Source organism: Falco biarmicus, chromosome 4 (assembly GCF_023638135.1).
Source record: "Falco biarmicus isolate bFalBia1 chromosome 4, bFalBia1.pri, whole genome shotgun sequence".
Lineage (NCBI taxonomy): Eukaryota > Metazoa > Chordata > Aves > Falconiformes > Falconidae > Falco > Falco biarmicus.
The window spans coordinates 70,169,412-70,232,513 of NC_079291.1; the positions used below are offsets into that span (position 1 = coordinate 70,169,412).

The 63,102-nt window shown below is 40.3% G+C and overlaps 1 protein-coding gene and 1 long non-coding RNA gene across 3 annotated transcripts; one reads left to right on the forward strand and one right to left on the reverse strand.

The window, feature by feature from the left end:
* The first annotated feature begins 2,099 nt into the window (after window positions 1-2,099).
* On the forward strand, window positions 2,100-25,212 carry EMP2 (epithelial membrane protein 2). Its single transcript, XM_056337029.1, has 5 exons — window positions 2,100-2,288; window positions 17,980-18,091; window positions 20,263-20,356; window positions 21,709-21,855; window positions 22,441-25,212. Exons 2-5 carry the CDS (start codon window positions 18,014-18,016, stop codon window positions 22,623-22,625), a joined length of 504 nt encoding a protein of 167 aa, XP_056193004.1. The 5' UTR covers window positions 2,100-2,288; window positions 17,980-18,013; the 3' UTR covers window positions 22,626-25,212.
* On the reverse strand, window positions 15,634-33,959 carry LOC130148449 (uncharacterized). Of its 2 annotated transcripts, none has more exons than XR_008821560.1 (5): window positions 33,606-33,959; window positions 33,058-33,102; window positions 30,949-31,010; window positions 28,251-28,323; window positions 15,634-16,689 (listed from the first exon to the last, which is right to left on the reverse strand). It is a non-coding gene; the product is annotated as an uncharacterized LOC130148449 (long non-coding RNA). The 2 variants fall into 2 exon arrangements; XR_008821561.1 differs by lacking the exon at window positions 15,634-16,689 and adding an exon at window positions 26,746-26,861.
* Window positions 33,960-63,102: the final 29,143 nt, after the last annotated feature.

Here is a 63,102-nt window from a genome sequence, read left to right on the forward strand (position 1 = left end):
GGAGTTGACAAGCACACCTGCCTCCTCCACTGATATTCCCAAGCTTCTCATTTCTGCTCCTTCAGCCTCAAAGCGATGGGCATCTCCCCTTAGAGCTACTTGGATTTCCTATTCTAGTCTCACCACAAGGCAATTACCATAAAATAGGTGATGCACAAAGGAAGCAGCTAGGAGAGGTCTTTGCCAGTCCCTCCTAGCCAGAAACTTGGAATGAGCATACAGAAACCTAAGGTTTTAGTGAACAGTGGGGACTGTTTATGGCACTGGATATTCTTGTGTATGATTTCAAAATGATTCATGAACACAAGATGTTTTTTGACGTTTGGTAGTTGTAACAGAGCTTAAGCTAATATCAGAGTGAAAATGACACTGTAAGAGGGACTATCATGCCACCAAAGGCCATTTTCTCCAGTTGAATTGCCTGTAGTGTTTGATGGAGTTGGTCGCGCTTAGACTGGTGAAGCAACTCTTTCACAGTGTTTCTACAATTTTGCTTTTTAGCAGCCTGTGAGATTCCTAAGAGCTGTACGTGGCCAGTAATGCTGTCCTTCAGAAGGTCATGCTACTAGTTTTTGAGTAGTAACCAACAGTGTTTTTGCTCAACATAATAGTTGCTGTTTGTCTGAAGACTTTAAGAATAGGGATGGTGCTGGAGCTCGGTAATCTCTGGGATTGGGAAACACTGCCCATGAACTTGCATGTGTGGTCTGAATCCAGAGTCACGGTCTAGTTGATTTTTAGGTAACATCCACAACAAATGTTAACAGCAACTTGTGTGTAAGTATAACAGAAGGTAAGACACAAAAGAAAACAAATGTAAAACATGCAGCTTGACAGTCGCAGCAGCATGGCCAGTTTTTCTCACCAGTTTTGCGTGGTGTAAGACCTAAACCTGGACAGCAGGCGAGATCTTTGGCCTTCTCAGTGAGCAAAGAGGCTCTACCAAAACGAAAACCTACCAGGCAGCCAAAAAGCTGAATTAGCCCCCATTCTGCTTGCGAGTTAGAGTAAACAGCATCGTCCAACGGTCACTATTTTACCTCCTTTGTCATGTATTTTGTGAAAACTAAGCTGAAAATGGCCACAGCTTACTACTGACCCTTGCTAGCGGTGGTGGTTTGCAATGCTCCTGAGGGGAGGAGGTTCGTGAAGTGGGTGCAGCTACCCTAGGGCTCACCTGGGCTGCCTGGAGATGACTTGAGGAGCACAGATTTCCTCATCTCTCCGCACACAAGATCTCCCCCCTGAGAAAAGGGCCCCTGGAGCCGAGTCTCGGCGGCCGCGCCAAGGCGGCTCTGCCCCCGCACGGCGCTCGCTGCCGCCCGAGCGCGCGCAGGCCCCCGCCGCGCTGGCGCTGAGGGGCGGGAGGCGGCCGGGCCGGGTTACGCAACGCCCTGACGGGGCCGGCGCCTCGAAATGGCGCCCATTCCTGCCGCTGCCCTACCACCCGGCCTCACCGGGCCGGACTGGGTCCGCGCGGCGCTCCGCCGCCGGCCCGGGGAGGGCGCACCCGGCCGCGTTGGGAAGCGGGGCTCCCTTCCTCACAGACGGCTCCCGCGGGGGCTCCGCCCTGCGCCTCGCCGCCATCCTCCCCGAGGAAAGCCCTCGCCCTGCCGTCGGCCGGGCGCCGTCCCTCCCGCCCCGTCGCTGCCCTCGCTGACGGGAGGCGGCCGGCCGGGCGGCCGGGCACCGCCGCGCCTCGTCGTGCGCGGCTCTTCGGGACGGCCGCGCTGAGGCGGGACGAGCCCCCGCGCCGCCTCACACGCTGCGCTGCCAGCACGGAGCGGTCCCTCTCTGAAAGGGCCGGCGCCCGGCCCGCTCCCGCCTCAGTCGCCGCCAAGACGGAGGGCGAGGGCGGCCTGGGGAGCGGGACGGGCGCTCGCCATGTGGTACCCCGTGCGGGCTGCGCCCCGGGGCCGCCGTCGGGGCAGCGTTCACGGGAGCGGCCCCGGCGGCGGGGGGCGGCGGCCGGGCGCCCCGGGGGAGGGCCGGCCCGGGCGGCGGCGCGGCTGGATGCCCGCCCGCCACGGAGTGGAAACGGGCGGGGAAAAGTTTCTGCCGTGCTCGCCCCGTCCCTCCCTCTCGCCCCGCACACACACACAGGCTCGCACGCACACCTCTGCCCGCGCAGGCGGCGGAGGGGCACTGTTGAAAATTATTTTCTTTCCACACCCAGTTCGCTTCTGACATCACTGCTGCAGGAGGGCGGGCGGGAGGCACCCGCCGCCGCCGCCGCCAGACGGTCGCAGCCCGCGCGGAGTGCTGCCCGCCGGCCCCGCGCCGCGCCCGTGAGTAGCCTGGGCCGGGCGGGGGGCGCGGGGCTGCGCGGGGCGGGGGCGCCGCCGGCGGCGCGGGTGCCTGAGCCAGGCGGGGGGGGAGAGGCCGCCAGAAGTGTGTGTGTGCGCGTGTGTGTGTCAGTAAAAGTCAAGGTATTTGTTTACTAGGAAACAAGTTTTATTTCGGCACGTCGGCGGCCGCTGCGCCGGGCAGCCTGTCGGGGGAGGCGGGCTCGCTCTGACGCCAGCCGGGTGGGCTGCTGCCCCAGCCCCGGCCCCGGCCCTGCTCCCCGCTCCCCGGTCCCGCTCCCCGGCCCCGCTCCCGGTTCGCGGCCCCGCTCCCCGGCGGCGCGACCCGCGCAGAGCGCCGGGCGCCGGGACAGGGCGGGAAAACCGGGCTCTCGCAAGTGACCGAAGGGCTGGGCCAAGCCGGCAGAAAGTTCGCTGTCTCCGCAGGACAGCTCTGTTTTCCCTTTTTTTTTTTTTTTTTTTTTTTTATGTACACTAAGTGGAGTTTGGTGTACTACAATAACGTTTGGTTGATTTTGGCAACTACCCCCTCCAGTGGAAGGAAAATACACTCATGTATAATTCAGTGCAGATTTTGCATTACGAAGTTTTTGCCAGCGTTAAACGTTTTTCCACTTGAGTCAAACTACAGTTTTAATAAGCCAGTCTGTCTTTCTCACTGCTGTTTTTTGGGGGTTTTCTCTATCTGTAATGACCAACTTATACATGGGAGGTTATGTGCCAGCTACCAGACAGGCAGCTTTCAGTACCATGGGTTGTCTGTAATACGGAGTGTTGAATTTTTGAGGTCAGCTCCTTGTTTGGACATCTCTAGGAAGAATAGTGCACTGCACTCCTCAGCAGGCATACCCGGGGCTTGCTCCTGCTCACAGAACACTGCCACCAAGAAGCCTGCAGTTTGGCCTCTCCTTTGATTTCTTGGCAGAAATGCCTTGTTCACATAGTGCAGAAAGGTCTTCCCCGCCCCTGTACTCCCCCCCCCCCCAACACATGGGAATAATATGTAAATGATCAGTAACTATTGCAGTTGAGCATCTTAGAAGTATCTACTGACTTGGTATGGGGCTGTGAAGAAAGCCACTGAATAGGTGTAAAATACACACTAGATTTTCTTGGAGTTTTCTTGAGAAACTTTGGAAGTAAACAGCTACGGTTAGCTAATTTCTATGAAAAAAAGAACTAGCACTTTCTCTTCAGTTACTTTCAGACTCCGTACGTACAGTGCTGGTATGTTAACTATGTAAAATAAGGCTTCTTGCCTGCCTGAGCAGATGTTTTTTTGTGTCAGATAAAATAGATCGTAATGACTATTCCATCCAGACCTACTCTCTGAGGTTGATTTAGGCTTTGCCATCCAGGCAGGGTAGGGTAGTTCAGGAAAAGAGCTGTGAGGCTGGACTGCCAGGGCTGAGATGGCAGGTGGCTGCAGACACAGACCAGCAGGAGCTCATGCAGATGGTGGTGGGGGAGTACTGGACATCAGTTTCAGTGAGGGGAGAAACGTGAATAGCAGTTTACTGGAGAGTTGGGCTACTTTTTAGTAAGAGTGTGTGACAAATTAAATGCCATGCTAAGGAATGCAGCTGCGATATAGGTACTTACCGCAGCTTATAAAGTCAAAGTGGGAGTGGAAACAAAGGTATATAGAAAACATTCACCAGAACCTGATGTGAGGTTTTTCAGTGTAAGATGTAAGGACTTGACCTTTGCTTCAAGGTTTTTGAAAGAACTTTTGCTATCCTCTGCATCCCTTTGTGAACTTGTAGAATAAAGTTGGAGAAGAGACTGTTGGGATACCTGGGGGAAGATAATTCTCCATGCTGAATAAAGATCTGTACAGATTTTATTGTCAGCTGCATGGCTGACATAGATGTTACCAGGTCAGCTGTCTGCCCAGCCAGGAAACCAGGAATTATTCTGCTCATAGCCATGAACAGTAACTTAACGTGAAATGCAGTAATTCCATGAAAACTCTTAGGGCATGATCAGCTTCTTATTAGTATGCTCATTTGGGAAGAAAAATGGTCTATTAATACAATTTAAAATAAAAACAACATACAATCAGTAGACAAGACACTGCTGGTGTTGTATTCTTTATTTGTGGTCTCTGGAAAGAATTCTGTCATAAGCACCCAAACAGTGTTGATTATGCTGTGGGTCTGCCAGTGAGGAAAGACAGCATATTCTGTTTGCTTACAGAGATTTAAAACCTTGTTAATAAAGGAAGTTGTTCAACTGACTGAGCAGGTCAAGGCTTAAGGCTGCTGCAGCGTCATTCTCTTAGACAAAGGTTCTGTCTCAATTCTTAGGTGCTATATTGTTTCTGGCCGACATTGCTGAGAAGATATTAACATCTCTACCTTCATCTTATGCCTGCTTTCAGTTAATGCACTCTTCACCCCTTGATTTACGCTTCACAGTTGCCTTGTATCTTACTTCCATTGTCATGGCTTTTCTTTTTTGTCTTGTCTCAAGGTTGTTTCCCATCTTGGGTTTGGTATTCCTACAATGATTAGAAGGATGTTGTAGTGATGAGTCCCATACGGATATTTAGAGAAGCAAGACCTTCCTTCACTTCCGCTAAATATATTTATTAGTTGTATTCTGTCTCCTTTCATAATGCTGTTTGCCTGTCCATTTAAAAATGAGATCGATGGATGCACAAAGAGACTCTGCCCTTTTCACCTCAGTGGTTTGTGTATAGTTTGGTTTTCCACTTAAACTTCATGTTCTATTTGTGTCTTGAGCATCGTATAAGACATGACACCACCACCTAAATCAGTACAAGAATGTGTTTAATTAAAGAGATAAGTAGGTCGCTGGGGACAAGATCTTCTGTACTGCTTTCTGGCAGAAGACATACAGGTCCTACTGCCATGTTCCTGTTGGAAGAAAACCCGGCAGAATGAGGCACTCTGTTATACAGGAACTAAAATCCATGAGATGCTTCAGCACAGCCAAATTTGAAAGTAGAAAGGAATGCACAGCTTTTATTGAAATCAGATTGGTCTCAGAGGGAAAGCAGGGGAAACAAGCACAGCACTGAGGAATTCCATTCATGGCACTGTTCAGCATTTATTAGGGTTTAGTTTTGGGTTTTTTTGGATGCTCAAAGCAAACCAGTGATCTTTGCGGTGGGGTCTCAGTTCTTCACTATTTTTGTTGAAAGCTTTACTGTTTTAGAAAGAAGATAATTTTGTAAAATGTAACTCAATATGTCAGGTGATGCTCATGACTTCACTAGGAAGATAAGCATCTCAATTTTTAGAAAATAGATCTTACTGGGTGGGATTGAAGAGAAAGCCTGATGGCCTGAATTCATCCATCAAAGGAATTATTATTTCTTCACTGAATGGGGAAAATGTAATTATGCCTTTTTATTTTTCCTATGAAGTTTCATGGGCAGGTTTAATGGTGATATGTGCATGCCAGGTGAAGCCTCATAATTTGGGTGTGACCTTAAAATACAACCCTCTGGCTGTGTAGAGGTGTTCACAGGAGTCTGTAGGTGGAGCAGAAAGTGGACTGACTCAAACACCCCTTAGAGATGGCTATAGGATATATGTTTATGGTTTACTTCACTGATGTTAAACACTACACTGTGTTTGGAATTGCACAGGCCACAAAGAGCCGAGGTGGGCAGTAGGAACACTCCCTCAGGTGTTTAATGCAGGTGTTAAGTGTCCTGAAATACATCAAAGTTATGGCCTTCTTCCAGGGAGAAAGTGACCTTCCAGAGCACCCAGGCATCTGTGCTGAGATGTGTGTGCTGATGGTGGTCTCTGCAGTCAGGCTGCAGACTCATCAGATCTCTAAGGCTGACAGTTCTCAATCCATAGAGGCAACGAACCAGCTGCTTAATTCAAACGCAGAAACAACCCAAAGTCTAGAGTCTTCAAGGAGAGTCTAATGCAGATTGAAGAGAACTGGCTGAGCCTGCCCATTTGTCACGTGCCAGCATGCTTGACAGGGCCTTTACCTGTCATTGTGGCTTGCACAGAGAGATGGGGCTCTGCAGTGACCCAAGCGCTATATGGGCGGCCAGCCTGCTTGAGGTGGAGCCGCAGGGTAGAGCAAAGTTGACGCAGGTAGTAGCAGGAGGTGACTGGGCTCTGTTTCCGTAGAGCAGCCAGAGCGTAGAAGAGCAGTGCAACTAGTGTGCTCAACTGTGCAATAAAACGAGTGTTAGAAATCCTTCTACCTGAACCAGTAGAGTTCACATGGCAACCTTTAATTATACTTTAATTGCACCAATTACAAATTAGAATGTAAATATTACATTCTGAAGGTAGGCGGAGTATTAAATCCAATCACATGCTACAGTATTGCTGTGAAACAAAATAGTAGTAGTCATGGAAGAGTTCACTCTTTATTTTATAGCCAACTGTTGTACTGTCAAAAGAGATGTATTTTCAAGCTCGTGATAGATGATGTGTAAACTCTGAAATAACTAAACCGAAAAATTTTCAATACAGAGCTAGTCAAAGCCAAATCAAAAGAAGCAGTTTGAAAATTTTACAGCAGTGAATGTAACACATTTAACTGCTAGCAATTTCCATAAAGCATCTGCCAAAGTTAAAACAATATCAGCTTTCATTTCTACTGAATTAAATGCATTGCTTTGAATCTGGAAAGACAGACTTTTTCTGCCTTTGTTTGTTGGTTAATTAGGTGGAACAACATAAATCACTCAAGCTGTTTAGTTGTATCTCGAATAATCTCTGGTTAAGCAGCAATCTGTAGTCAGTAGAGCTCAGGGTCTGAGATTTGCTCTCAGAACTGTTTTAATGCTGCAGGTCTACTTTTTTTTTTCTTTTTTTTTTTTCTCTCCTTCTTTTCATTGGATCAGACCGAGAACACATTTAATCTGTCAACCTGATGAAAGGGTCTGGTGTTATACTTGTCTGTCCCTCCCTGCCCTGCCAAGGTATTGAACGGGGACAACCTTGACACCGAGATGTGGCCACACAATGAGTGAGCAGGGGTGAGGCCAGGCCACACCTCAGTTCAGTTATTTGCTTCAGAAGCAGGTTCCCAGGAGGCTTCTCATAGCTTGAATAGCTGATCAGTACACCCCCATGCCATTGTCCCGGCTCCGTGAACTGCTGTCTGATAGCCCAAGCCAGAGGCAGGGCTGTGCCAGCAGGCTGCAGAGAGCTCTCTGGTTCCCCAGCACTGCTCAAGTGTTGGGAGGCCATGGTCCTTGGGTCACCCTCAGAGAAGAGGGACAGGCCTTGCTCACTCTTTGTAGCTTTACTGCCCATCTGAGAAATGAGTCCTCCCTTGAAGCTGGATGTGTGTCGCCAGTCCCATGGTTGCCGCTTGTAATACTGCACTGTACAGATTAACAGTCGGCATGGCTCCCAGCATTGCCTCAAGTCTCTGAAAGACAGGAGAGAATTCAGCAGAATGCCAAGGGCATGGGTGTTATGCAGAGGCATGTTACAAAACGTACAGAGACCTCAGAGAAACTGCTGGGATAGCTTTCGCAGGAGTGCAGAACTGGAGGAACCTCTCAAGTCACCAAGTCTGCCCTGCTAGCACAATTGCTGGGTCACATAATCCCTTTTTGTGGAGGTGGGTCTTTTTTTTCCTGTGGCGTGGTGATTTTAAGGTTGTTCCAGAACCTGACAGCTCTAAGAATTATAATCTCCATCCTAAATGTGCTCACACCCGATTTATAGCCATTTATTTTCATCTTTAGGTTAAACAGTTTCTTTTTCCTTCCATGTGTTTGCCTTGACCTGCAAGCAAGTATATCCCAAGTTTGTCGTTGAAAATGAAAAAGTCAGAACAAGAAGTTCTGGTCTTGTTTAGCTTAGGAAAACAAGCTTTTAATACTTTTAGACCAGCTTGATTGTTAAGGTTTTAATGTGTACCACAGCTTTGTTTATAGTGAAGTGGTACCTGGTGCACAGAGGATGCATTGAAGGCCTGAAATGATCTGTGCTTTTTTCAACTTCTAAGCATATGATTAAGCTCTACCCATACATACTTCAAGTTACAAACATTTTGTAACGTGAAAGCTGAGAGAATATGTTGCAAGAAACCAGAAAATACAGTATACAAGTAGTTCCTTCTTTCAAATTACTGCTGGGTGTTCTCAAACAATTATGTGCCCTTTGAGAGCTGATGCCTTGAACAGATTGCTGCATGGGGTATCTTTCATTAAAGACCAGTTTTTGACAGCATTTTTCCAAAGGCAAGTGACTCTCAGCATAAAACTGAAGGTGGACAAGCAGATGGTGGAGGGGACAAGCAAGGACTATGATGGAAATTAGAGGTGAACTGTAACCATTTCAGGTATTACTTAGTAATAAGGCAGCCTACCTTATACTTCTGTGGGTTGTGCTGGGATTTAGAAGCAGACATAAACAGGTTAAATCTGAGATGACGATTACCTAATGTAAAAGCGCAGTTACAAGAAAAAGTGCTTTTGAGATTAAGAAGAATATATAAAGGATACACTTCTGAGGAAGATGCTGGTTTGTGCTGCTAGCGAAATGTCTTTCTGTTGAGCACCCAAAACCCTCTGAAGAGCAGTTTTGAAAAGGTGAAGGCTTAAAGACTATTACTCAAATATGCCTGTAGTCAAGGGTCTGTTGGTGTATGTCGCTGGCTTCTGTACCTGCTAAATTGTCTTCTCAGCATATAGTGGGTGTTAACATTTCTCTTCCAGGTTTTGCTAGAGTATTTGAATATGTCTGTCTTGAATCTTTCAAGCTTGAGACTTTTTTAAGATTTTCAGGTAAGATGTCACAAGGCTCATTTCCCTGTAAGTGCCACTTCCCCAGCCTGTGACAGGGCATTTAGCTTGTGTTTTCCCAAAGGTCCTGCCTGCTTTCTTCTGCTCAGCCTGCCCACAAGGGCTCCGTGTCAGAGTGACTTCCCTCTGCAGGGCACACAGTAGGGCCATAGTGAAAGGAGTGGTAGGGCAAGTCTAAACCCAGTCAGAGCTTGTTTGCAAATAAATGACTGACAGAGTTACAAAAGTGGCAGCAATGCTGGCATCCTTAGGTCAAAACTTTATTAAAAGCATTCCTAAGAAATTACAAACATCAGCTTCTTTGGGTTTCAGTACTCAAAGCTAGCACTTTGCATTTTTGCTGCAGTTTTTTTTTTCTTGTTTCTGTTTGGAAACATATGTATGGGATAGCAGGGTTATAATTTCCCTGACTTTGGAGTTGTGGTTTAATAGCATAGATCTGGTGAGGAGGACAGTGAGAAGGAACGGAGGAAGTCTAGGGAAGATCTGCCAGCCTAACCTGTAAGCAGGGTCTGTTCTGCTTTTGATAAACAGGGTTTCTGAGGAGGAGCTAAGATTTAGTGTTTATGAAATAGATTCAGAAAAAGCTGAAAGGGTGCTTTAGGATCCCCTCACACAAAAGTGGTAGGTAGGCCAAGAACATGAGCTTATTCACTGTAAGTTTACTGTTGTTCGGGCAGGCCCACAGAGTAGCAATGGGATGGACAAACACCTAGCTGCCATAGTAACAAAAGGCTTTATTAAGCTATGGGTACATACTTATATTAATCTTGGTGCACACAACAAGCAGACCTCAGGGCTTTGGATGCAAGGCAAGGTTTTCTGGAAGAAGTTGGGTAAAAGCTAGGTCATACCATAGCTTGCCAGTTTGTCTCCAAGCCCCTGTATTTCACTGTCAACATACAACAAGCTGACCGCTTTAATTGTGCTGGAGGTTGCTGGGCCTTAACAGCCTGCTGCAAGGGCACCAACAGAGATCTGGCAGAATGAGCCTACTTTCATTTTCTGCCGTTGAGTTAAGAAAGCATAAACGTAATTTGAATAGAGCTCTAGAAAATACTGGGAATTACTTTTTTGCTGTATTGATCCCCCCCCCTCCCCCCCCATTCTTTACAGTAATTGTGTGCAGGGAACATTGTTTCATTTCCTTCTGATTTCCTTGGTTTGTGGTGAAGGACTTTGAAAAGCAGCTGTAAGTGTAAGTGACAAGCTCTTTTCCTTCCACGTAAAATAGGTAGCACAAAAAGCTATGAGCTTGTATGTGTTCTCAATTAACCAGTTGCTCGTAAGCCAAAGAGCTGATGGTGTCTGACAGGACACTTAAACACTTAGCCCTCTTGATTCCAAGTCCGGTGTCAAGCACGAGCCTGAAATCTTATTTCTTGACGAGTGTACATTGTTCTTCATGCTTAGCTTCATACCAGGAAAAAACTGGGTGGGCGCCCACCTGCTGCAACTCTTATTTTGCCCTTCCCTCCTGGGTTCCCACTCAATATTATAGAGGTCTAGTCAGAGTCAGCCAGCACTTCTTGGAGGTTTGCTAGCTGGCTAAAGAGATCACTGACTGAAAGAGGACATATCATTTCTGTATTCACTGTTAGCTCTGTAGTATCTGAGCATGGAACGAGGTCAGCATTTGAATCTATGCCTGACCGTGAAGAATATGTCAGGTGGGGTCCAGTTCTACAGTGTATTTGATCCCCTGAAAACAGAGTATGTGAGCACAAATACGGACTTCCACATCTGTTGGTAGACCTGTAGTTTTAATTACTGAATTACACTTATCAATAAGACTTTAATAAAAGAGAAAACCCATTATCTGTGTAGTTTGTACACCTGTGAGTACCTCACTTCATGCACCAGAGAACTTTCAGTAGGTTTTTCAGGAATTACTGGCAGCAAAACCTTTGTGTGTTGTTTATAAACCTACATGCAGTGTTAGCTTCAAGATTAGCTCTCCTGTCCTATGAAATGTTTAAAGGCTAGTTTAGGAAAGTAAGGCTCCCAAGTCATCATCTAAAATAGAACTAGATTGCTTTAGTTGTATTTTCTTTTCTTTTTCGATACGCATTGATGACACAGGAAAAAATAAGAAAGAAAGGTACAAGGATGTATTTATCTTTTCCAGACTTCTTGCATGATAGAAGGATTCTTCTGTACCTGACATGGACACATTTGGATCGTTTCCCAGCTGGGGAATGTGCAGAGCAACACACAGGGGTGCGCAGAAACACTGAGGACAGTGAGGATGGGCTGCTGTGCTGGGCATGTGCATGAGGCCAGCCCGGCAGCTCGGGCATGTGGCCAGGTTAACCCTGCAGCAACAAAAAATGACAGACAGATGATCCAATGGAAATTACTCAAATGATAGATTAACGTGCAGATACCACAGACACAAGTCAGCTTGGAGAACGCTGAAAGGACAAAGTGTAGAAAGAAAGTATGAGAGTTTGGATATTATCTGCCTCATTTTAAGGAATATCACTCAGTAAATTATATCTTGTAATGTTGGTGTTCCCAACTGTTAAATTAAATCAGGCAGAAGAAATAATGAAATTGGAGTAAGTTGTTTCAACTGGTATAATTATTCTCTTGGTGTTAAATTTCCTGATTTTCTTGTCCTTTATGTTGGTTGATATTTAGGTATTAGAGGATTGTTGAAACCCTCAAAGCTTTTGCTAGTTTGGGAGAAACTCTGCTGTCTGAACTTAATTCACTTTTGGTTCCAGTTCTGAGAATCACACAAGAGAAACAGAGGAGGTTAAAAAACAAAAAAAAAAAGGGGGAAAAAAAAAGTGAACAGTATCACTCAGGTTCTTATAAACCAGGGGATTTTATGCAAGTTAGAGACAATGGTACAGGCAAAACATGAGCCAACTGCTGAGTTCTCTGTCATGAGACACCACGGGATGTGGCACAAGAACACTGAGCAAAATGAAGTTATTATCATGTAAATCCAAACATCAGATGATGCATCACAAGATGACAGACTTCTCATGCCACCAGTATACAAGCTTTTTCTTCTAATTTTACATACACTGACTTAATTATAGCACCAAAGGGCAGAAGAATTGATAATTAAGAAGGCTTGCTTTGATTCGGTTTTACACCAGTGACTTCAAGAAAGTCCAGCTGAATCGAGTGCTTGTTGATGGCCCAAAGACCTGCTGTTCTAGTTGCAATGAAAAAATCTTGGTGCAGAAAGCTGCAGGTATGGTAACTTGTTTAGCAAGATCCTCTACCCCTTCCTTTGGGTGTGTCTTTACAGGACACTGAGTGTGGGTGTTGAGCAGCCTGCACATCTCCAGCCTTGGTCTGTACAGAGCAGGAGCTGTTCTGCAGTGTTTTGCCCGTGTTTCTAGGAGTATAAACCAGAATTTTCTGTGTTGAGATTTTCTTTGTACAGGTACTCAGATGAAGATGATAGAAAAAACTGACTTGATTTTAGGAAGTGAGGGCAGCAGACAATGTTGTAGGATAAACTTTAGCCTTCTCAATGCAAATAAGCACAGGGTAAACATGCTGTACTATGTACATCGTTTCTCTGGTTGCAAAAGTCAAGTATGCACAAACATGAAAAATAGCCTGGCAGCAGCGTTTAACTGCATGGAAAGAAATGGAAGCACGGGTTGCGGGAATGAGATCTGGACTGGAAAGAGTGATAACCCTTCTGCTAAGACCTGTCAAAGACAAAGTTTTCCTTTTTGCTTGCTCGGTGTACTAAACAGAAAAAAAATCAAATAGGCATGTTTGTACTGTTGGACATTAAAGATAAACTTTATCTTAAAGATAAACTGAGGCTTTTTTTTTTCTTTTTGCGTGGGGATGGGGGGATGTGTGTGCGGAATTTGACATTGGGAGGCAATACAGTTTTGTAATGTGTTTGCTTACTACAATACAGAGATTCTGGGAACCCTGCACTGGATACGTTTTTTGCTGTGCAGTTCTGTGATTGTCGTACTGTTTTATCTTGTAAAAATATACTTGCCTTTGCATGTCTAGATTATAGCAGAGGCCCGTCTTAGCCACCTCTTGTAAAGCACATCAGGCTCTCATAACAAAACTGCTTCCAATAGTCTGCATTACTGAAAAGTTTAAAGATAGGCGTGACTGCTGCATTTATCATCCCTGGGCAAAGTAAGGTAGCATTGGAGTATTACTGAGAAAGAGTTCTTCTGCACTAATTGAAAAAACCTTTGTTGTTAATATAACTTTCCTTCTGTTTTCAATGTGTTTTGTGTAACTATCCTGCAACTTAACAGCATTTGTGGGAAACCTTATTACCAGAGCAAATCTGGATGTGTTCAGCAGGATTCTCATAACCTACTCTTTCTGGATTCAGTGGCAGTCTGCGCTTCTAACTCGGCTGTACCTGTACATTTCTGCCTTATGACTTACTTTGTAAAGTGGTATTAAATGCTGAGGCTTTCAACTGAAGACTATAACTCCAAAATCTGTTTTTACTGTCACCTGTGATGAGCAAGGTCAGATTTTGTGTTCTCCTTTGTCAGAGCTTTGCTGGAGATCAGTACAGGGAGCTCCTGAAGTAGCTACAGATTGACAAGAGAGCAGAGCTGGAAGGGGCCTTTGGAGGTCTGTAGTCCAGACCCCTGCTCCAAGCAGGGAGCTAGCTCAGGATGCTCTGGACCTTGTTCCAGTCAAGTTATGAAGATATCCAAGAATGGAGATCCCACAGCCTCTTGGGCCCTGCTCCAGTACTTAATCATGCTCATTGAGTATAATTAATACATTTTTCACAATTGGAATATTCCTTGTTGCAACTTGTGACTGTTGCCTCTAGTCTTTTCATCTTGTACTTCTGAGAAGAGTGGCTCCATCATCTCTATTAAAAGACAACTATAGTGTGTCCAAAAAGCTTTTCTTGTGTGCGCAAAAAACTTATTAAAAGAATTCAAACCACTTCGGGAAATGATGAACAGTATCTGTTGCATCATCCCAGTCTTCCTCCATGCCTAAAGGCAGTGTACTTAAACATCAGAAACACCTTGACTTAAGAGCTTAGTACATACTACTGCAAATGATAGAAAGTAAAAAATTACTCTGCCCAGGAAGCTTTTTTTGATACATACAAATATTCTTGCCTATAATCAAGAAACTAAAACAGAAGAGTTGAGTAATGCTTCACTTAAAGAGCAAGACTCCTGTAAGAGCACGAAACCTTTTCATAGCAGCGCGTATTAGCACTGATAATAGGGCAGTGCTTCCAAAGCTGCAAAACAGCTATGGGAAAAAATACTACAGAATCCCCTATCACATCACACACTGATACCAAAGTTGTACTTGGAAGAGTCTGATCATTCCTGTGCATCTTCTTAATGTAGTTGTTTGCAGATTCTTGTTCTATGCAACAGTACAAAATACTAGATTCCCAAATTTATGAGAGGTAAAAGTCTATTTTCTGTTTTTATTAAAATCCCCTTTTAAGCAATATTTTCTTATGGCTGCAAAAATTGAATGTAAGAGGTGGTAAAATTGTAATCTAAGCCAAATTGCTGGCTGTTCTGGGGAGCAGAATTAGTTCAGCCTGGTTAAACAGTAGTGCTACCTTATTTGTTCTTGCAGGTACCCTCCATTTCAAAAGAGCGAGGCAAAAGCCACTGCCAGGTGGCAGTCTTGGTTTGACATGTTTCTGCAAGGGTTTCAGCTGTTGCTAAAAGAACCTGAAGAGAGCCCTGAGAAACAGTTAGTGGTGAATAAGAAACAAAGAAGACTGCAGCTAGTGTGCAGAATAGGATGTTACCAAAGTGTTTGGTTAGTCATGAATTATTAAAGTAAGAATTCTGAATGTTAATGCAGTGTTCTCAGAAATTCTCTGTGTGAAAACGTAACTGTGTCCTTCCCTTGCTTATAGAGAGAGGAAAGGTGCTGCCTGCTGCTAGGAGAGGTACCCAGGCAGGCTGTTCTCAGCGGATTGGGGAAGGAAGAGCTTCCAGCTGAGAGAGTGGAAGGATCTTGAGTCTCCAAAATAGACCCTTAGATTCCAGCATTGTCTGGAGTGGAGGAGGACTGATTGCTAATAGTCCCCCCTGAGAGATGAAGTCCAGAAGTTCTGCCTTGAGAGGGATGCAGATGCTGTAGGAGCTGCTGCTTCATTGCTGGCTGCATCTTAGAAGAAGGGAGCTGCGCTGTTCCTCCTGGGCACAGTTTAGCTGGGAGCCTCTCCTCCCCTTGTTACTCCTGGCACAGGCTGTGACGAACCAGAGACGCTCCTGCCTGGACTCCATGGAAAGAGAAAGTTGCTAGGACTGACTGAAGCCCACAAATCTTTCTGTGCGCTTCTGGGATTCCCGCTCAGGCATGACAGATTGAGTAACAAGCTCTTGTTGTCTTTATCTGGTATTATTACTTGGAACTGGTCTGTCTCCTTCCTTTCCCCCCAGCGTATTTAATTCCCCGGTCTGCGTATAGTTGTAGCACTGCGTGCACAGAAGTTGTAGCAGCTCATGAAGGGAGCCATTGCCAGCGAGTCAGGAGGAGTATCTAAAAATGGCTGTTACGAAGGTTCTTCAGAACAGAAACATCAGACTGTTCTTACTGTCCTTTTCTTTTTTTTTTTTTTTTTGTAAAGACAAAAAAACCCCAACTCTTTCATTCGATCTTGGCTTTATTTGGGTAAAACATAAGAAGTCTTCTCACCACCAATACATGTTTCTCCATCCTGTTTGAAATGCTTCTGTTTATGGCTGAAAGCAGTAAAACAAAAACATTCACGTGACTGAAGATTAAGTGGATTTTTCTGTGCTGGCAATGGCATGATTTTGCAAGACTGGTTTTAATTAGGCTACATTTTTCTGTCTCTTATTGTATGATGCTTCATGTAATAAGATGAAATTGCATTGTTATTTTTAAAATAATACTGAGTACAATTTGATTCTCCTTATATGGCAGATGACTGTTGCATTATTGTCTGCTTAGATACCATCGGTGCAACACATGAAACTCAGAAAAAAACCCAACCACAAGACAAGAGTGCTGTGTGAAGACTGGTACATTTCACAATGAAAATATTTTGATGTGGCATTATACAAAACCACAAAATATCTTCTTTTCCTTCTTCCTTCCTTTCATTCAAGAAGACTCGATACAGAGCCATGAATGACATTTCTAGAAGCAGAAGTAGATGCAGAGGATCTTGAGTCATACAGCAGAATCGTCTCTTTGGAGGAAATTACCACTTCTTTGTTGTGGCTGAGAAGGCAAAGTTTAACTGAGAAGATGGGAAGGAGTGAAAACTTGACTAGCTGCTGACCTTCTTTCAGGATTTGACTTAGCTTTCCCATACAGTCATCCCAATTAGATACAGATATAAGGTTATCCAATTAATTTTTATTTCTCAAAAACACTGTAATACTGTTTGGCTTCGTGTTTGTTGTAGCGCTGTACCGCAGTGAAACACTATACTGTGGTGTAGATGCAAAGGATCAGTCTGGAACTTCTGGTCTCTATTCAGTGTGTTTATATGCTTTCTGTTACCATTTTGTCCCAGTTGTGCAGAGCAGTTGTATTTTGGCTTGATGAGAGTGCCAGTGGAGCTGCTTTAAAATGCTGTTAAAGTAGTCCTTTTATCTGTTTCAGTTCTCCATGTGGCTTGTAGTTCTGGTAAATGGCACCAGGGGAGAGAGGGTTAGACATGAAAAAAATCACAGAAGTCTTAAAGAAAATCCTAACTGCTTTTTTCTCTGGATGTTTGCTCTGTTATGTGAATGGGATCATTTGGCATAAGAGATTGTGTTCAAAGCAGAAGTGGAGAAACATGCATTAATGTACTGATAAGTGATAACATGCAGATAGTGCTACAGAATGGTGGACGTGATATGCAAAGAAAATACCTGCAAGACTGCAGATTCCGTATAGAATATAGCATATTAATTGGCAAGCCCTTTTACACAACAAGAAGAAAAAGGTAATAGATATACCCAACAACTGTGCATTTCTGTGTATTAGTAACAGTAGTTTTCCCTAACCTATTTGTTATATGCCCACAGATTTCCTGGGGATTTCAGTTCAAATAAACTTTGTGTTTCCTTTGTAAATAAGATTTTTTTCTTTTTCATTTGAGATGTGAAATGGTAATAAATAGGTTAGGTAGGGTATGAAGATGATAGGTAGACTAGAGAGAGTATTAAGTGACATGAAGTAACTAACTGGATTCTTACATGACTAATGGGTTTATTCAGCCCTACCAGTCAGAGCAATATATTGGAGAAAATGGTAGCCCAAAGTCATTCATCAATGGATAAAACTTGTAACTCAATGAACAAAGGACAACCTATATGAAACCTAAGGTACAACATAGCTGTTACTGAATCTCAGAGGTAGTTCTTGGTGCACTTCATTTTGTTCTACAAGCTCCGTTTTGGAATCTGCATTTCTTCCTACTTTGAAAGCATGGTTGAAACAAGACTTTGCTATAGCCAGTGGAAATTCCAGCATCACATGCAAATGAGGCTGTAATTTGAAAACTACTTCTCTAAAAGTAAACAAGAAGGAGTTTTATATCCTTGCTGGAGAGGCACACAGAAAGAAACTTTCCTGTGTGTTTACTCACTGCAACCATCCTACTGGCAGGTTGCAAAATATGCCTCTTGGCTGCATTTCAAGCTGTGATTCATTTTAAAAGCAGTGATGCTAGTTACGTATCACATACAACAAACAGAAAGCTATTATGGTGATGTGAAGTCTGATTAGGTGAAATCTTTTATCTCTGGAGAAAGAATGCCTGCTGTGGACTCAAACTGCGTATAGTGTTCCTAACTCACAGCACCGCGCTCTGAAACGCACTCACGCTGACCTTGACTACTCACAGCCACAGTGAAATAGAGTAATGACAGGTTGATCTGTTGACAGCTTTTAAAGACAGTTCATATATGCTCTTATTTTTAACAGATTTATCTCAAACTAAAGCCTCCACAGATCAAGGATGTTGATTCTTCTGGCTTTCATTATTGTGTTTCACATAACCTCGGCAGCACTGCTGTTCATCTCAACTATTGACAATGTAAGTATAATTTCTTCTCTTTCTCTCTCAAACACACATTTTTTTTTCTTTGCTTCATAAAAATGGAAGTATTCTTCTCCTAGTTGTCTTCAACTTGCTCATTAAAAACACTGAACTTTGTTAGGCACCCTGGTCTCCTTATACCTTTTTGTATCACAAATGCCTTGCTTGAATAGGTATGCTGCTGGTACACATGGATTAAGACTATACAAGTACATGCCATGCATTTGTATGACATCATGTTATAAGCCCATGTTGTGCAGCTAATCTCCCCTGTGAGGTACTCGGCCAGGGAGTATGTAGAGGTATACTTGGTTCAGCTAGATATGAGGGAAAGGGTGGGGGGAATCTGTCGTCTCTTTGTGGTGAATGTATGAAGCCAAATAGCTCGTGACTGATGCATGGGGGTAATTTCAGTCAAGGTATGCTTTGCCTCAGGAATGGTTGTCCAAGATGCTCACTTAAATCATGAAAGAGACACCATGAATTTTTTAGTTTCCATTTGGGTGAAGCGGTTTCAGCACAAAGTTTTAAAATAATTTATGTTACACTCTTTTCAAATTTCCTTTTCGTTTTTGTGACCAGAAAGAATTTACCTCCCAGATTTACACCTAGCCCTTAAATGATTTTTCCTCTTTCCAAAAAGTCCACTGTCATGATTGGTACTCTTACCGGTGCACTGGGAGTCTTTCTGTCTCTTAAGAGTTTCAGTGTACGTGCAGGCTTTTAGGGTTAAAAGAATTTTCTGCTGAAAATACTTTACTGTACTCAGTGAAGCTGGTGTGAATCCCATAATCTTTTCCAAGACTGTGTTCCAACTGAAATGATATATTACCCATAACTTTTTGTTGCAAAATTGTACAAACGCAGATGTTATCTTTCAGTCAGCTGGTTGATTTGTTCTGTTGAAGGAGGTTATTAATTGAGCACTGAAGCAGGTTGTCTTACCCTTTCTTTTGAATAGTTAGAAAGCTAGGTCAGTGGACAAAGCAACTTATTCTTAGTTCAGTTCTGATACATACAAAAAAAAATTGTTATAGAAATAAAACCCCATGCATTCTGCTTTGTGTCATTAGTTACCTTTAAACAATTATGAACTTAAACTGTGTAAGCACTTTCTATTAGATTTTATCCTCTTCAGAGGCTTTTTATAGTCATGAAAATAAATAGTGCTCAGAGCTGAAAAATAGTATACTGAACTTGGACTGCAAAATGCAAATGAGTGGCGTGCAAAGAAAGTAATGCTTTTTCTTAGAACACTTACTAATACACCTACGTCTATTAAAATATTTTATAGTTTTTACTGCAGTATTGTTTTCAGAGCTGCGCGGTAAACTGTGAGGTTTCTGGAATGCTTATTTAAACAGCAGATACTATTAGGAATCATATTTAAAAGTCTTATTTTTCCAACTCTAGTCAAAACAAGGGCCTGGGTAGCTATCAGAATGGGAATAGGTTTCCTGAGGAAATGCCACTTGTGTGGAGTGCTTGGCATTTCCCAGGCTACTGTAAAAATCTGTTCAAACATTTAGTTCCATTTTGTGTTACATGTTAAAACATCAAAATAGAACTACCACAGAAGGATCTTAAGTTGTCGCTAGCCACTTCCAGTCAGATGCCACAGAGTACATACTGCATTTGCACATTGACAGCACAGCTACATTAAGTTGGGACTGATTCAATTCAGTGTCAGGAACCAGAAAATTTATAGAGGGTTTCTGTTTCATAGATGTATACCCTGCTATTTCCAGCAAATTTAAAAATGCTGTGCCTTTAAAGAGTTGTGCATCCTAAGCAGGGTCTGGATGAACAAAGCAGATCTCGTCTAGGTATCTTAAGGAGTGAGTAATCACTGACTATCCAAAATTTCTGCCCAAACAGTGGAAAATCCCTTGTGCTTTGGGGTGTTTAAGATTGCCATCTATTCCCTTTTCTACTTTACACAGGTCTAAAATGAAAGTGATAGGTGAATAATGAATGATACACCCTTCATTCCAAAATTCCATTAGATCTCACATTTAGTTTGAGAGTTAAGTATCAAAAATGAACAGAAATTTGTTCCAGCTGATGCGTCTGATCAGGATACACTGGTACAAAGGAGCTTTGTGGGTGTTTTTTGTTGTGGTTTGGGTTTTTTCTCCCTGTAAGAGCCCTTTACTTTTATTTCACAGGCCTGGTGGGTAGGAGATAATTTTTCTACAGATGTCTGGAGAATCTGTGACATGAATACTAGCACCTGTGTGGCTATTACTGACCAATTCCAGGGTGAGTGTCTCTCTGTGCCCATGTCTTGGTTCCTTTAGCAGGAGATCTGGTGAAATCGCTATGAAATTTGCAGGGGCAATAATACATTTGTTCAAAAATCTGCATGCTGCAACTGCTCAGGACTTCTGGCAACTTTAATACTGGCTTTTCATTTGGAAAAGCAAACTCTTCCAACAGTTTCTGTTAGAGAAAGACAGAGGAAACTGTCAAGTGCACTTGAAAACCCAGTGCAAGAGACTAAACACAAACTAATAATGAGTGATAAAGAATTCTTAAAAAACCAGATCTGGTAAAACCAGTGAAGTTATCCAAAAGTGTGGCTAAAGTGATAGGATTTGCCTCAGAATTTAACTTTAACTTTCAAAGAAGAACCTAAAAATACTGGCTGTGTAGAATAGGGGGGAAAGTGGAAGAAAGTCAGAATACAAGAGGACTTAATATAAAGCACAGCCCAAACTCCTGCTTTACAAAAAATAAAAAAAATCCAAAATGTTACATTTACTTTATTTCTACACTTTCTATCTTTGTGTATATTAAAGAGGTAGATGACTTGAAGAGCCACGTACCCACAAAGTGACTTTGCTTTCCAAGCATCAGGTTGTTTTAGGGCATTTCAGTGCTGCAGTGAGATGATCCATTACGCACAGGCATATCTAAGCTAACATGAGTTTAATGAATTTGCATTTGATGTCTGTATTACTATGCATTCCTTGAAATTAGGTACCCAAACGAGCTAGATTATAAGTAGCTCAGGTGTGTCTGCTGTTCACAGACCGACTATCTGCAGTGTAGCTACGCTAGAGGAGAGGTGCCCTAAGGAGCTTACCTGTGTGGCTTAGCTTGTCTGTGTCATTGCAGCAAAGTTACACAGAGCAACTAGATGTAGTTACAAATTTAATTGGAAACTTTAGCTCCTAGTTATAGGGAAGTATTTGACAGGGTGCAAAACCTGAATCAAAGGAATCTTCTGTGCCGAGTGTGGATATCCTGTCTGGTTACATCTTCCTGGACAGAGCTGTCTCAGGTCTGGTGAGAGGCTCGGGTCTGCTTTGTAAGCCGTTTGGGACACCTGGCAGTTTCACTGTGCTCTTAGTACGTTCATGGTAGCAGAGGATGTGGTGTGGGAGAAATAGTTTCTTCAGTATTTTTATTCAGTTTTATGAAAAGCTTGTAAAAATCCTTAATCGATGGGCGGTATTAACGCCAAGGAAGCACAGGAGAACCACCCTAGGCAATGCACGCACAGCTGTATCCGCTGAACTCCTGCTTTACATAACATAGCTCTGCCCCTCTGCAGGAGTAGGCAAAGAGAGAAACCATATTTTTAATCAAGGCTGTTTTTGTTTTTGCAGAATATCAATCAATTCAGGCTGTTCAGGCCACCATGATCCTATCTACTATTTTCTGTTGTGTGGCATTTCTGGTTTTCATTCTTCAACTCTTCCGTCTAAAGCAAGGAGAAAGATTTGTGCTAACCTCTATTATCCAGCTTCTGTCATGTGAGTGATTTTTCAACACTTGTGACTTTAATGTTGTTTACATTAAAGTATGAAAGGGAAGGGGAAAAACGTTTCCAAAAGAATGAGCTGCATGAGAAATTTGTAGGGCTCTTGAGGCCAGAGCTTATCCTTCGTATTTGTTTAAACAGTGAACTTCTCTATTCTGTACTATTTAGGCAGTTAAAACATGGATGACATCACTGCTCAGAGTAAAGTCATTTAAACTTTAAAGGGAAAGATTCTGAGATTCTGAACTTGAACAGATTAAATAACTGTAATCGTTACAGGCAGTAACAGTATTCCCTTAACTTTTTGTTAGTCTTTAAAACTATCCAGGTGTGCAGAATTATTTTGTGTTTGCTGCAAATGACATAAATAAACAGCAGCACTTCAGATTTAGTCCATTCCAAAGAAAGTGAAAATGTGTCCTGAAATGCTGCCGGGTTACTCTGAGGATGGAAAATGAGTGTCTGCAGAAAAAGGACATTGGTGGAAGCAGCTGACACAAGAGAGACAGTGAATAGTTGCAATGTACATTGATAATATTTTGAGATGCTAAACTTTACTATTTTCTTCCTCCTCCAGGTCTGTGTGTTATGATTGCAGCTTCCATTTACACAGATAGGCATGAAGAACTGCACAAGAACAATCAATATAGCACTGAAGTTTCTAAAGGCCAGTATGGCTATTCCTTCGTCTTAGCCTGGATTGCATTTGCCTTTACTCTGATCAGTGGTGTTATGTACCTAGTATTAAGGAAGCGTAAATAAATGTCAGCAGCTAGTTATTTCTTTCCCTACAGTACAAAACCAAATTCCAGTAACCATTTTGTACATAATCATTTACATGGTTTTGTAGTAAAGGTATTGTTTCTCTAAAAATGTACTGTGTTCTTGATATGAAACAGAATAAAAAAAAAATAAATCCGGCAGGTTTAATGGAATGCCTGGCACCTACAGGTCAGGGGTCTGAGCAGGACAGAGCCAAGATGTTTCTTTTACATATTTCATCATCATAAATGGTTTTCCCTTTACTAGACATTAACAGTTTGTTCCTGGCCTCTAGCAGATTACAAATAAAGCCCATGCAAATCAGTTTGTAAGCAGTATGCTAACTATATTCCTGGACCAGATGTATCCCTTTGGAACGGGTTTAAATATGGGGGAGTGAAAAATGAGGCCCAGATCACAGTGAAAAAGCAAACAATTGTAAAAGCCAAAGCTGCACTTGGTGTGCCTGTTTTGGCAGAGGGCTGATGTCCTGCTCTTCATAATGTGCAGTACATGTCATCAAGCTTTTATTAAAGCCACTTGCTTTGCAAGAGTAAACAACTCCTTTTTGTACTCCAGCAAGTGATTCTCTTGATTCCTTTCACATTTAATTTAAGCATACAGAGCCTTTGGCAGGAGAATTTACCAGCAAATCCACTGCACAACGTGGGACCAGAACAGTCTGAGCAGTAAGAAATATCCCACGCAAGTCCTATATCCCTTTACTTTTGCATTGTGCATAGACTTTCTGGAAGGAAGAAAAGGGGTGGTGGTGGAAAGCATTACTTTGCCTACATCTGCAAATTCCTAAGCAAATTAGTGATCAAGTAATGCCAAATTTTGTTTTTTACAGCCAAACTCAACATGCTTATTACACAGGGCTTTTATTATACCGTGATTTCATGGTTAATACATCATTTACAAAAGCATTCCCCGAGACTGCCCACTAGGAAATTGCCCTTTAAAAAATTCATTCTAAATTCCTTTGTGGATTTCACTTGAACTAAACACTCCTACTAAATAAATCAGAGTGCAGTCGCTGTGCTTACGAATTCCGGGATTTTTTTTTTGGGACAAAATGACTTGGTGATTTTTATTTTTCAATAATTTTGTGAGATAAGACTGTACTGTAATACCAGGCTTAACTGCTCAGCCACTACTGGCTTTGCCTGATGCTGGTGTCGGAGCTGGGAGGTCAGTGTGGAGAACGAATGAAATGGCTTTTTCTGGTTAGTCACAGCTTTGATGCTTAGATACAGATTTGACTTCTTAAACGCACTAACCATTTATTTATTTCTGTATATTCACTACAGCTGGCCCAATACACAGGCAATAAAAGAGTGAATAGTTTTAAACGAGGTCTTACACTTCATGTAGAACAAATTTGTTATTACAAAGTAGTTTAGCTTTACTAAAGTCGATACTGCGTTATACATCTGCTGATGGTCTGACCCATTCCTTCAGATAATTTATCCTTGATTTCTCACACAGTACAAGTTCAGGTGCACCGCTGTATAGGAAATGCCTCCAACATGAGTAATAGGTCATATAGTTCCCCCTCCATGCTTTGAACATCTTAAAATGCTTTGGCATGTACTACTTGTCTTTTGGGAGTGAAGAAAGCCCAACACAACTGTTAAGAAATTAGACGAGTAAGCAGGACAGCATGTTAGAAGTTGTAATCATAGTAAACCCCCAAATCAGTCTGAGCAAAATGCATTCTCACCAGTCCAGCATGATGCTAATATTTTGCCAGGTTTTTTCTCTTAGTGGGAATGCTCTGCATTTCAAGAATTATTACCCTACTTTTTAAAAAAGTGTTTCTACAGTTTGCTGAATACATTCCAGATTTAAAACCTGGATTTTGCTAGCAAGCAGAATTTGTCTTAAACAAGCAGATGCAGATTTAAGGTTGAAAGTAGATAAGAGTATTAGCTAGGCATTTTGCTAGTTCTATTCAAACATGAAGTAGTAAGGGAAATTCTTAAGCAAATAGAGATTAATAGTATCTTATATCTAGAAGACAGTCCTGTAAAATTCTAAGTTAAGCTGTTGTGCCACTGACTTAAAGAAATGCTTCTTCAGTTTTTTGCCTGGATAATGTTCGGGTCATTTATAGAGCAAATATTTAAAATAAAGATGTATATATACATGAACACACAGCTTAATTCCACAGTACAAGCTCTGTTCCTTTAATTAAAAGTGGAAAGCACGCACACCACCGTGTACAAACAGCGGCATGCACATGGTACCACATAGAACAGATGGGAATGTTCTGTCTACCAAGAAAACAAATGCCAAACCAGTGTGAACTAGAGTTTTAACAGGACAAACATATTTTAGGATATTCTTTCTACCTGATATGCCTTTAAAATATACCATTTTTTTATGCTCTCTATATTCTGAAACTGTACATGAAAATAAAGTTAAAAGCAATTCTTGTACTGTAATAGCAAGCTCAATACATTTAGCAATCTGACCTTGTCTTTAAGCTTGGGCTATACTTACACAATGTTGGATGAGAAATAGTTGAGTATTTGTATGAACAGGTAAAATTAAATTCTTCTTGCCTGTACTAGAACCACAAGCTGGTTATTTTTGTCCTTTGTTGAAGACTTCCCAGGGTAAGCAGAGTAAATATCAGTGTATTGAGCATCTAAGTGTATGGTGTCAGAAGAATAGCTACTGAGTAATGCAAGATCCACAGATGCTCTGAGAAGTAGTTTACTTGTAAGTTGGTGGATTTTTTCATCATTTGCAGAATGAGCTGTGTATTTAAGATTAGGCAGAGTGCCTTGACCATGTGAGAAAATAGGCCAGTTCTGTATCTGCTCTGGTCCAGCCTTCAGGTTTGCACTGAGATGATAACAACACAGATGGGTTTGTACAGATTGATCCGAAACAACACCCCCAACTCCTCAGGAACAGTTACCCAAGCCCCATAAAACTTCTGCCTTCTATTTATAGTGAACAAAAGGGAAAAGTCCAAACTATTAAAATATTCAGTAGCAGCTGTGAATCTACCTGACATTTTTTACCCAGCAAGTAAGCATCTGAAAGGAAGTACAGGAAACAATGATGGAAAAAAAATCTAGAATATTTATGTCAATTAGTTTTTCTTTTTCAAAAAACATGTATTTTTTTAAATGTATTCCATCCAGGACAAGAGAAAATGAAGTTCTGCACTACCTTGCTATGAGATATCTTGTGAAAAAAACCCCAAAGAACCAACATTGTAGGTGATAGAAACTGTGCTGTTTAGGCATTAACTATGTTTTTACCCGAGTTATACCAACTATTAATTTTAAAGAGCTCTTAATGGCTTCAAAATAAGGGAGGGACTACAGCAGTAGTGTCTTATCTTGAGTGTTGTGGAAGCTTGTGCCATTTAGCTAGACACAAAACAAAAGAATTCTTCCTGTGATTTCTAAAAAAGAGTAAGACGAGCCACTACCTTTCCAAACACTGAAGAGAGCTAAGATCCCTAAAACGGTTCATCAATGCCACTGAAATAAAGACCGTAATGAAGCTTAAAATTTTATTATATTTTTCATTTCTTTGTATGTGCAATAATCCTTTCTGGATTAATCAGATGAAAGAAAGTGAAATGTGGAAGTAAATTGGTTGTCAAAACAAGACTTCCATTTTCAAGGCTGTAGAAACAAGCTTACAGAATTTAATGGAGTGAAGTTCGTAACAGACTAACAAGTAGGAAACACAAGGAAATGAACACTGTCTGCTGTATAAACAATGCTCTGACAAGGAACTCGCTGCAAGTAACAACTATATTGTTATTGTACTTAATAGTGGAACAACAGTGACCACTTAAGGTAGTCTGGGTCTCCTAAAGAGTTTTAAAAACAGTTACAGATTCTATATCATAAAATGGTCTGTAACATCCACACACATCTTTTCATTGAATGACAAAGCAGAGCTTTGAGATGATAACCTGTGATAACCAGCAAGCCACTGAAAGTGGCAAAGCCTTTATTTTGCCTATTTTCTTCCAGTGGGATGCAGAAGCGTTATTGAGGTTTTCCCAGGACAGATGTAAGTGCTAACTGTGCCGGGAAGCACACTTGGGTCAACTTCTGTGAGGGTCTGGGACAGTGCAGCCCCTTAGGGATTTTGCACATAAGCCACTTCTCATTTCAGGACCCTGGGGAGGGTCTTTGGATTCTGCAGCAAGCTCTGGGCAGGGAGGGCTCCTTGGCAGTGAGGGAATTGCTTTAAAATCTAGGCACCAAGACAAAACCAGTGTTATTTAAACAGCGATTACAAGTAAGCCAGTTACACTACTTATTCATATGAACTTCGCTTTGTATAAATATATAAACTTCTGAATTGTTACTGTCTGTAGAGTTTCCAAACTAACAGAAGTGTCACAGGTGACCTGATGTTCATGTATTAATACTCAGCATGTTGCAGACAATTGGTTTCTACCTGTCCAGTAAAATTTTCCCCAAAGTAGAAGATGCAGGCTCGTAATAACAATTTAGAACAACATCTTGTGCGTTACCAAAAGGAGTTCTGAAGAGGTTACCATTACATCTAGAGTGATGTTTGTTTACTTTGGATCATTACTGCACTAACCTAACTGAATTTCTAGATGTGGGGTTTTTTTGTGTTCTGGGTTTTTTTCCTCCTTAATAAATTTAGCCAAAAAGCCACAAACCTGTGCATGTACTTGGTTACTTAGCTTTAAACAGGTGTACATTGCACAGATGAGTAAAACTGCAGGTGCCTTCATGAAATTCAACTGCTATAATAAATTTCAACAGATATGAAACAATCCTGATAATATCTGAACTATATCATGTGGTGCAGATTTTGATCTACTTTACTGCGGCTTCTTGGAGAAGAAAGCTGGTGTTCTTTTTCCCCTTCAAAAAACCTCCAAAAAGTTAAATTCTCTTTCTAAAAAAGTAATAAAAAAGTGTTACTGTCATAAATGCTGAAGGTCAGAAAACTTCATTTAAACCAAGTACGTACACATTGCTACAAAGGAAAAGGTAGGAAAATAACACGTGTGCACTGCTTCACAGACTCAACCTTCTTAATATATTATCAGCCAGAAGTAAAAAAGGTGACATATTCTCTTATTCTTGAGAGGATTTTCTTAATATTACTTTATATTTTTTATTTGTAGTAAAATATTTTCAGCAGGAAATTCTCATTCTTAAATTATCTGTATTGAAGAATTAAAACTGTTTTGGAACCTAAAAGCTCACAGAGCAAGGGTAGTTTAAATCCTGTTTTCACACATTTTTAGGCATGACAGATTTGGAGGGGGAGGCTGGGGAAGGAAGAGACAAAGCAGAGGAAAATGAATACAAAGGGGGAAGGAGGACTGGAACAGATTTTGGCGTTAGGGGGTTTTGTGTGTTCATTTCTAACGAAGGTATCTCCTACAGAAACTTTCACTGCTCCAGCACTGTTACAATAGAGCCTCCTCGTGGCAAAGCAGAAACCTACTCCTTCAAAACCCAACTTAAACACTGCTCCTTTCCCATTTGAAAAGGTCTTTAAAAAGGTCGAGCTACCCATCAAGTTGCAAACCACCCTGCAATATGCAAGTCCACACTTTAAAAATTACTGTCCTACAAAAGTTGAATAAATGAGTACCTCATTTGATGTTTCTTCTCTCAACTTTAGGAACTGTGCATTCCATAAGTATTTCTGCTCTGTTTCTGTTCTCCTGCAAACAAGATGCAAGCTTTAAATATTATTTTTCTATATCAAAAGACAGAGTTGTTAAAATCCTTACTTCATATATGATTGATTTTTCTCTGCATGCTGTGGTTTTTTCCCTGTTGTGAGATGTTAATTTCAGGCTAAGACTCTTTTTTACAAAACAATCCACCAAGTGAAAATTTCTTGAAACTGTAAGATTGCTTCAGTTTAGTCCAGCTAGATTATCATTAAGTGAAACCTGAACAGAATGAGGCCATCATCAATCCTTGTAACTACTGATTTTCATCTTTCAATCATATAGACAGTAGAAGGATAATAATTCATCCCACACAGAACAGCAGGAAATTTATTCCACTGACAAAACAGCTTTCAAATTTCTCTCCAAGCTATGTGCCTGTTACCAGAACTGTGAAACAAGCTGAATGGCATTATACCAATGGGGCAGCTTACAAAAAATGATAATCAATTTCAATACAGTAATTATCAAAGAGTTGCAGTGTACAGCTTGGCATCTAATGTAAATCTGCTTAGATGAGATATTGGGAAGAAATTCTTCCTGTGAGGGTGCTGAGGCGCCGGCACAGGCTGCCCAGAGCAGCTGTGGGTGCCCCATCCCCGGCATGTCCAAGGCCAGGCTGGACGGGGCTGGGAGCCACCTGGGCGGGTGGGAGGTGTCCCTGCCCGTGGCAGGGGGCTGGGACTGGGTGATCTTGAAGGTCCCTTCCAACCCAAACCAGTCTGTGATTTGATGATTTAGTAAAACATTTGTTCAAATTACATTTTTCAAGTAATTTGATTTTAAAATTATTCTGATAAGAAGTGTGACCAGTAGTGACTACAAAGAATCAGGAGTCAATTTTATTAGCACAAAACACAAACCCACCAAAAATTAGGCCTAGTTTCACCAGAAGTATATATTTGATACGTGTTCATATCAAGAATAAGAATCTACCTGAGTACCTGCAAACAGTGTAGGGGAAGATGCCAAATTTTCTCTTTTTCCCTTGCATTTAGGTACTTAAAATATAGGAGCCAAGGAGTTTGTAAACTATTTTTATAAGTCAGACTACTAGCATATAACAGAAGATCTTCAAACATGCTTGCAAAGAAGGGTAGTTATAGAGACTACAAGTATTTCTTCTTAATTCTAAAGCCATTCTTAATCTGTGTAACTATTAGGGGTGCAGACATCACAAACCACACATCTGCTATTCCTAAAATGGGTTAGGATCTCCCCACCCTGGTTTGTGCTTGTCCTTCTAAGTGTTTTCCAATTTAGATTGATCATCAAAACCACCCTGTAAATGAAGTGAAGAACACGTGAAATACCAAGGGAATTCTTACAATTATCATCTGATTTCATCATTACTTACCTGTTTCTTAAAATTGTCCCTGACAAAAATTGTCAATACATAAAATAGGTATTATGTGTCAACACAGAAAATCATCCAGAGTAAAGGTCTCAGTTTCCAAGGGGAAAAGCAGTATGACATTCCATCATCACTATTCACATCATTCTTTTCCTTATAAGTTTATCTTTAAAAAGGTAATAGAACAATAACAAAAGCAAGAGGTATGACAGTCCGCATACCTACATTATGTGTTCATATATTTACCCCAAATCTAAGCACCTACGTACCGTTAGCATTTTAGGAATATTTGGAACAGCTGTAACACAGTTTTCACAGAAGGTTAAAATATGTAAACAAGTTTTATCTAAAAGTCTTAATTTACACTGTTGCAATCACACTTTTTAACCCTTATCAGAGCAGCAGAATATTAAAGACCCCCACTCCCAAAACACATGGGACAATAGTCTTACACAAATGACAGACGCACCAAGAATGCTTAGTATTGCCTCTAAGAAGCAGCTATCTAGCACGTCAGCTCAGCCTGCCCAGAACTGGCTTAGAGGGGCTCTAAATATCAAAGACATCTCTGGAAGGCAGCACTGTTGGAAAGCATGCATTCTGAGATGCTATTCAAGATTTTGTGGGCTAGGGTTTCTCTGGAAGTTTTTTTCCCAGTAAATTAGTCCAATTGCAATGAAGAAAGAAGTGTAGAGAGGACAAACAGCCTGCTGTGTATTACTCTTGATTAAAGGGTGATACTTCCTTTAAGCAGCAACTGCTATCACAGTGAGGAAAGTGCTGCTCAGAATGCTCACTACATATTTACATGAGTCAAGCTTAACAGAAAAAATGTAGTGTTTCTACTATTTTAAACTATCTTAAGTTACAATAATTTGATTTTTAAAAACTTAAATTAATCCTTGTCTTTGTATGCTATCCCCTGAAAAGAATGTTGTAATAATAAAACAGAGGCTTGGGTGTAAAAAAGTTTTCATTAGTGCACCTCATACTAGACTTCTAATAGTTTTAATTTAAACATTATAAAAATAATGTCAGTCTACAGGCAGACATCTTAATAAAGTGAAAGCATGTTAATGTTTCAATTAAAAAATCACACACACAAAGATCTGGCACATGTGAAAGCGTTTCAGAATCACAATTGGATTTTAATGACATTTTTTAAATGAAAAGACACGAGTAGTGGGCAATATTCTAGATGTACTTTTTATATTCTGTAGTAAATTCACTAGCATGCATTCAACATTAAATTTCAATACCTGAACTATTTGCAGTTGCTGGATTTTCATTTTCCGTGGAGACCAGCATGACTTCGTAAGAACTGATAAAAAATAGGAAAAATTTGTTTGGAAATATACAAGAATGAATTCTTTTCTAAAAAGAGCATGGAAAATAGCTACACAAATATATCAACCATTAAAAGTTGCATTCATTTACCAAGACACAATTAAAACAACAAAATAATGGCACAGTAAAAAAATGTTACTAAACCACTTAATAAATGATGGCACAGAAAAAAAAATTAAATGCATTTAACTTACTAACTTGTGCATTGCTACAATTTATTAACAGCAGAATCTGCTATGCATCAGGAATGTTCATATTCTAGACATCTTTTATAGAAATAAACCATATTTGCTTTCATCTTAGTAAAACAAGTTATTCTGTTTGCTTTATGAAAACAGGGCACACATTAATTGTACTACATTTCTGTGCTCTCTAAACCACCAATTACTCACATTACCCAAAACCTGGCAATTTCATCATCTCAGACTGCATAGCAAATGGCATTAGTGCGGTACGTTGTGAGATCTACTGGGGTACGTTCTGTTGTCTCAGACCTGGGGTCACTTAAAACTCAAAAATATCAGTAGATGCCGTTAGGCATGCTGAAATGTATACCTGCTGAGAGGTTCATTTTACAGTGTAGATGGTAAATTACTTCCTGCAGACTTTGTATATGTCTAAAATAATCCAGTTGATCTGAGGGTGTAAAACATCTGTCTAAGATTAGTGGGTCTAGAAACATATGAAGTGCAATTTACTCTGAGAAAAAGATAAAATCGACTAAGGGGGTATTTGTTTGCCATTAGCACTACTTGTATCGTGGGACACTTGTCTGGGCTTGCCTGGTGCCAGCCATCAGGACATCGTGTAAGTGGAGGAAATGCTAAGTACCCAGAAGCAGTAGATCTACTGCATCGGGTTTTGATCAAAAGAACAGCCATTTAACACAGTCGATTCCCTGCAGATTTCTCCGTAAGAAACAAGGGAATCCTAGGCACACTTTGTGATTGTTGCAACCACACAAATGCCAGCTTTTACCTTCTTTCCTCTGGATACCCTGGTTTTAACTGCTGGTAACAATATAACCAAACTACTCCAGCTGTGTCAAGTTAATGTTTTGGATCTTATTCCTATGCAATTATAAACCAACAAATCTTCTTTACTGATTTCATTTTTGCCATAAGCAAAGATTAATTTGGATATTCAGAAGCCAAAAACCACATTAATATTTTTTTCTGTAAAATAAAGTTTAAAAATGCAACTTGAAGTGAATGTACTGAAAAATAATGCTGACTACTACCTTCCAAAGCAAGGTAAGAAACCTCATGCATGCTTTGAGCAATGTAAATTTGACTTCACAATGAAACCCAAAGGCTGAAGACATAAACCTGGTGTCAGCCGTGCAAGTATCAGCCATGCAGGATCCTATGCTAAAAGAAATTTTACCCATACAGACATATAGACCATCCTGTCATATTTTTCCAGTCCCATATCACACAGTTGCACATTCATAAATCATTGCTTTTTGCAAACAGCAGACAAATAATTGGCAGATTATATGCAGTAATACATACAGAATCACAGAGTGGTCAGGGATGGAAGGGACTGTAAACACTCAGAAAATCTTGAAAATACCATGAGAAGGGAGCATTAAATTAAAAATGGCAGGTGGACTGTAATCAGAAATAAGATTTCATATTATTCCAGTAACACAGCATACAGTGGATTAATTGCCAGATTAAATAAAGCAACAAAACAAGATCAGGTAGCAGATAAGTGGCTTCTTCACAAGCTTGAAGGCCAGATTCCAACTAAACAAGGATTCCTGCAGCTTGCACAGTATTTTTTTCAGTACTGACCTTGACTGTGCACTTTAAATTCTTTTTTTGCATTTCTGATTTGGGACAAAAAATATTTGATAAATGGTAGTAAAATTCAGACACAGAAAAATCAGAGTAGAACTGATTCCTGCTTGCTTACAAAATTTCCTCAGGAAAGAAGTTCTGTGGTAACCTGTCTTTCATTTTTTTACAGTATTAATGATGTCTTTGTTTTACATCATCTTGCAGCTGTTTACTTACGAGATCACAGCAGTAACCAAGGGTCTGATCAGATCTCTCCTGGCACTAGAGAATAAGTGGAAAATATAAGGAAAAGAAGGCAGTACATGAAGTATCTGTTTAAGGAAATAAAAATGAGCCTATGCACAAGAAATAACATTTTTGTTATAAACCCAGTTATTTTGGTTTTGTCTATAAAGAGGCCAAAGTAAGTTATTATCTTCTTACTAGCTGGTGCAGAAAAATCCCATTGGATAACAGAGAGGAAGAAGAAAAGGTGGACACCTGATCTCCAACCTTTCCACTGCATTTCCTGTCATTCAGTAAGAAATCAGTGCCCAAACAGCCCACGAAGCACTTAGGGCTGATCACCTGGCTTCGACCGCAATGGGTAAGCTGGAGATACTGCAACCGCAGTGGACACCTAATGATAACATTGTTTAAATCCAACTATTAAAATTTAACAGCCAATAAAAAAGTTGAGAGGAAAAGTAAATTTTCTCATAAATGCTTTAAAGCAATATAAGGACATTAACTAGATTCTACTATTCAACTCTATAGATACATACCCTGTATAGTCTAAGACATGTGCTAAAGTGAAACCAGAGTAAGGTGATAGCAGAAGTGTATTTGAGGAGCTTGGTATATTTATGATATCAGGACAGAAAGCAGAGGGTCCAAACTGGTTTACTACTGTATTTTGATGGTCTGCACTTGGAAGCACTGTCTGACAAAGGAGGAAACAAATATTACATTGTCATAAAACCTACAGTAAAAGCCTAGTCATATTTGCAAAAAGTGCTAAAGTAATCAAGGTGTACTTAAACACAACAGAAGAAAAATCACGTTAAATACACAGTAACACCAAAGCATTTTTTTTTCCTTGAAGCTCAACTTGTTTTTAAAAACCCCAAACACTTACTTAAATTTTGAGGCTTATAAGCATCTTACTTGACCTTATCCTTTTTTTGCTTTGTTTTTGGGAAAAGTTTTTGAGAAAAGATGAAGATACGAAACTAATGCTGTAAAACATATGATAGCCTTTAACAAAAAGACAAGATTTTATGTTTGTTACATGCAATTCTTTTATATTTTTAGATGTGAAAAAGACTTAGACTCCAAAGACTTCTTTTAAACAAGCTTATTTCTGTAAAAGTAAGTGAGGGTTTTTTTAATTAAATATACTGTCCACATGAAACAGGAGGCTGACAGTTCACGGAACTTCTCTCATAAAATTAGCTAAAAGAATTTCAGCACAAAAAATACAATCATGCTAAGGACATGAAATATTCATGTTCTTCATAAGAATCATATATCCTTAAAAAAAAAAAAAGACGACATTTTGCAATCTTATCGTTTTATTAATAATATATCAATACCTCACATGAAAAATCCTCATATATTAATAGCTATGTTCCTAACATGTTCATTTTAACTTTCATTGACGAGAGAATTGGTTCTCAACTTGCATTTCATGGCCCTTAATGCAACTGGTGGACTACAGCTAAATGGCTGATGAAAGATAACTTGAAAAAGTAAGTATGCTGTAAGAAGCTTTAACTCTGTAATGAAGAGGTGTGACCCTTCACTAGAGAAATTCCAGTGGCTCTCCAGTAGGATAGGATCAAAGCAAAAGTTGTCAACACATATAGTGTCTAAGCTCTGTTGTGAGTTTATTCAATAATGATGACTGAAAAGAACTTCATTGTATTCTAAAACTGAAAATAAACTAATTCTCAAAAGAGCAGCCAACTTAAGAGCTCTTCATAGACTTTTTTTCTGTTAATGTAAGCAACAGCAACATAGCTTTCACAGTCACCAGGTTTCAGTATAAACATCCACAGTTATCTATTACTTTACAACTAGGCATTAGTGCCTATATTAGCATAAGCATCTGTATCATACCTGATGAACAGCCTTTTTGGAGAACATTTTCTCCTGAAATGCTGTCAGAGCATTAATACGTCTCTCAAGTTTTGATACTTTCTTCTGCAACAGAAAAGAAACACAGCATAGGTTAAGAAACAGAGTTCACCTGAAATAAATAAGTTATAAATTATTATCATATGAAAAGTAGACAGTGAAACAATTGCAATCAACAAAGGCTAAAAATCAGAATTATTAACTTATCTTTATGTTACACAAGATGAAAAGATTACATATTTTTGGGATCTTTCTCTAATGTAGCATAATAGTCAGATGTGATACACATGCAAAATATTCACAGGCAAAGAAACTTACTAAGAATGTTTTAGCTATTTCTTCATGTTTGTTTTTGCATTGTACTTGTTCCACTCTTCTATTTAAACTTTCCAGTTTTTCATTAAAGAAGTAATTATTTAAAATATCCATCCGCTCACCAATCATAAGTTTGATCTATAATAAAGAAAAGCTGTGTTTCAAATAAAAAAAATCTAAAAATGACTATACAAATACTGCTCAATTTAAAATTTATCTGTGTCTCAGGAGAGTAGAGCCATTTCCTTTCCATTGTTTATATGGCATTTCTGGCAGGTAAAAAACATTGAATATTGTACCTTGGTACTCTCCATTGGACTTAACTCACTTTGCATAAAGGACATGTCAAAACATACCTACCTTCTAAAATTTAAAGAGGTAAAATTAATATGTTTATATTAATCACTTGCAGTGCACTGATATAGCTTTAAACTTTTAAAAAATGTTTAAGATTTCTCTACATACAAAATTTAGGATTTTACTGGCTACAGGACTGATGATCAAAAATTGCTGAGAAGCAAGATCTCTGCTTTCAAGCAGAATACTCATGAGCAAGTGAAGCTTGTTATCCGGAGAAATAAAACTATTCTTAATGACTATATAAACATGAATAATTAAATTTTAAATAAATTATAAATATTTTAAATTACTTATATTAAAATTACTTGTTGATTTTACACATCAGAACAGGTCTGGATACCAACAACAAGGGAAAAATGTCTATATAAGCAGGACCGAGAGTGCATCTTAATGTCAGGAAAATTAAGATTTTATAATCAAGTAATGGATTTCCTAGGAGTAAAAAACTTTCCATTTAAAAACATACAAATTCCTGATCAGTATTCTCTACATGAAGTACTTATTTTCTGCCTCTGTGATAAAATTGCCAAACTCGGGCCTTTCATTCAAGGATTTTACTGAATTGCTTCTGCTTTTCTGCAACAATACAATAGTTCCATCTTCAAAAGAAAAAAAAAAAGGTGCAAAGAAAGTGTTTAGGTTCTTTAGGTCTCTTAATTAAAATATTTATTTCCTATTACACCTGATAATTGCTAAAATGTTGAGGCTTTTAAAATACTTTCAATCTTACTGCCTTAAACAAAGTATTGTCTTGGGCCCCAGTTTTAAAGAGAAATGTCTCTGTCAAAGACATATATTGATGAATAACAGATACTGATGTGTTACAATACTGCTAAATATGAAAAATACTTATGCTGATGACATTCATAGGATCAGATCTTTCACTCTTGATGCTCATTTACTGCAGCCATAAGTTGAGAACTAACCATAGTTTTCCTATACAGCTGTTCTTTCTCCCTCTTTTCCCTCCTTCAGATATCCTCCTACATTTGTCAGTCTTTCCAGTTCCAATGCAGACAGGAGGAATCTTTGTACTAGCAGAAGCAGCTGTCAAATGGGCTAAGTATCTCTCAAATTCCCCTTCTCCCAAAGACTTCTGACATGAAATCAATGAATTCTGTAGCACCTGCATTCTCATGTGCGTGTCTGTGTGTGCACAAATATTTCTTTCGAATCCTGCTGATTGCCAGAACTTCTAATTTTTCACCCATCTGGCCTCTTACCCTTTTCTACTAGCACCAAACATTACCTAAGTTCTGTGTCCACAGCCCCTCAGTACTTTCCTCCCACCTTTCTACCCAGAAGTACCTCGGTGTCATCACAGACAGATTGCTGGAATCACAGGGATAACACGCTGAAACTCACCAGACTGAACGTTCAATTTCATTTGCACGGAAAAAAGTGCTGGAATTCAAACGCTTCAGTGACATACAGCAGTCATAACAATGCTCTAACCAGTATAACATAGTTGAACTATTGGACTTTAAGTCACATATTTTTTTTTCCATGTGACAATACAGTTCACAGAGATCCCCAGAAAATAATAAAATCATGCTTTCCACTGAACACAGTGGGAGTATTACAGCAATTTCAAGACAGCTGATCAGTGTTTAAATGTTAGTTCTTTGCCTTAGAAATTTGTTCAGGACCAACTGAATATAAGTGGCAGTTTTTCCCTTAACTGAATCTGCATAAAGGGTTCAGAGTTCTCCAATCCATTTTAGACACTATGCTCCTTAATCTAGGTCTCAAACAGAGCGGCTGGTATAGAAATATTTGCTTAAAGTGGAAAGGAATTAAAGGAGAATTTTCAGATATTCTCCACAAATGGAGAAAGAAATCATTATCCCTCTGAGTAATTTGTCCTGTTTCTGTCTACTGGAAGGAATGTAAGTCCATATTGTCTAAAGCAAATTATCAAATGCAGGAGCACACTTGCAGGCTGACAGACTTTCAAAAAGTTGTAGTCAGACCCATTCACAAAGCAAATGTTACTTCACTTAAAACATGCAAGAAATGGATGCATTCATTTGTACATTTTGTCTTACATAGCAATCAAAATATTTTAAATTTTGGATAAGTAGAAAATGCATTCAAGATAACATCAGTATTTTCTCCCCTCCAAGTACCCATTTGTATTCTCCTCAGAGAGTTACCAAGGTTGCTAATCTAAATCATCAGTCCTCCCCACAAATATACCTTGTTATAAACAGGGTGGTCCCATCTCTTTTAAAACACATGCAAAACAACAATTCGAACAGTCAAATTATTGCACATTACCTTTCCCAAAAGACTGTCTTCGTTTTTTGACATTGTGCAAATACTCTGTTTCTTGGTTTCATCAGAAATCTTAATAGATTTACACGGGCTGTTTTCTTTCCTTGCTGAGCTTACCCTCTTCCTCGGAGTGCCCCCTGAGGAAAAAGGGAAAAAAACGTCATAACACCCACCATCAATCTTTCAGACTTCTTTCTACATTACAGTATAAATAATTACAGCTGAGACCCGTGGAAAAAGGAGCTGTATCATTCAAATCAATGATGTTCCTCCTTAAATATTCTGCAGCAGTTTGATCTTCAAGTAGTGTTAGGACATTATTTTGTGCAAAATGAAACAGAAACCAAAAAGTCAGGCAAAAGCATGGAGAGAGAAGGGAGGGACAGAAACAAGATCAGATTGCTGCTATTAATTTTCTCACTACTAAACTTTATATTAAAGATACTTGTTGAGAGCTATTTTACCCACTTTTTTTTTTTTCCAGTGACAACACTTTGTTGTCTACTTGAGACAACAAAGCTCTCTACTTTGAGACAAGCAAATAAAAGAAGACAATGCTTTTTCTGCTGAAATAACATTGAGATGTGCCTGAAGGCTTATCCTACCCGATTCTGGGCCAGTGCCTCTCATTCCCCTTTTACCTAAGAGCTTTTTGACATATCACAGAAAACCCCTTCCTGGGCTTAAGGATTCTTTAAGCCTTATCAGCTGAGAAGCTGGCCTCAGAGACATGTCAGAACCATCATTCTTTTAGAAACACTGTTCCTTACTACCAGCAAATGAAACGTCTCTCCTCCTACCCCTTTTTTTAAAAAAATGAAAAAAGACATTGAGGCAATTATTCTCTAGGGATTTTAATGAGGTAATGCTTCGCAGTCAAGGAGGAATCTTACACCTACACTGCAAAACAAGTTGATTGAGCTCTTTTCCAGACACCATGCAGTACATTTTTTGGGGAAGATCAGTTCACTTACGATCTTGCAGAGATGGCAACATGGAGTCAATGTGTCAGAAGGCTTGCATGTCCCATACCAAGGAGTTTGTGAGGAGGATTTTGGACTAGATGACCCCCTGAGGCCATTCCAATATGAATTCTTCTGTGATTCTGTTCTACATGCTTAAGTCCTGTTCCATACAGTCTATATTGATACTGTTTAGAACAGGCCTGTGAAGAAACCCTTATGAGTATGGTACGAACAATGCAAAGTAAATCAGGGTTTGGGAAATGGAAGACAGATAAGCCAAACCAATCACGTTAACACACTTTTTCTACAACTGCAACCAAGGTCATAGCATTTCAGCAAACTCCCTAGTCTTGCTCCCCCTGTGCTCCTTCCTTTGTTTTCTTTCTGCTATACAGCCAGCAAGATTTTACTAAAATCATTGGTAATGATTTTACTAAAATCATCTTAGATTGCTTGTTCAGCCTATGATGCAAGTACCATAGCTGCTGATAAAGAAAATCAAACTAAGTGGATTGCATGGTTTTCCCTTTGACAACTTTTCCCCCACGCTGCTGTCACCAATTTCACCGTGTTTCCAGTGGCCAGAGAAGAGACTCGTCACCTCAACTTGCATCTGAAATTCACGTCTAAAGACACCTATTTCAGTTACAGGTGGTGTATTTGTTTATGAAAATGACAGAACACTTACATACTGGAACATTATTCACCTTCCATGCAGAAATAGCTACGGGCCCTCATGCCAATGTGACCACATCCACTTTGGGCATTTGTTACAAACTTCTGGGTATTCACAAAAGCTTATATAAATTAAAAAAAAAATATATAAATATATGTATAAAAAACTGGTCTAAATTAGAACCCATGCCATAATCTTTTTTGACAGCATGGGTCATAGCTCACCATCAAGTGGCAAACCATGGTCCTTTGCCCTGCTTGTGCTCGCCATCTCTCACTGGCCTCGGCGCCCTGCCCCAGCGTCTCGGCAGGACCCGGCAGCTGCCAAAATCCCTCCTGGGCCCAGGCGCCGCTGCCCCTTCCCCCTGCCCGGGCCGAGCGGGAGGCAAGGCGGGGGGAGGGCGGCAGAGAGGCAGGTCGGGGGAGGGAGGGCCAAGCCCGGAGCCGGCTGCCAGCGCTGCGGCAAGCGCTGCCCCGCGGTGCTGTGGACAGCGCCGGCCCCCGGGGGTGCGAGGAGAACGCAGGCTCGCTCTGCCCCGCTACCCCGGCCCTGGCGGCCCGATGAAGCCCGCTGGGGCCGCCGCAGCCCCTCACCCGTCGGACAAACGGCGCCGCCTCGAGCTGCCGCCCAGCCCCGCGCCGCCCCGGCAGCCGCCGGCGGGGGAACGGCCGGTGCCAGGCGCCGTCCGCGGGCAGCAGGAGGGGAAGCGGCGAGGAGGCCGCCCGCCCCGCGCCCGCCCGCGCCCGCCCGCGCCCGTCCCGCGCCCGTCCCGCGCCCGTCCCGCGCCCGTCCCGCGCCTGCCCTGCTGCGGGGGGGAGGGGGCGCCCCGCGCGCAGCCCTGAGGCGCCAAACCGGCGCCGCGCGGCCGCTGCAGCACGAGGGGCGCCCGCCCTGAGGGGCCGCGCGAGAAGCCGCTCCCGCCCCCGCCGCGGTCCGGCGGTGCGCCCGGCACCCCGGCAGCCGCTGGTGACGAATCCGGGCGTCATGTAGCCGCAGACGCCACTTCTTACCTGTAAGAACTGATTATTGAGATGGCGGTGCATTTTAATGATTCACCGGAAGGTGAACGCCTGCTCCACCGCGTCCCAAACCGGGAGCGAAGTGGCGCCTCCTGGCACCTGTTGGCGGCCGGTCCTGGCCAGCGAGGTGCGTGCGGGGGGGGCGGCGGGGTGCGTGTGCCCCGGGGCCCGTCCCCAGCGGGCAGCCCGCGCTCCGCCGGCCGGGGGGGGCAGCGGCGGCCGGGCCGGCTCCCGCCGTGAGGGGAGCTCTCCGAGGCACTCGGCACTACGGAGGAGCTGGGGGATATCGCTCATGACAAACTGCAGCGGTGGGAGTGATTTCCTTCCCTGGTCATTGTCTTACTAGAAATGAGATTACTGGAAAGCTGAAGTGGACACGAAGGAGTGTGTTTTTCTTGCTGTCTATGACAAATCAAAATACATTTTTTATATACTTTCTATGCTTCCTTTCTGAAATAATGTTTATTGCTCCATAGAAATGAATATATGCAATTTTTGTATACTGATTTTCAGTTCAAGTTGGGCATTTCTTTATTCCAGCACAGCAAATTGGCAAATCCTACCCCATGAACAAACTCCTGTGACCAAGACAGGCCTAACGTTTGTCCTGTGCAGCTCACTGTGGTAAATACACCTCTTTCCTTGTATGCAGGAGAGTCTTGTTTTTAAGACACTTACTCCACCCCTTACCTGGTAAATTAAGACTGCCTGATCTTCTCATTGCTTCAGCCTTTCCCTTAATATGCAGAGATACTTCATATTAGCTTTGATGTATTTGCTGTTCTTTTAAGTGGCAGTACACATCAGCTTTCAAGGTTTGGACTTCACCTACTATTCAATATGTTTATCACAGTGAGGAGGAGTCCAGAGTCGTGCAAAGATATGCTGACTTCCTAGGCTTAGAAATTTTGCAGAAATTGGGGTCATGCTGGGTAAGTTGAACACAAGTCAGCAGTGTGCCCATACAGCAAAGAAGGTTTATCACATGTTGGGCTGTGTTAGCAAGAACATAGCCAGTGGATGGACGGTAGTGATTCCTGTCTTCTCTTTTGCACTTTGTGCTGCATCTGGAGTACTATGCCCAGTTTGGGCTTCCCAGTGCAAGAAAGAGATTGACATTATGGAGTCCTGCAAAGGGCTGCCAAGATGATTATGGGGCTGGAGCATATGATGTACAAGGAGAGGCTGAGGAAAATGGGTTTGTTTGACACAGCCCTGAACAACCTGATCTTGCTGGACCCACTTTGAGTGGGAGTTCCTACTTGAACAGAGGTTCCTTCCAGCTCAAGTAGTTTCATGCCTCTCTGATTTTTGCTTCCACCTCTTGAGAAATTGCAAGCCAGACCATGTTAAAAGGGGTGCAGAGGAGGGAGTTTTGGGAAGGATTTGTTCAGCGTCTTGGAAGATACTTGGAAGTCCCCACGGGTGCAGGCTGAAAGAATGTGCTGATTGGCTTCAGGGAAGAGAAACTCCTGGAAGTTTTCACAGACTGTAGCCCCTTGTTGTCTGCTTGAGTGAGTGCAAACTCTGGGATGTCAGACTCAGGGTGCTTCTCTCGGGAGAAGGTGAATTGCTGTGGCAAAGGTCCAGCTGTCTTAAGCTGGTTCCAGGTGTGGAAAATTCTGCTGTGTGAAATACCAAGGTAAGAGAACACATCTCTGCAACGCGCTCCTACCTTCATTACACGAAGATGTATTCAACAAGCGAAAAATACTATGAAATGTATTTTAAAATATGAAAATATAAACATTTTTTTTCATAAAAGCTGAATTTTAAAGTCTGAAGGTTGCTTTGTCAATGTTTAAATATATAAACCCATTTGTTTCCTCCTAGTATTGTTGGTATTTGTTTGTTTCCATGGATAACAGGTCATACTGAACTGTTTTTTTCAGCAGCAGTGCTGTTGTATGCCAGTTGAGTGTTCCTCAGGGTATAGCATCAAGCTTTTCCCATTTAGAAGACAGGAAAAATCAGGGACCTCCTGGTACTGAACAGAAAGACCATCTGTGAAAGGAATCTAGAGCTCAGGGTTCTTAGTTTTTTCCTGAGATAAAATTTAGTGACTGAAGGAAGTATGATTAATATTGTAGGCCAGCTCTGAAGAAATAGAAAAGCAGGGGTCTCTTCCCTATGTTAGTCCTTGTCCATTCAATATAAACCCCATCAGTTTGTTTTTCTTATAACAATGAAGTTCAATTTTAGTTTTCCTGTCAATGACAACAAACATTTGAGGTGGAGCAAGGGCTGCTTCTTCAGCCTTTCCTTTGGGCTGTCTTTTCTAAAAGTAACCAGACTAATCTGATCAGGCTATCACATATCATCCTCTGCTGCTTTTTTTTATAACAATCATTTTAGCTTCCACTCTTAAAGTTAGAATTTTAGCATTATCAATAGATGAAATGAGGGTTAAATGTTACTGTATCACTGATTTCTGCAATATAATAGGTATTAAATTTAATAAATTAGGGTAATAATGGTGACTAATAGCTAAAGGATATCTAGCAATTATTATAAGAATTTTTGTTGCTGTGTTAAACCCAGTGAATATTTTATGATTTATTGCTTACATTGAAGCATTTGATATTGGAGTAAGAAAACCGGCTCCTGAGATACCTAGTTTTAGTTTATTTGTTACTTGCATAACATAGTCTAAAACCGTGAATACTGACATATTTTATTAATGGTGTGGTAGTGCATTAAAGCATAAAACTAATCTGTTAGTCCCATAATTGATTTGGAAAGCAGAATATTTTGAGTGCATTTTTTACCCCTATGGCATTTTTTCAGATGGTGTCCTCTGTGCAGTCAGCCTTCATAAAAAACAGGGATGATGGCCGTGTTCAAACCTGCATTAACAAAGGGTACTATTGTTTTTACCTACGTATAAGAAAAGATTCTGCCCTGATTTTGTTCAGGCTTCAGAGGATGCCCCTTTGTATAACTGTGTGTGAGGAGTTGAGAGTAAGTAAAAGCATTAGCTCTAACCTCTAAAATGCTGCTTAAAGACAAGAGGCTCACCCAGAAATAGAAAAGATCTAGAAAAACATCATTTTCACTCTAATTGATACTTAATCTTTTTATGGTGGATGGTAGATTTCTTTTTGATCATGATAATCTTCAGTTGTGCAGCCAAACAAGAACTGAACACACTGGAATTCACGTTGCAAACCTAAGTGTTGGTTTGTTAAAGTTGTTCATCCTGGTCATTCTGGTTCCAAAGATGAGGAAAAGCATGACTAAATTTAGAGGAGTTTCTGCTAGCATCAAGCTATTTTGATGTTGGTGTATTGTCACTTTTAGTTTGAATGATTTTATGTTGACAGTATTGGAGAGGAATTGGGAGAACCAAGCTCAGGAGGTCTGGCTCATTTTCCTTAGAACTCTATGAGAAGCAGAACTTTGAGAAACGTACTTTTACAAGCTAGTATCTGCTCTTATATTTTTTTGCAGGGAGAAGGAGGGGAAGGGGTTAAGTTTCAGAAGAACGTGTCACTTGATGCTGTCTTTTGAATGTTAAGGGTTAAGATTCTGTTGCTGTTTTAAAATCTGAAGAATGTTTCATTTTCTAAAATGATGTAATTAATTTTCAATAGCAACATTAATTTTATGCATATTTTCATATATATATTTATGTATATAAACTTATCAATGAATGCTAATTTAGAGACTACGTAAGCCTGGAGACATATTTGTCTTTCATTCATAACTATTCATAGCATTTCATTAGCTCACAAGCAACTTGTGAAGCTTTTTTGGAAGGAAAATCATAGACTCATAGAACCTTTTAGGTTGGAAAAGACCTTTGAGATCATCAAGTCCAACTGTTAACCCAGCACTGCCAAGTCCATTCTAAACCATGTCACTAAGCACCGCATCTATGTGTTTTTTAAACACCTCCAGGGATAGTGACTCTGCCACCTCCCCGGGAAGCCTGTTCCAATGCTTCACCGCCCTTTCCATGGAGAAATTTTCCCCAATACCCAATCTAAACCTCCCCTGGTGCAGCGTGAGGCTGTTTCCTTTTGTGGTCTCATTCTTATCTGGGAGAAGAGACCGACCCCCCACCTACAACCCCTGCCAGGCAGCTGTAGGGAGCAATAACGTCCCCCCGAGCTCCCTCCTCTCCAGGCCACCCCCCCCCAGTTCCCCCAGCCGCCCCCCATCAGCCTGGTGCCGCAGCCCCTTCCCCAGCCCCCTGCCCGGCTCTGGACACGCTCCAGCCCCTCTGCGTCCCTCCTGCCGTGAGGGGCCCGACACTGACCCCAGGGTCCGAGGTGCAGCCTCACCAGTGCCCAGCGCAGGGGGACGGGCACTGCCCCGGCCCTGCTGGCCACGCTGTTCCGGGTACCAGCCAGGGTGCTGCCGGCCGCCTTGGCCACCTGGGCACACTGGGGGCTCACGCCCAGCCGGCTGCTGAGCAGCCCCCCCAGGCCCTTTCCCACCGGGCACCTTCCCAGCCCCCTGCCCCAGCCTGTGGCGCTGCCGGGGCTGGTGTGACCCACGGGCAGGGCCCGGCACTGAGCCCTGTTGAACCTCACTCAGTGGCCTCGGCTGCTCGGCCCGGCCTGCCCAGACCCCCTGCAGAGCCTCCTGCCTCTAGCAGATCAACACCCCCCAGCTGGGGGTCATCTGCAGACTGACTAAGGGGGCACTTGATCTCCTTGTTGAGATTGTTGATAAAGATATTAAACAGGGCTGGCCCCAGTACCGAGCACTGGGTATGATTTGAGATTCTCAAATGCAGTCTGCTGTAAGTAGCATTGACGAATACAGCTGGGGTGAAAGGCTGTTTGTACACTTAAGAGTGTAATATTTTGCATTCAGAGGTGGTGTTTCAGGTTTTTTTTTTCTTTTATCCTTAGGTGAAAAGTAACAGCACAGAGGAATGATGGATGACCTTTGTTAAGTTACAATCTTTTGTCTTGCTGGGTTTAGTCACAAATTCACAGTTAGAAGTACAGAGGAGGTTGGGGTTTATTTTTATTTTTCTCTGAAAGGTCTATAACATGCATGATTTTCATTAATCAAAATGATTTATTATGTTTCCAGTTTCTTTAGTTGCTCTGTCATTGTTCCAACTACAATATTACAGGGCAATTCTTATTTCCCAGGGAACTGCGTTTAGAGCATAAAATATCACATATTTTTCCTCAGTGACTATTAAACAAAATCCCCACATACAGAGAAACCCATGTGACTTTAGCTTGGCTATTCTTGTATAAAAAAATAGTTATAAAATAAAAATAACTACAAAAAAAGTGCATTGTTTCTCCTCTGTTAGGTATAGTAAAGGTCTAGAAGTTCCTTAGACAAATAGGTTATCAGGCAGCTGGATGAGCAAATGATTAGAGAATGACGTATATCTGGGATGGCATGATATCTCCAGATAATAAGAGAAATTATTTTCAGGCTGTCTGGATTTTAGCTTAGAATATATTTAGTACCCATCCCACGGTTTTTTTGTGTTCCTATATTCCCTTCCTTCTTCATCAAGTTGTTAGAATTTAGACACTAGGTTTTACATTCAGGCTCAATATAAAATAAGTAAAACAATTAAATAGTCTTGTTCTTTTCATGCAATGACTTGTTTCTTACTAGGATTATACAGCAAACAGTTAATATCAGCATTTTTACATATGGTCTTGAGCCTTTTCAGGCTCATATACCAAAGTGTGTTTCTGTGGACTAAGACCATATAGGTGTACTTGATTTTTTTTTTGGCATATAACTTTTGTTAGAAGTAAATGTGCTTTGTTCAAAAACTGCTATGTGATTAACATTGCTGGAATCTACAAATAAAAACAAAAAAGCTGTATCCATGAAACCTAAACCAATTCAGCCTAATAATTCTTGATGTGATTTACAACTTTTCTATGTGAAGGGAAGCTGAGAGGTTGGCATTTTTAGCAAACGGGGAATGAACACTGGAATAGACCAAATAGAGCTGTTTTAACTCTACCTAAGAAGAAAATGTCTTTAGAAAGGATTTGCAAGCAGTGGAAGAGTAACTCTGCCTGCTAAGATGACAAGCCAGTATTGGGACTTGTTCAATTTAGGTATATGATAGGCTAACTAGGAAATCAAAGTCTGGGCTTTGAACACCTGCCAGTTTTTAATATTACTACTAGTCTTGCAAAATAAACTTCATCTTGTTAAAATTTGTTTTGCACGGCACAGCCTATGTTGGTTTTTTCCCTCCAGACTGAACTAAAACTTACTTGCTATTTTGATTTACAAATTTAAATAGAACAGGGAAGAATATTCAAGTTGCTGCTTTCGGAACTTGTTTCTTTCTAAGTATACTAAGTATACAAGCTTGTATACTAGTATTACATTTGTGTTGTGCCCAATGCATGATAAACTTGTGTAATTCACTGTATTACATTGAATACATTCTTTGAGTGGCTGTTTTGAAGATTTTGTTTTAAATTAGAAGTTTTATAAGCACATACCAGTTGAGTTGCATTGCCTTCTCATCTTACTCTGTTATGCAGTCATTTCCTCTTCTCTGTCCTCTGGAGGGAGGTGAGAGTACTTGTGTCTCCTCAGTGTACCTTCTTTGACTTAGGCTTTGGCTTGTGTCCGCATTAGCAATTAAGTTCAGAGCAGTAGTGCAATTTTGAAGGGAATACCCTGATTATTTCAATTTAGTTCGTGTTGGTTCAGTTCTTGAGGTAGTTTGCATGTATAAATTAGATTCCTTTCAAAGTAAAGAAAACCAGAAGCTCAGCTCCAAATGAGTTTTGAAGCCTGATGAGACCATTAGGTTCTGAATCTGCCCACAGCAGCTCTGCAGAGATGATAAGAGTAGTCGGAGTTCTCACTGGAGATGCTTCATTACCCTCTAGAGTGATCATATCCCTGTGTCTAGGCAGCAGTTGCTGGGGCAGCTCAGGGAAGACCCAGAGAAGAAGGAAGTTTGGCCCAGAACTCTGCCATTCCACAGTGTCAGAAGCTGACCGGGAGGACAAGGTGTGACAGCAGGCTCAGACCAGCATGAGCACTGCCAGGCCCTCGACTTTTCTCCCAGCACACTGAGGTGGTGTGTTTGCCCCTTAGGCCATGTTCACTTCTGCAGAAGTGGAACAGGCAAATCTACGGGATAATGCTATACTTTCTGAAGTTCACTTCGTATTTTAGCATGATGCTCCATCTTCTGGAGAAGAGGTGACATTTAACAGGCTTAGAATGTCTCAGCTTCTCTGTTTATCTAAAAATGGTAAGTCCTGTTGAACATGTTCTTAGAGGGTTTCTATAGAGAAATTTGTTTACCAGTCATGCACATTGTCTTGGCTCCTTTCCTGCTATAAGTGTTTTTTTGATCTTCATTAGCCAAACTATTTTTTTATTTGTTTGTTTGCTCAGTTTTTTAGAGAGGTCTTTAAAAATAGCAATGGGAGTTTTTTTCCTTTATATGATCCTTCTAGCCAAGTGGTTTAGTGATTGCAAGGTTTTAAAAAAGTGCCAGTAAGTTCTGAATTTTCATTAGTAAGAAAGCAGATGTTTTTTCAGTTTCCAGCCAGTTCAACCAGTCACAAAATGTGAAAGAGGAAGAATGATATTAAGAAAAAATAAGCATAATTAAAAATGTAGGTGTGGACTATCAATTAATGAGTTAGGGTTACCACCCTCTGTAGCTTCAGGGACCAAATCCCAGAGTTTTTGTAGTTAAAATTCCAGCTCTGACCTTCAAACCTAGGTCCTAAATTCAGGATTTAAAGTAATTTTTATGAAGTTAAGCTGGTCCTCGGAGGCTCCAGCACCAGCAGTTCATTCCAGAATTCTGACACGTTTATAGTGGTCTGCCCTTCTCTATAGGGAAAAATAGAAACAATAACAAGGTCAATTCTCAGTACATGAATTTGATGGAAAGAACATTTTAAATAAAGTTGAATGTGGTTCCTGAATGCTACTGTAGTTCACCTATGCTGGAAAAAAAACATCCTGAAGCAAGAAAATTAATTTTACAACAGTAGTCACAGGTAGTTCTCAACATTTTACAAATCAGTATTAAAAATATGTAGTACTCAAGGTCATATTCAATAATTTTTCATCCAGAAAAGCACTTGCAGGTTGCCTACAGAACAAACAGATTTAGGCAGAAGGAAAGAATTGGATACTTGCTCCCAGTCTTTGACAATTGTGGTGTCTGGCAGTGAATCTGAATGGCAACTGATAACAGCTAGTTATGGAAGGATCCTAAATGACTTAGGTAAAATAACTGAAGTTTCTGATGTAAATACATTTTATTTTAACTGAATCTTGCAAATGTGGCTGTCCTGTAATGTGTTAGCCTGGAGAAGAGAAGACTGAGAGGGGTTCTTATCAATGTTAGAAATATCTTAAGGGTGATTGTCAGGAGCATGGGACCAGGCTCTTTTACCCCAGTGACAGGACAAGGGGTGACAGGCAGAAACTGAGAAACAAGAAGTTCCTTCTGAATACAAGGCAAAGCTGCTTTATTTTGGGTGTGACAGAGCCCTGGCACAGGCTGCCCAGAGAGGCTGTGGGGTCTCCTCTGGAAACATTTAAAACCTGCCTGGATGTGACTGTGCAACCTGATGTAGGAGAAACTGCTCTAGGAGGGGGTTGGACTGGATGTTCTCTAGAGGTCCTGTGCACTCCTGACCATTCTGTGTGACTAATGCTGGCTGTGGTACAGTCACCTTTGGATTAAGTTCTTTGCTTTTGTCAGAAAATAGCAATTTTTATCCTGCCCCCTCCTAGATTTTGGTTTTTGGTATAAGTTGTTTCAGATTCAGGAGATCGCTCGCCATACTGCTAACATTGGATAGTTGATTTAATTCTTAGTTTGTGGTGAGGTTACAATCCAAGGATCTAATTTAATTTTGCTTAATTTACTGAGGAAATAGATAAGCAAGATATTTCTGGGTCCATAGTACTTCAGAATGTTAATGCTTTTTTTTTAACAGAACAATACAGCTAGCCAGGAGTGCTTGTCTGCTGTGACTTCAGTTATATGGCTTTTTGTTCTTTGTGTTTGATATCAGAAACAGACTTGGTTTGCACCAGGGAAGAGCAGATGAACAGTTTGATGAACACATAGATCTGGAAAAATTGGCTTAAAATCACATGAACTTATTCATAAATAGGATATTAAATGTGTGTTCTTGATTTCTGCTTTTTAAATGCAGATCATGGTATTGTCTTGTTTTGTCTTGTATTGTGTATGCCTTAATACAGAGAGCTTCCATACTGCATCTTTTCATGTGGCAGAGCATATGTGCTGTGCTTAAAATTCATGTTAATTGATTACCAGCTGTAATGACAAGCAGGACATGAAGAATATAAGCCATATCTAATACATGCTATTCTGTATGTACACTTCCATTCTTAAATTGAGTTTAGCTCAAAAATGATCTGAAACCATGTTCAGCTCGGCTAATAACTGGACGTAAGTTCTGACCTGCTGTTGGGAAAAATCTGCAGGATAATTGAGATTCCACTAATAGCTCCATCAGGTGGTGCAATTGCTGCATGGGCTGGTTACAAGATTTTTGTTCAAAGGCTGGGAGCAGGGAGTAAATGCAGTCATTTTACTGAGAAACTGCTCAAAAGAAATGCCACCCTGCAACAAATAAAATAAATTTAATCTCTTCTATCGGGAGTGCTAGTTCTGAAACAATATTTGCAGCAAAAGGTGATCTTAACAGTGAAGAATGAACTAGCAGAATTGCCCAAAGATTGGAAGTACTAGTAAGTACTCTCTGTGTCAGGACTGAAGACAGCATTCAGCATCCTGGAAGAAATACAATAACTCAGATGCACCTTTGCATCTTACTTTTCCCAATTCTTGTGCTGAAATTAAAAGGATTGAGGTATTTTCTTGTGTGGGAGGAAAGGGATAAAATGATAAAGGAATAGTTTTGTACAGAAGTTATAATTTTTGTAGCTTTTATTTTAAAAGGACACTCAAAAGGATATATAAAATAGCCTAGTATCATGAGAGACTTTTTTCAAAATTATCCTTAAGAGTTTCTCAGAGGTACATTATGCTAAAGTTTGTCATTGTCCAAAAGACTTAAAACGCCACAGAACTAAGTAAATTATTCCTAAGAGCTAGGAAAGAACTTGCTTCCCAACAGCATAGGGCAATAAAGAACCAGTGGAAAATAAAAACCTTTCATGCAGAAAATCTGAGAACCCTTCTTCCCCTCAAGTCCACATCTCTAAGAGAGGGTATGACACACACTTCTGCTTTTAACTGTTATGAAGTGAAGAGTTTGGTATAGTAGTAGAGAGGTCGATCAGCCATTGATTCTGAGCACTACCACATGAACTGCACAAGTGTGGATGAGACTGAAATGAGACTGACCGCTTCCACTTATGGCTTGTATTTTTTAGCACTTCAGTATATAGTGTTGGTAGGAAGAGTCTATATGGCTGCCAGCATCTATATGTCAGAGCAAAAGTAGATGCTTGATTATGACTAATAATTGTGAATTTACCCAAACTGTAAAAATAGACTTTCCAGATAAAGAGCTAACAGATATACGAATATGAAGATTTATTTGGGAATATAGTCTTGTTCTAAAATTAGAAGACTTTGAAAGTATTACTAAAAAGGAAATATCCAGCAGTTCTTAACTGTAACAAATTACACTAACTGCAAAAGTCCAGTTCAGTTTAATGTGAATCTTTGATAAGAAAACGTTGTTGTTTTTTCCTCCCTACCTCTTGTGGAGAGGAAGTTGGAAAAATAAAGTAAACTTTAAATGATAAGTAGAGAAGTAGAACTTGAATTGTAGCCCAGTACAGATCTTTACATAATGGTTTTGCTTGTTGTGGCTTAACTCCAGTCAGCAGCAAAGCCCCACACAGCCATTTGCTTACTCCCTCCTGTTGAGGTAGGGGAGAGAATTGGAAGAGTAAAAGTGAAAAAACATGTGGGTTGAGGTAAAGGCAGTTTAATAGGCAGAGCAAAAGCTGTGCATGCAAGCAAAGCAAAGCAAGGAATTCATTCACCACTTCCCATCCGCTGGCAGGTGTTCAGCCAGCTCCAGGAAATCGGGGCTCCATCGCATGTGACAGTTACTTGGAGACAAGTGCCATCACTCCAAATGTCCCCCCTTTCCCTTCTCCTTCCCCCAGCTTTATATGCTGGGCACGACATCGTATGGTATGGGATATCCCTTTGGTCAGCTGGGGTCAGCTGTCCTGGCTGTGTCCCCTCCCGGCTTCTTGTGCCCCCCCACAGCCTCCTCGCTGGCAGGGCCTGAGAAGCTGAAAAGTCCTTGAGTTAGTATCAACACTACTTAGCAACAACTAAAACCATCAGTGTGTTATCAACATTATTCTTGTACTAAATCCAAACCCCAGCATTGTACCAGCTACTATGAAGAAAATTAACTCTGTTCCAGCCAAAACCAGGACAGTTTTTAACAAGCAGTAAGTGTCATACAGTCAGCTGAGAGATGGGAAATGAAAGGGACCTGAGTTAAGAGGTGGTGGCAGTGCTGACAATTTAACTGTTACCTATCAACTCCTAACTTTTTTGTCTAAATTCTTAATACAGGTCTGGAATAGTGCAAAGAGATCTAGGGGAGAGCTAATTGAAAAAACTATATTGATTACCCAGATTAGAAAGTGAAAATACTTACTTTTAATAATTAAATGGCCTACATAGGTTTGTAGTGTATGGATATTTATTTCAAAACTTTTGAAAACTTATTGCATCAGAAAGGTCATGGTCATATTAAGTCACCTTTCTTGAATGTGCTAAGTGGCATAAGTTTGCTTAATACTTTTATTTTTGTGTTTCTTGATTACCTTCCATAATTTCATGACATGTTTTAGCAGCACTTCCAGGCCAAATGACTTATGGTTTCCTAGAAAGCCCCATTTATTGTCTTTCATAAAAACACAACACTAAACTTTCCTCCACTTTCCTTCTGGAAATAATCTGGAGCTTCCCCAGCTTTTTCAAGAACAATTTAAAAGTGAATATAAATAATTCATGGAGCTCTCCAGCATATTCTTCAGTTGTTCGGTGGTACATGTTATCTGGTTTGGCACATTAAAGTCTTTAATGACTTGATATTTGTTATCCTTCTTGTCATGAATATTAAGTGTGCCATTACCATGCTAAAATATGAACTTCTTACAGGAAATGTACTTCAGGCAGTAACAGTTCTCTTGTGAAAACTTGGATATACTCTCTAACTGTTGTATTAATATGCTTATTTTTCCCCATGCTAGCTGCAGATAGCAGTCAGAACTAACTAAAACATCAGCAGTTATTACAGTAAAATTACACTGTACTTTTAAATGCAGAGTGACTCTGGATTCCACTGCTATTCCAAAAAAAAAAAGAAAAAAAAGAGACCGTTCATTAATTAAGCATAGTATTTGACAATTACCTTTATCTTAGGGGAAAAAATCCCCATATTTCCTTCATCCAGGGACTCCCAAATTTGAAAAAGTTACAGCTCAAGTATATGTACTTGAGGAAGGAAACAAGTTAGGCAAAATTTCATACAAATTATAACTGTTCAGCCTATTTTATATTAAATGCACATAGGATGGCACAAACAAAATTCGTGTAATCCCTAAAGCCCAGTATTTTCTTGTGAAGTGAGTAACATCTTCGTGACATCTAAAATCAGATTAATAGGCCACATTTTCCTGAACAAAAGGCATTATACTGGGTTCCTGCATTACAAGATACTGCAAACATATTTTCATTGTCTTGTACTTATGAGAGACAAATAAAAATACCTTTTCTGACCTATTCCGGCAAATACGCATGTTTGCTTTCAATGTCAGGAATCAAAACTTTATGGAAGGTGGACTTTGGAACTGCATTTTTGCACAGCCAGAATTAACTGCACCTTAAAATCAGTGCTGTCTGGATCACAAACTTGAGATCTCAGTATAAAAATAACTGAGAGTTCATTGTGCTGTTTTTGTTGGCCATGTGTCCTTTCTTGAAATGCAGTAATGAACTGCACTGTGCTAAGACTGAATGATTACGGAGGATACTAATGAAAAATGGTACAGATACCTCATGATGCTATTATGTCAATTTGAAAAAAAAAAAACTTTTATTCTTTCTGTACAATTTTGTCTTCTTCATGTTCTATTTGGGCACTCCTAGCCTATAATATGAAAAGTTATTTTCCTCATCTGTGTAAGTGCACTTATCTCACTTTTCTTACATCTTCCCAAATGGAAGCCCTGGGAGCTGTTGTTACACCAGTAGTGGATGCTGGCATACTCCAAGGTATATACTTGTCTCTACAGATCTGTCATTCTTCTAGGGACCAGCTTCCAAGCTTTTCCATATGTTTTGTTCATTTGTCTTGTCTTCTTGCAACATCTGTTAGTGTTGTGATAGAAGCAAATGAGAGAGAGTATGTTTGCCTTCATTTTGCAATTAAGCTGTGATAAAGACACATGCTACTCAGGTGCATAAATTTCAAAGTAACTATACCTTTTCCATCTAGTCCTCGTATAATCATTAAAAATCTTTTAAATTATGAAGTTTGGGGTTTTTTTCCCACCTTCAATTGGAGGCTAGGTATGCTATCTTCATGCAGTAGAAGTAAGAAAAAACCACTGGGATGTGGCAGCTTTATTAAGGCAAGGACTTGACACTGTTCGTCAAACCCACCTGCCCAGTGACTTGCTTGAACATGTTGGTTTATGAGAATGTTGGCAGACTAGGGTGAAGGCACTAGCTTTCAAGGTCCTAGCGAGTCTTCAAGTTGTTTTGGCTTACATGGTCATGGTGGGAATTTGAATCTCATGGTCTGTCTTAGGTTTTTATAGCTGACTTCCTTGGGGAAGCCTAGGACTATACTCCAGGCTGAAGAACTTCTTCTGACCTTTTCATGATTTTCTCAAGTTTTCCTATCTTTGATTTACTGCTGTAGTTGTTTCCTCTGTGTTTTCTAGTCTTTCAGTCATTGACTTGCTTCCTCTGGCAGTGATATCTGACAGCCATTTAAAACTTGGAGCTTCTGGCTTGGGAAATAGCAGTGGATGACTTCTTTAAGATAAAAGCCTGAACTGAAAGGCTTGTGTCTCATCTAGAAAGCACAGTTGCTCTCTAGAATAAACAGATCCTAAAGAAGATCCATGTGGTTTGAAGGATTGAAGACATTTTGGAAACTAGGTCTTTGGTCAGTTGCAATGGAGACATAACCACACTGAGATTACTGTAAAAAAAAAAACAAACCACAAACCTACCATGTGTCTTCACATGAGAGGCAGCATAGGAAAGACTGAAAACCAGGTCCCAATTTTACTGAAATGTCATAGCATTGATAATGTAGCTTAAAAACTTGTAGTGTTAGTTCATTACATATCATCTGCTGATAAATAAAAGCTACTTGATTGCAGGGATGTAGTGACTTGCCACTGAACAGTTAGCTTATTATAACATCTCTAAAATATTTAAATTAACTTGATCATGAATTATTGAAAGTATATAATAGTGAAATAGATATCTCAATAATATTTTCAACGTTCTTTTCTTCCCTCATTTAATCATGTCACCTTTATACTGTGACTGTTCTCCACAGAGCAGTGGAATAATTCACGTTTGTAATTTTCTTGTAGATCTCAAAGGGTAAAGTATTCCGTTATCACAACAGCTGATCTAAAATCTCAATGTCTCTGACAAAAGGATATTCCCCCTCTATTCACCACCTCTTCCAGGTATGCAGTTCCTTGCTCTTCTCCAGCACTGTGCTGTCAGACCCTTCGCTGAGCCAATTCAGCTAAATGAGCCACACAGTCAAGAAGTGAAATATTTTTCCTGGGGTAGGGAGTTGTATCAATACAGCAGAGTCTTGGGACCAGAAACAAGAGGAGCTGGGACCATTTGCTTTTGGTTCTGATGAGGTTAGTTTAATCATCAGTCTCCAGAGTCCTTATATGATCTGCTGTTGCAAAGAATATCTGGATGGCTTGCTTTTGTTGACTAATTACAGTTTTCCTAATTTCTAAAAAAGTCTTAATCAAGATTGGTGTGGTGTTACTTGGAGTGAGAATCCAAAAGTATGGAGGCTGGCAACTTCAAAGGCAGTGAGCAAAACTAGTTTTATCTTCAAAGTAGGCATTTAATTGTTTTTGCTTATTCCTGAAATCAATATGAGCCAAGAACTGCTGCCTTGGCCAGCTGTGGGATGTTACATTGCTGATCAGCTACTGGGCAGCATCTTCTTTGTAAGGAATGGTGGCTTGCAGTTCCTCTGTATTGTGAAGCTTGGAATTCAGGGGGAACAGGAAGTGAGAAACAGCAGCCCCCTCAAAAAGATGGAAGCCCCAGCTTCTGGCACTGATACGTGGATATTGTCCTCTAATTCTGTCCTTTCTCCCCAGGTTTTAGCAGCCATGTTTTGGTTGTGGTTTGTTTTTTTTTCTTGTTTTTTGTTTGTTTGTTTTGTTGGTTTTTTGGTCCATATCTTCCTGTGTTTGTTAATCATTTTTCAGTATTGTCCTTCCTGGTCTTTTTTCCTATTAATAGAGTTTTCTTTTATTACTCTCCCTTTTTTACTTATCATTCTTGTTTCCAGAGCTTTGGTTGTAGAAGAACATTATGTGTAAGTTGTCATGTTACTAAAAATACAGTTTGCCTCTCATGCTTAATGGCTGTAGCTTTTGGAGAGTGTGCAGTGGTTTCCAGAGGTTCAAGTGAAACTTAGCAGTTACTCTGTTAGCTGCAAATTATAAAGTTTAACAGATTCTTTATTGCTGCATCTTAGTAGTTTAATAGATGAAATGTATTTGCAGACATTGAAGATTTTGGGTGTGCTAGACAGGTTGACTTCCTTTATGATGACAGTTAAAATAAAAAGGGTTAATAAAATTCCATTAGTATGGATTTGTCCCAGCCCTCCTTTCCATGAATATACGAGACAGCACAGAGTAATTTAGTTCTTTATATGAATAATGCAGTTGTCTCAAGCAAAGATTTATGAATCCCTCTGTAATATACAACATATAAGATTAGCATGGCACTCTTCTGTCAAAATATTTCAGCCTGTGCTAAATTTGGGTTTAATGGCTGTGGGCAAAGAGGGCAGAGTGCTCCTTCCTTTATCAATACCTCAGGTTGTGTGGCAGCTCCTGTGTCGTGTAAGACAGCACTGTGCAGTTCGTCGTTCATCTTTGGGCTGTATTTGCACTTGTTTGCTGTGTCTTTCACCAGGTTTGAGTATTAATCTGTGTCAGGGGAAATTAAAGGTGATTGCCTTCTCATCCTACTTTCAGATCCTTAGTTACATACACTTATGCCTAGAACTTATTGTTCTAGGCAAAAAAATGCTTTTCTCTGTAGAATGGTTACAGAGCTATGGGATGTGTCATAATGTTCTTAAGGCTTCAGGTGATTTTTTTTCCCCCTCTGTTTCTAGTCAAATTATCTCATAGCATCATGACAGTGGATTAATGCTTGCCTACTATTGCTGTACCTTAGGTGTTTATGATCTACACTGCAGTAGCACTGTAACAAGAAAATCCTTCTGTACTTATTGTACTAATAACATTTGTTCTTTTAATTCAGAATCTGTCTCTGGACTTAATAAAGTATTATAAGGGATAAGATTTCCTGAAGTATAATTGGGTCTGTATCTTGCTTGAACAGCGTCCTGCCTGCAGGCAGTGAAGTTGTGAACCAGGATTGTGGCAGGTGCTCAAAAAATTCAGTCAACAGAAATAAATATAAGGATTCATTTTTGAGATAAGGAAACATCGTGTACACTGACTACTGGAATCTCCACTACTTAGGACATTCATTAACAGTGATATTTAAATTCTAGTACAATTCAGAGTTGAAAATAAAAACCCCATAACAAACTAGATTAAATTAATTTGAACTTTCTTTATATAACTTTTTTCTACCCTCCTGTGGCTTCCCCCTCTTCCTTACTTTGTTTTGATCAAGTCTTGGATAGTAAGGTTTCCAGAAAAAGAATCATTGCAGAACACTTGTAGTTTGTAAACAGAGTAGGTAGGGTAAGGGTTCTCTACTGTCTCTGATCAGGAATTCTGAACTGCAGGGTTCCCACTGTAGACCATCCAACCATGTTTTGTTCTGTGGATTGCAGTGTCTGGGGAGGTTCAGGATGCCTTTGGATTTTGCAGAATCCCAAGATACTCTAGAAATCTCTGATCAAAAGGTAATATAGCAATTTTAGAACTGCAGCTGGGCAAGGAGTGTGGTAAGGAGGGTATCTTTGTGCTGCATTTCACTGCTTCATATGGTGACAAGGGAATTAAGGAAATCATTAGGGTTTTGTATGTTTTCAGTCCTTTCTCTCCCTTTCATTTCACAGCTAAGAATGTATTAACTAGTAGATGTGATTGAATTGGTCTGAAGTGAGGTTTTAATGATGTGAGTAGAGGATGAGTAGAGCAGGAGTTCAGTTGTTACTGACTATTCAATGACTTTATGCTGAAAAGAGAACTTAAAATAGAGTCAATTATTTAGCATCATATATAGGTATTTTTAAAATTTTTATTGGTTTTTTTGGTAGGGGCAAATTCAGTGAAAATTATTTTTCTTTATAATCATTTTCTTAATGCTATTTAAACCAGAGTCCTGAATACTAGGATACCTGCTATGGCCATCCAGTTCTTCTATCTGAATTTTTAAATCTCAGTGATTTTGGGGTAGGGAGTGTCTTGACTCTGCCAGCAGCTTCTAAGAACTATATCCTTCTTGCATTTGGCAGTGGTTACTGTTTTAGTTAAATCTGTATAGTTTTCTTTCCTGTTTTTCTCTGATATGGTCTTGTGAGATTTTAAAAAGAGACCTTGTTTTTCTGCAGAAATTGAAAGACTACATTGTACACAAGATGCCCCTCATGCATAAGATGCACTGAAGCTTCAACTTTGGGCATGCTAGGGGTACATAGGAAACAAATATCAGGTAAATTGAAGGTTCATGTCTGTAGTAGTGAAACTACTGGAATTGTGCCTTCATCCTACTTTAATCCAAACCAATAAAAAACATATTTTTTGTGTGTGAAAGTTGTACTTTAAAACACCTTAATTTCAGAAGCGGTTTTTAAAATGCAGCAAAACTGAAGTCTTCACAGGATTACGCTCGTAAGTGGGTCCCAACCTTTTGGTAGCCAGAACTTACGGACCCAGTGTTCTATGGGTGACTAGGTCTTGCTCTGAAAAGGGAATACTCTTAAGAGGGAGAAAGACCACAACAGAAGTCTACCACAGATGTGCATGCATAAAGGAAGGCATATATCAGCAAATATAGTTTTCAGTATTACTGTTCAAAATTTTCCAAACATAATTGCCTTTCCTAAGTTGGTCTCCTTACATACATGGATATCTTATTTTGTTAATGGTTCTATTATTGAAATATATACAGAAGCACTATGTAGTGCCCATGTATGCTGCTTTCAAGCCATGTCTGCATTGCTGCGGAGCTAATGAAAATGCTGATCTTACTGTGTATGTGTTATACTGTCCTACTGCCCATACTCTGCACATCTTCATGTATCTTAACCTCTGGCAATCATTTTGAAGCTACTTTCTATGTGCAGTGTTATTTGACCTGAAGCGGTATTTAAGTAGCTGAGTAACTGGATAAACAGAAACTGTGAGATGCTTGAACAGAATTTACTTGTAGAGAAAATGGATGTGCCTGTGCAAACAGAAGCCCAGTAACTTTATCAGTGTGCAAAAAACCCCCCCCCCCAAACCTAAAAAAACACACCAACCTGAAAACTATTTTGACTAATCTCTATGTTATTCAGGTAGTGTTTGTTATTGATACTTACACAGTATAAGGTAAATACAAAAATGTTGCTCATCATTCTTGTATTTTTGGTAGTATAAATGCTCATGTCAGCACAAACTCATATATATATACTGATTGCTTAACTATTATATCTCAAACAGTAGGAATGCTTACTCAAAGACAGAAGACGAAACAATTTTGCTAGGTATTTCCACAAAAGCCCCATGTATTGTTTCAATGATAGTGTTTCTAATCATCATCCACTTTTCAGATATCATTAAGTCCCTGGTTTTCTGATAACTTTTTGGGTGAATAAGAAAATCAAGAAATATGTAAGTGTATCTCCAAAGCGAGTACTTTATAGACATGTATAGGCCAGGGAATATATACTTTATAGACATATATAGGCTAGGGAAGTAAATTAACTTTGTTTTTTTATAAAGTGTCTTCACTTCTGGACTGCACAGCTGGGATCAGATTTCTTTTTTTCATTTAGAGATAACTAAGTGTTAAGTCAGTTTAATTTTCGTGGTAATAAGCAGTTTAGTACTTGTTCTTAAGTAATAAAACCACAACTTTTTATATGTAATCTCAACCACTTTTCGATACCTAATTCATATGCAGAAAAACCTTTAAATTAAAACATTATCAGCAATACAACTGTTAACAAAGTTATCTCTTTTTTTATTGATGACTACTTATTTTGAAATTTATGAGCAGGCTTTAATATAGGACCTGGCACTCAGGATTTCCCTTTTTGAAATTGTTCTTTCTGGTGTACTCTCCCTCTGCATGAATAGTTGCACTGCAGCTTGTGGGCTGAAGAAACACTTCATATGCAGAGGCAAAGCCAGGAGTTTATTGTTATCCTAATTAAAGTCTTAACAGTCTAATCAAAGAGTTATTATTAGTATAGTAATAATTATTTCAGGGGAAGAAAGAGTACTGTTGTAGAAAAGCTCTCAGTCATAATACAGTGAAAATTTTTATTCACATTCACTCTGGTATCTACCCCTCTTTTTCCTCTGGTATTCTATCCACCCATGTCCTACCCTTCTGTGCCCTAAAGTCAACAGTCGCAGCTTTCTTCAGCAGGGAATGGGGAGGGGGTTAGAGCCTGGCAAATTTTCACAAGGAAGGCCCTGATGTTGATGTTTTTTTCTTCTGGAGCCCACTTGGGGCTATTGCTTCCTAGTGCATGCTTACAACTTACTGTTTATTCGGGTGTCTGGAATTCCACCTTACAGCTGAATTTCCCAAATGTAAAATAATACTGTATACCTATGTATATTGGATGCATATTCTTTGTTCTCTATTATATCTGGGTTTATCCAGTTTCCAAATTTGCATACATTTAATAACCATTAATCAACTATTCACAAGTCGCACATAGCTGAGATCCCTCTTACTTTCCTGTTCTTGTACTTTCAAGCCCTTTGTCATCCTGTGCCTGAACTACTCTACACTACAGTTTTATTCTAGTCATAAATGGTTTATTCTACACAGAATAACTACTTGTTATTGTGCTACATTAATCGCAGAAATATCTCACAATTACTGTAACAGTAAATCTTACAACATACGATTGCACAAGGCTAAGCTGAAATTAAGACAAGGTGAGCAATAGCCACCTCCTGTTTTATCTCCATTCAGAGCAAGACAGGTTCAAAGTCTGACAGTTCCTGAGGTTTGCAAGGATGAGTTAATGCAAAGCCTGTGACCCATAACTAGCAATGGCAATAGTGTGTTGTTTTTGCTACAGGCCTACAGAATCTTTCTGAATGTTGTTTTGAGATAAGACCAGCCTACAGCTTGGTACAGAGGTGCTCCCATAGCAAGTAAGAGATGTAGGCTTCATCTTCCCAGCTGCTGTTTTCTGGCTGACTGCTCTGGTGGAGTGTTTTTCTCTACCTGACTGGGGGTGGTTGAAGAGAAAGCACCTAGATTTAAAGAAAGGTTGATTTCAGTTTTGGTGCATATGTCAATAACAGGGAAAAAAACCCCAGAACTGAGACTCAGTATGGAGTGTGCAAGGATAGTTACGTTCTCTAACGTGAAATACAGGAGACAATAAAAGAACCTTTTCCTTTACAGGTAAGACACAGTCCATAAATAATTTTTACATGATCTTGTTCATGCTTTTGGTTTTCTTGACATCTCTGTTCTGATCTCTCTGCTCACTTAATCTGGGTGTGCTATGAGCTTTTTGAAAAACAATTGTGATTGTTCAGTGTCTTTCATTTCTTTAGAGCCTGTTTGGAGATGCACTAAAAGGGATCTCAGTTTTGGGAAAAATCCTGAATATTTTATTTTTCACATCTCATTACAAAAATACTAACCACTTTTGAAGATCTTGACTGTGCTTTTGATACAAAGTTGATTATATGCTTTCTTAATATGCTGTAAGAGGCAAACAATGCTTTAATGTTTATGATGAAATGCAGATACTGTCTGCAAAACTAGTAGTGAGGCAGTCTCCCAGAAATGTTCAATACTACAGCTTGGTGTTTGTAATCAGCTATTATTATAAAAGATAAACTTCTTTATAGGATTTAAAGCTGTGATTAGTAAATGTGCTGTTGAGGATTGGGTCACTTGAGTGAAGTATATATTAAAATTCCAGTTGTGCTTATGGGCCAGTGAGAAACTGGCTGCCTGCCAACCTCCTTGACTCATCTTAATGCCTCAGAATTAACATAAAGCAGTTCATTTATAGATTAACTTGCTGCTCAGATTTAAAGTGATGGGAGGTTAGGCTAAAGTTTTGTGGTGTGAATAGAGAATTGTCATGTATCAGGAATCACAAGTTCATGTTTCCATAGTTCTAGAGGAACCAGTGGCTCCTTGGACTTGAGTGTACTTCATATGGGGTTGGTCGCTATGATATACTTCAGAGCATGGGAGCAATAGGGATTATTTGATTTATCAATGAAATCTTCCATCTATCTTCTTTTCTGAGAAGAGCGGTTCAAAGCATTCAGACATCAATCTCCAGTGTCTTTTTTTACACTTGTAAATTGTTGAAGGCATTGAGGGTTCAGCTTTTGGCTGTTTCCCGTGCCCCACCCCACCCCCCGGGCTCTGTCCTTTGCCTGAGTTCTGATTTTGCTATAAAGATGTAAATGTTATTGGCAGTTGTTGTGGAGTGAACCATTTTAATAGAAATGCTTTTGAGATTAAATAAGCATTGAGAATTTACTGTTGCACAACCTGTGATGTTTTGTTGAGGATTCGGTATACCAGATTCCTGAAGTTGCTGTAGCATGTCATGTGGACACCACTGAGGCTTTCTAACTCTGGCTGCACTATGCAGCATCAGCTGTTGGACGCTTACTTTGAAGCATCTGGGTTTTTTAGGCATTCTTCCACTTTTTTTAAAAGACACAAAATGCCAGGGAAATTTACCCTATCCAAGTAAAGGAAATCTAATCTCCAAAGTCTGTGCAGTGCACCTTTTTTTCCCGCATAAGAGAGCTGCTTTTATGTTATTTACACAAGACCCTAAACAGTTCCTTGAAACTGTGCGTTTGTGGGCACAGGGACAAGAGGAAGAGGTTTGTGAAAAGTGTCAATTTTGACCCTTTAGTAAAAACAACTGAATTTCAGAGCAATTCATTAAATATTTTTCTTAATGCATCCTAAATTATGTCCTTTTCATACTAATATAGAGCATCTGATTAACTCTGGTATACAGGGTTCCATTCCTTTTACGTCTTGTATAAATCTCATGAATGCTTTAGATAAGGCAGTCATTTCTGACATGCTTCTTCAAGGTCTTGTTACAACATTTGGAAGAATGCC

Bases quoted from the DNA above. Each gene is read 5' to 3' on its own strand.
- EMP2 (XM_056337029.1), top strand. From the start codon at position 18,014: ATGTTGATTCTTCTGGCTTTCATTATTGTGTTTCACATAACCTCGGCA. The intron at 18,092-20,262 runs GTAAGTATAATT...TTTATTTCACAG, and splicing joins TCATCTCAACTATTGACAAT to GCCTGGTGGGTAGGAGATAA. The intron at 20,357-21,708 runs GTGAGTGTCTCT...TTGTTTTTGCAG, and splicing joins TATTACTGACCAATTCCAGG to AATATCAATCAATTCAGGCT.